The sequence below is a fragment of the Ammodytes marinus genome (genome assembly GCF_949987685.1).
Source record: "Ammodytes marinus genome assembly, chromosome: 1".
NCBI classification, from domain to species: Eukaryota; Metazoa; Chordata; class Actinopteri; order Uranoscopiformes; family Ammodytidae; genus Ammodytes; species Ammodytes marinus.
In genome coordinates, this window is record NC_137230.1 from 6860775 (window position 1) to 6932863 (window position 72089).

A 72089-nucleotide genomic window follows, 5' to 3' on the forward strand; every position below is an offset into this window, starting at 1 on the left:
CTTTCTCAGAAAAAAGGGCAACTGCTGAGAGAAATAATGCGCAAACTGAAAGTTCCAGAAGAGCTGCTCAATTGAGCTTATGGTAAAACATATTTTCAGAAACAATTACAACACTAACAATTGTTAGTTCCAGTCCTAATTTGTCCATCTTGCTTGCCTGATTCTTTGAGGAAGCTGATACTGTTATAATCAAAATGTCTACTGTCACATTGCAGCAGGGATCTATGCCAAATATATGTCATTAGCTCCTGTCCTCGATAGTCCATGTGCCACCAATGTGTGATGGTGCAGATTGAACGTGCCTAAAAGGTTTAGGCTGGTGTGAAAAAATGCTGTTAACTAAGAGTGCTTTCATTATTATAATAATAATAGTTAATTTTTATAAATTTAAAAAAAAATTAAGTTAGGGAAAAAGGTAGTTATAATGGATAAGCAAGGTCTCTCCCAGACAAAGATTTTGAAGCAGACAGTGGTTTCAAGATAAGCTGCTCTATTGACAAATCACAAAGAAAATCCTCGTTGAGGATCGTAAAGGCAGTAGTCAGCCAAGGAAACATCAAGCTTATTTCCCTTCCAAATTGGAAAATGTCCAACAGTGCCATCAGCTCAGAACTGGCAGAAACCAGTTGGGCCAAGGTACACCCATCTACTGTCCAGACAATAGTGGTCTTCATGGAGACTTGCAGCCAAAAAGCCATAACTCCGACATGGAAAAAAGGCCAAGCAACTCGAGTCAAAATTTTAAATATTTGACTGTAGCAGAACGCAGGTTGTTGGGCTGGAAAGCCCTACAATAATGAGTGTTTGCAGGCAACAGTGAAGCATGGTGGAGATTCCCTGCATGTTTCTGCAAATGGAGTGGAAGATTTGGTCAGAATTAATGGTGTCCTCAAGGCTGAAAACAGTATGGATGTACCTGGGTCCCACTGGTTTCTGACAGTTCTAAACTGATGGCACTGCTGGATTTATATTTCTCTTCACTACCTTTAGTTACTATATGAAAATAAACTATTAAAACTTCTGTTTTTGAAAGCATTCTTATTTTACAGCATGTTTCACACCTGCCTAAAACATTTGCACAGTACTGTATGTGAAATGACTATTGAAACAGATAGGATAGTGTGGAAGACTAAATGATGTCAATATTGACAATATAAGCGGGTAGCTGAGCATGAAATCATCATGGTAAAAAAGACCGACTACACACACTGTCCCCCAGCCTATAAATACATTGTCAGCCACGTCATTTTAAAATATGAAGCCTAGAATAATTTACATTTGTCACCATAAGATAACAGTCCACTGCTACAGCAAATCGTTCAGAACAAATTTTAAGGTTAATCCTTCTTGATATATAAACCTAACTTTTAACAAGTACATCTGCTTTAATGCTTTAAGCAGATGCTTGGCAGCACCAGATGCATTAAGGACATGAGAGTGTGAGAGAGAGAGAGTGGAGAGAGATCAGGACGGATCACCGACAGAAAGCAAAAAGCAACACAGTCACTTTAGCGATCACATTTAGGGCTGTACCACTTCTCTAATTTGACCGGATCGATGATGCAATCAATCGCAAACCCTCTCCATCACACACTAATTACACTTTAACATTTGTTTTACTTTTTGTTTCTGCTTTTTTTCATTTGGTTGGTTTCAGGAGCAAAGTAGATATGTCCCTTAGGCTGGTGCCTGTCAGTGGTGAAAATGAATTAGTGGATTCAATTATTGAGTTCATTTAGTCCATACAGACAACGCATAGATGGGGAACAGAGGAAAGACAGGGGATAAAGGTGTGTGTGTGTGTGTTCGAAATAGTTGAATATCCTAAACAAAGGTTGTTTTTCTATATTTTAGAAAGCATGCTTCTACCCATGATCCTACTATAAGCAGAAGCCATCATTTTGAGTGTTTTGAAAATTATAAATGTCTTGGGACAGTCACTGACTCTAATGTAACCGTTAATAAGAATTGCGAGGCAGTTTGCAATATGCAACCATTTTCTAATTTGAGAATCAATGTCACTTGATTTGAACATACACTGGGAGAGTTGAGCGGTAAGGATGACAAAAACATCCCCACTCAGAGCCTTCAGGTGGCTGTGAACAGCAGTATGAAGTGTAGCAGCAGTGGATGTAATAAAAGCACTGAGGCAGTAGTGTTTGAAAGATAATACGTAAAGGGTATTACGGCTTTAGTATGCCATGTGGTTGGCTAGATATTACTTTTATTTATATTGCTTCTAGAAAAGGAACACATTTTAAACAAATACTTAAATAAATGAATACAATAGATCCAATAAAGCCACATGAAGGCAATACATCAATACATACATAGGGTGGGTTGACTGTATGTAAAAGGTTCATTTCCCAATACAAAGCATATATGAACTAAGAATCCATAGTCAATTTTCAGAGTGTTATTTAAGAATGAAACATATTTGCTATATGCCAAAACTACTATCTTTTAGAGATGTAGGATGGAATAGTGAACAATGTAATTTCGATTACTTTGTGTGACTATGCATGTTTGAATTGACAAATAAAGACTTTACTTAACTTACATTGTCTCCCATAACAATAACAGCTAATGCCTGAGCAGGAGTTATAAAGAGATGGCACTAGATAAAAACAGTTCATGGCAATTATACAAACACATTCAGCTGACAAAATAAAAAGATGAACAGGGATTAGATAGGTGCTCATGATTTTTTGTTTGTATTTGGTTTCCATGGCAACAGGCGGGTGACGGTACAGATGGTAGGGTCCTGATGGCCAAGTGACAGCACACAGATAAAAGTCCGGCTATTCTGTCACTCAGCGGCCAGCTGGAGCCATGCAGTGAAGCGGTAGATCTGAGCCTACAACTCAGAGACAAACACTTTATTTTCTCTCATTCTCACTCTTCTCTCTATCTGTATTGCACTGATAGTCCATAACTAACGTCAACAACACAACCAGTTTCAAAAATAAGTGGCAATAACATCAAAACAGCACTGTTCGGTATTATTCTCAGAACCTTGAACTGGCAAAAAACACACACACACACACACACAGATGCTCATTATTGCATGCTTCAAACTGTCTGGATAATGATTTGTTCAATGACCATCTCTCTATCTCTTTACTTCTCTGTCCATCACATGGATTGACTCAAAGCACACATGAACTCAAAAAACACACACACACACACACACCGAAACATACACACACACACACACACACACACACACACTGTATCGCTAAAAATATAAGAGGTGTGTGCATGGCCGTATGCAGGGTTCTAGAAATGAGAAGGTCCAAAAACTGAGCTTCTTAGGGGGTTTCGGGGGCACGCTCCTCCAGGAAAATTAAATTCCCCTGATCCAGATATGTGCTTTTTAAGACATTTGGAGGGACATATGCCTACAGGAGAGGCTTGCAATTATCTAGAAACGTCTGAAAATGAATGTTTAATTAAACTGTTCGCGTAAATAATAACAATAGCCTATACACTCACCGGCCACTTTATTAGGTACACCTGTTCAATGGCTTATAAAACAAAAAGCTAATCAGCCAATCACATGGCAGCAATTTAATGCATTTATGCATTTAGACGTGGTCGAGACAATGCACTGAAGTCAAACTGAGCATCAGATTGGGGAAGAAAGGGAGTTTAGGCAAGGCAAGGCAAGGCAAGGCAAGGCAAGGCAAGGCAAGTTTATTTATATAGCACAATTCTGACACAAGGCCACTCAAAGTGCTTTACAGGGGCAAGATTAGAATACATAAAACACATTATAAAACATTTAAAAGCGAATAAAAGAAGCAAATTAAAATAAAATTAAAATTAAAACTCGATTTAAAAACATAATAAAAGAAGCAAATAAAATGAAAATTGCAAGTTAAAAAGGAAACAAAAAAGTCTTCAGACTCGATTTAAAAGAACTGAGAGTTGCAGCAGACCTCAAGTTCTCTGGGAGTTTGTTCCAGATTGTTGGTGCATAAAAACTAACAGCTGCTTCTCCTCGTTTAGTCCTAACTCTAGGGACTGTAAGTAGACCTGTCCCAGACGACCTAAGGGCTCTGGACGGTTCATAACTTATCAGCATATCAGTAATGTATTTTGGCCCTAAACCATTTAGTGCTTTATAAACCAACATCAGAATTTTGAAATCAATTCTTTGAGTGACTGGAAGCCAATGTAAAGACCTCAGAACTGGGGTAATGTGATCCACCTTTAGTTTAGGTGACTTTGAACATGGCATGGTTGCTGGTGCACGGCAGGATGGATCCATACTTTCATGTTGTTTACGCCAAATTCTGAACCTGCCATCTGACTGTCGCATCTGAAATCGAGACTCATCAGACCAGGCATGATTTTGCAATATTATTTTATCCAATATTGGTGATCCTGTGAGAATTGTAGCCTAATTTTTCTGTTTTTTCCTGACAGGAGTGGCACCCGGTCGGGTCTTCTGTTGCTGTAGCCCATCTGCTTCAAGTTTGGTCGTGTTCTGCATTCAGAGATGGTATTCTGGATACAGTGGTTGTAACGAGTGGTTATTTGAGTTACTGTTGCCTTTCTATCATCTCATACTAGTATGCCCATCCTCCACTGACCTCTGACTTCAACAAGGCCTTTTACGTCCACACAAATTCCGTTCACTGGATATTTTTTCTTTTTCGGACCATTCTCTGTAAACCCTAGAGGTGGTTTTGAGTGAAAATCCCAGTAGATCAGCAGTTTCTGAGATACTCATACCAGCCCTTCTAGCACCATCAACATTGCCATGTTCAAAGTCACTTAAAATCCCTTTCTTCCCCATTCTGTTGCTCGGTTTCAACCTCAATAAGTTGTCCCGTCCAGGTCTACATGCCCTAAATGCATTGAGTTGCTGACATGTGATTGGCTGATTAGTTACATGTGTTAACAAGAAAATGATCCGCTGTACCTAATAAAGTGGCCGGTGAGTGTATATACTGTATATATATATATGATTGTGCTAACATCCTGCACGTCCATCACCTGTGTGGGTCTATGCCTATAACATTTATGCAGGGCTCCAGACTACGCATCTATTCAAATGTTTCACAATTTTAACTATATTAGGCCTACTGATATTGTATTGCCAGCATGTTTTGGACCAGACTGACAACAGATGATACAGTTCATTGTGTTTTTGAATTTGCATCACCATGTGAAATACTTCAGACATTCCTTTAGGAAAAGGGATTTGTTTTACCCATTTTCACCACAACCCCTTCTACATCTGAGCCCTCTGATTTTTCTTCCTCTATCTCTGCTTCCTGTAAGGAAAATAGTTATCGGCCCAAAAGTAACGAGAAGCTAGATGAACTCATCAGCTAATTTGCATAATATGCAATTCTTTAAGAGGCTAAATGAATACAACATTCTGACCAGGTAGTTTACAAATTAACTAGGACCATTAACATATTTACAAACTCACTTTACAGACTTTTTTGTTGCCATATATAACAATAGTGTTAGCTTTTTTATAGGGATGCAGTGTCCCATTGAATGTGGACCTATGAAATAGTTTACTAGTTTACAAACGTCACCTGCCAGCTCTTGCACAGAGCGGACACTGTGCTGTCTGTTTGCTGGGGGCTGCTTGAGTGAGTGCTGTCAGCGGTGAGGAGGAAGAGACAACTTCCATTGCTACTCGGCTCTGGTGAGCGCGGTTTTAAAAAAAAAGTTGCGAGATGTGTCTCTGATCTTTAACAGCCTTATCGCTATGGCGAGAAGTCGGCAAACATAGCGGAATAAGTCGCCAGTTGGCAACATGTTAATGACATGACGACAGCGGGACACTGAGAGGCAAGAAGGCCAGGTGATCCGTGGAGTTAATTGTGTCACTGATCACTCGCGGACTGTCCCTTCTCTCTCTCAAAGCACTAATAATAATAATAATAATAAATGTCGGCGAAATTTCCGATCACGCGCGTGCCCCTAGTTGTGAAATGGCACTCGCACTGTCTCAAAAAATGGTCGCAAAATGCGAGCATTTGGTTGCAGTCTGGAGCCCTGAAATGACAATTATTGAGGGTGCATTGTGGATTTACAGTTTTAAAATTAGCATTAATAGCCTGGCACTAGGAATTGAATCAACATTATTTCTCTATTTTCTACAAAAAAAAGAAGAAAAAAATGCTCTATCTATGTATATTGGTCATATAGGCCTTAAATATTTCCTTTTCAATATCCCCTTTTATTTCCATAAAACTCTGATAAGATATCCTGCACTACAATTTACTCTAAACTGTCCAATTCCCTTAATCACTTACATCAGTTCAGAACTCTCTCCACTCTCCCTCAATTGCCTAGATGTCAAGAGGTGTGGTATAATTATTATAGGACAGTTAAGCATTTTCTATTGATGATCAGAGCCGGCCCGAGGCATAAGCAAACTAAGCGGTTGGCCCCAAGCAACCGCTTAGGGGACCTTAGTTGGCTCAGGTCCCCATGAAGGCTTGGGCCGGCTCTGTTGATGACAATAAATAACCAGCCTTGTCTCTTAACAAAACTAACGTCAATTATCTCAAGTGAAAAAAATCCACATCATTCGAACTTTGTTGGGCCAAACAGAACATGTATATGTCAGAATGAAGAGTGCCTGGTTCATTGATAGCTGGAGTCAGGGCCAGTGGTAGCCAGGTGCAAAGATGTGCGCCCTGCCCACCCAATCAAAAGTGAAGAAAATGTATTGTATATAAATATGTGTATTTACTATACCAGGACCATTCCTAGCTTCTGATTGGGCAAGCGCAGAGATCTTGCAAGCGGGCAAGAAAAGTATGCGCGTGTGAGCATCTTTGGTATGCACTATGCAGCTGAGAGCTGCCTCGGTAACCCGGTGCAAGGTGGCAGGGAAAACGTGGAATGGATCTCCCTTATATCTGAATCCTCCCAATGAGCAGACGGAATGGATTCAATTGACAAAGCTCTCCTCAAACAACACTGAGAGGATCTAAATAATTATTTAATTACTTTTATTTAATACACCTCGGGAAAACATACAGAGGTCCAGACCTCGGTAACCTCAATGGTGGATACAGCCATGGGTGTGTGTGTGTGTGCGGGAATATCAATGCACATGTTCAAGCATGTACAAGTATGACAGCTTTAATGACCCTGGAGCTATGTTTGTGTGTGTATGTCTTTTTTTTTTTAAGATTATTTTTTGGCATTTTCAAGCTTTATTAGATAGTACCGAGTTGAAATGGGGAGACAGAGAGAGAGGGGGAATGACATGCAGTAAAGGTCCACGGGTCGGATTCGAACCCGCGACCACTGCAACGAAGGCCGGAGCCAATATGGTACGCGCTATATCCACTACGCCACCGGAGCGCCCCTGTGTGTGTATGTCTGAGTGAGTGATACATCCAAGTGATACATCAGATATTGTCCACTTCTTTTTTGCAGCATCTGTAGCGGGTTGAGAGCTACAGAAGAAAAACTCACTGATTATTCTGCTTTCCCTTACATTAAATCAATACAAGAAACCCACTGACACACCCAAACACCCCCCCACCCACACACACCCACCAACATAAACCACAAGAAACTAAATAAACACATGCATGATGCATGACTGCACTTTGTAACTACATCCCTCTGTCCATACCAACACTGCACTTTGCTGGTACCTTCGCAATTACTGAATACACACACACACACACACACACACACACACACGCTCAGGGCCACCTGAGGGTTCTGGTGGGCACAGCTGATTGGCCTGGTGTGCCTCACCAATCTGCCAAGCTCTCTGCCAGAAAATCCACCAATTAAAAGATGCAGGCACCACAGCAGCACTGGGGGGGAAAAGCACTGGAATTGTGGGTAACGGCATGCTGCGATGTTGAATTGGGAAGCAGCTGTAAGGAGCTAACACACACACACACACACACACACACACGCACACGCACACGCACACACACAACGCTCCATCTCTTTGGTAGTCTGTATTGCATATGCTTGACTCATTATTAGTATGCAATTTAACCCAGACCATCACTGAGGTGGAAAGGTGTTAAAGGCCCATGTCCATAAGTTTTTTTTTTCAAACTTGCATTGTCTTGTCAAGTGTAGAGGCATAGTATTTTGTGAAGTTTGTGATTCATGAGTTCAGAAGCCCGAATCTTACTTACATACACTCAACAAAAATATAAACGCAACACTTTTGTTTTTGCTCCCATTTTTCATGAGATGGACTTAAAGATCTAAAATTCATTCCAGATACACAATATTACCATTTCTCTCAAATATTGTTCACAAATCTGTCTAAATGTGTGATAGTGAGCACTTCTGCTTTGCTGAGATAATCCATCCCACCTCACAGGTGTGCCACATCAAGATGCTGATCTGACATCATGATTAGTGCACAGGTGTGCCTTAGACTGTCCACAATAAAAGGCCACCCTGAAATGTGCAGTTTTGTCTCACAGCAAAATGCCACAGATGCCACAAGCATTGAGGGAGCGTGCAATTGGCATGCTAACAGCAGGAATGTCAACCAGATCTGTTGCTCGTGCATTGAATGTTCATTTCTCCACCATAAGCCGTCTCCAGCAACTTCGCACAGCCATTGAAGAGGAGTGGACCAACATTCCACAGGCCACAATTGACAATCTGATAAATTCTATGCGAAGAAGATGTGCACTGCATGAGGAAAATGGTGGTCACACCAGATACTGACTGGTTCTGAGTCCCCAGACCTCCAATAAAGCAAAAAAATGCATATTTCAGAGTGGCCTTTTATTGTGGACAGTCTAAGGCACACCTGTGCACTAATCATGATGTCAGATCAGCATCTTGATGTGGCACACCTGTGAGGTGGGATGGATTATCTCAGCAAAGCAGAAGTGCTCACTATCACACATTTAGACAGCTTTGAGAGAAATGGTACAATTGTGTATCTGGAATGAATTTTAGATATTTAAGTCCATCTCATGAAAAATGGGAGCAAAAACAAAAGTGTTGCGTTTATATTTTTGTTGAGTGTATGTTGGGAGAACTCGGGTGCCTCATCGTTGACGTTGGCCATTCGTATCCGTACCGTAGTGGTGCCTGTGCGAGGGACCGCCCCCTTGTCGATGGCCATCACCACAAACTCATACAGGTGGTTGGGCCTCTCCAGTCTAGAGGCCCCGCAGGGAAGATGGTTCCATGAGGGGAGTCTGGACCCAGGGTGTAATATACCAGCTCAGCATTCTCCTCAGAGTCACATTCATTGGCTGACACTAAAGATGACAACACACATATGGAGAATATAAGAAATAAGTTAGAAAGCCTAAACATGAACTAACATAAGGCGTCTTCACTTTGTTCTGTTCTTCACCTTTATTTTTACAACTTTTCATTTCTTTTCTCCAAAGAAATCCATCACAAATGACTTGAAACAAACTTACTTTTTTGTGTTGACACAGCCTGCCAATTTAAGTGAGGCAGAAAAGATATCTGAATAAAAGAGAAAAGTACTATCTGTTCTCTCATTAATGAAGAGTCAAGTTTTGTTATTGTGCCTTGTATAAGAGCAAAGAATGTCAAACAGGAGCACACGACATATATCTATTATATTCACATCTTATGCTATGTGATCAAAGAGAAGATTGAAAAGGAAGGGTTTTTCCCCAACCCACTTACATGTTTAGTTCTTCCACACAAGGGAAGTACGTTTTATTTGCAGAGCATGCATTGAAAGGACTGTCATTTTGCAGCATTTCTGTTTCTTTAACCCACTTTGGCAATCGATGGAGGCAGGACTCGCTTGGCCACAAATTGATTGCCTTGCTAAAAACTGGAAAGGCCAACAGGGATTTGAATAAGCAGATTTTTTCTGCTAACAAGTCACTTCACCGTCAAACTCAATTATCCAATTCCTTACATTGCATTTGTCTCGTGTGACAATGCACAAACACATACACAAACAAACACCCCGTCGCTGCTTGCTTTAACTAACAAACTGCAATATCTATGTATCTATTCATAATTCCTCCTTCACTTTTTTCTGTGCACTTTAATTGTGTAATATCGCTCTATTTATATTAACTTATTTTACTGACTTTTATTGTTTGTCAATGTTATTGTTTGTCATTTGTACTGCCTGTTGATGAACCATGTGAGCTACTGGATGCCTGGATTATCCCAAATAGATGAATAAAGTACCTGTATATTTATCTATCTGGATTCCTAAAACTGTATCTCAATCAAAGGTTATCAGGTAAACACTGTAAACAAGTTGAATGTTCATCGATATATTGCCGTAAACATTTGCTCACAGACGCTGCTGATGCTTTATGTATACTCTGTGAAATTGCTTTTTTTTGTGTGTGAAAAAAATTGCAATATACAACTGAGAACTGCATCAAATCAAGTGTGGAAATGGCCATTTCTGTCCACACTTCTTCATGACACAAACCATTTTCTTTTATTTAGATTTATGTCAGCCTTGCAAGTTTGATAAAGTGAATTTGCTCTGCGCTACAGTCTCAGTTACAAGGACTGACAATTTTCTGAACTGCAGGTGAAATGCGGCGGCTTTGATGTTGTAAAGTGATGAATAACCTTTCATCCAGTGACGATGGGTAGAGAATGAACTGACTAACTAGTGTCTGCTAAGACTGCAATATCATGCAGTGGCCAAACACATGTCACATCGTCACCCTCTTAAAATAATGGCCTAAGTCACTTTTTTTGCCAAAATTATTTTCTTGCCTAAATCAGCTCCTTGTGATGCTGGCCACCTCTGGTAAAACTCTCAGCATCCTCAGTTGAACAGATCATGTGATCCCACCCCTTTAGTGTAATGGCCTATGTCAAGAGTGTGAATTAGGCCATTTTATTTAGCCTAAGTCACTAGACGGAGTGACTTAGGCAATTTTACAAGCGTTTCAAAATGGCGGTGGTTTGTAAAAAAATTAGAGGTGGGCATAGATTAATTTTTTTAATCTAGATTAATCTAGATTAATTTTGGAATTAATCTAGATTAATCTAGATTAAAATGGCTCATTTGAATTCAATCATAATATGTGTGTGCTCCCTAATGACTCAAAGTAAGTCTTTGAGAACGTGTTTCTCAAGCCAGGTGGCGCATCAGACCAGGGGCTCATCTCCTGTGCAGGTGCACACCTAATGCATCAAGTTAACTTGCGTGCAGAAAGAGGATGTCACGGAACTCATGTCCGTTAGCTTTTCAATATAAGACTGTCAAAATAAAAGTCCCGCAAAACAATCGTTATTTTGGGGATTAACTTCTCCGCGTGAGAAATTTGAGTTGTAGGCTAGCGTGTGAGAGTGTGAGCTGGTTGATATGAGTGTGTCTCACGGCCAAAAGGGTGAGACTTGGCAGCTCTGTCAGTTGTCAAACAAAGCGGACGGACGTGGTCTCTATAGCAACGAGATCAGCTGAGCTATCACTGATAAAAAAAAATATTGTTTCCATAATGATTTCCATAGCCTTAAGCCATAGGCTAGCCTACATGTTGTGTAATTCAGTGATTTTCAACCTTTAATGAGTCGAGGCTATGCATTGGCTTTGGCGATTTCCCTTGCCTCTTTTTTTTCTCTCCACACAAAGCTCTCCCATTGCACACACGCATGCCCCGGCCGCTTCCGAGAGCACAGACTGTTAGAACTCCTACAGTAAACCAATTCCGCATTGCACAAGGTGCAAACAACCTTGGTCTTGTCGAGGTTTCCATTGGGAAGCTTCTTAAAAATACATTTTCCCTGAAGCAAACCCGGCGGCTTCCTAGCTGCATCCATGTCAGCACGTTACGTTTGATGTGGTAGGCTACACAGGTGCGAAGTCGGACTCGTTCTGACTCGTGCACTACAGTGCAATTCGGCCAGGTATACATCCGCGCTAAAATAAGAGGAACAAGAGATTAACGGCGATATTTGTTTTATCGCCGATAAGAGTCTGGCGTTAACGCAGCACGTTAACGCCGTTATCGGCCCACCACTAAAAAAAATATATTTTATATGAAATTATAACCAAATATGGTAAACATTTACAATAAGGTTTAGGGTTAGGGGGTTAATCAGCATTAACTGTAAGGTTATGTTTAATTACATGCTTATTCACGTAATGCTTAGTTCATGCTTAATATCTTAGTTAAGCAGTTAAGTAAAATGTGTGGTAAATGATTATTGAGAATGTTTGTTGACAAATCACTTTGCCAACATCAGTGAATATCTCCTCCCAATCTGCTACTGGTCCATACTGTGTGAGCACTGACACATCTTGTTAATACACCTAGGCTAGGGAATTTTAACAAAGACGACCCGCTTAACCCACCTTCAATGCTAAGTTGATGCTTATAAAACATTAACTTAGCATTGATTAATGCTTATTAAGCATTAAATAACCATTAATTAATGCACCCTTATTGTGTGCATTAATAAGATAAGAAAATATAAGATAAGATAAGATCATCCTCCTCTCCACCTCCAGACTGTCCAGTTCAAGTCCCACAACCGAGCTGGCCTTCCTCACCAGCTTGTTGAGTCTGTTTGACTCCCCAGCCTTGATGCCTCCTCCCCAGCATGCCCCAGCAAAGAACAGCGTGCTGGCTACCACAGACTGATAAAATGTCCTTAGTAGCCTGCCACACACGTCAAATGACCTGAGCCTCCTGATGAAGAAGAGTTTGCTCTAACTCTTCCGGTAGAGGGCCACTGTGTTGTCTGACCAGTCCAGTTTATTGTTGATGTGTACTCCAAGGAATGTATACGAATCCACCGTCTCTATTTCAACCCCTTGGATGGTAATAGGGGTTGGGGGCTTCCTCTTCCGGTGGAAGTCCACTTGGTCTTGCCGATGTTGAGTTGGAGGTGATTCTCCTCTGCCCATCTGACGTCCTCCACCACACCTCTGTACCCGTCCTCCCTGATGCAGCCCACGATGGAAGAGTCGTCTGAGAATTTCTGGAGGTGGCAAGTTCCAGAGTTGAAGCTGAAGTCAGAGGTGTAGATGGTAAAGAGGAAGGGTGAAAGTACTGTTCCTTGGGGTGCGCCAGTGTTGCTCATCACAACATCTGACAGGCCGCTCTGCAGCCGCACGTACTGTGGCCTGCTGGAAAGGTAGTCACCAATCCAGGCCACCATGTCAGGGTGTACCTGCATTGCTGAGAGCTTCTTCTCAAGCAGGGGAGGCTGGATGGTATTGAACGCACTGGAGAAGTTGAAGAACATGAGCCCTGTGCAGCAGGTAAATGATGGCGCCGTCCACGCTGAGTTGGGCCTGGTACGCGAACTGCAGTGGGTCCATGGAGTCACACATCTGGGGCTTAAGGTGATATAACGAGTCTTTTGAAGGTCTTCATGATGTGTGAGATCAGCACCACTGGCCTGTAATTGTTGGGAGAGCTGGGGCGAGCTATCTTAGGCACCGGAACAATGCAGGAGGTCTTCCACAGCTGGGGTACCTTCTTCAGCCTTAGGGAGAGGTTGAAGAGGTGTTGGAACACTCCAGCAAGCTGTCCGGCACACGCTTTAAGCACCTTGGGATTGATGTTGTCCGGACCCATTGCCTTATTCCTCTGGAGCTTTGATAGCTTCCGCCTCACCTGGCTTGATGTGATGACAAGACTGGTAACAAGGGGGGGAAGGGGGAACGACAGGGGGAGATGGAGGGGAAGTAGGGGAGGGACGGGAGGTGGAGGAGGGGGGCACAGACTGACCTGCTGAGCTCACTGGGGCAGGGGTTGAGTCAAACCTGTTGGAAAATAGGTTCAGCTCATTAGCACGTTCATGTCAGCCCGCCACAGCTGGACCTGGCAGTTTGTGTCCCGTGATCTTCTTCATCCCATCCCACACCTCCTTGGCACTGTTCCTTTCGAGCTTGCCCTCCAGCCTCTCCTTATAGCATGTTTTGGCCGCCTTTAGTTCCCTTCTCAGTTCCTTCTGAACTGATTTTACCCCCTCTCTGTCACCTGCCATGAAAGCCCTGTTCTTCCTGTTGAGTATGTTTTTAATGTTCTTATTGATCCAGGGTTTGTTGTTAGGAAAACAGCGGACCTTCTTGATGGGTACAACGGTGTCCTCACAGAACCTGATGTAATCTGTAATGCAATGGGAGAGTCCCTCAATGTCCTCTGCATGGTCCTCCAGGAACAGATCCCAGTCTGTTCCTGGAAGCAGTCCTGCAGGGCCTCCTCAGCCTCTCTAGACCAAATCTTCACAGTCCTGGTGGTAGCCGGCAGCTTGCTTACTACAGGCTTGTACACAGGTGTAAGGTGTATCCAGTTGTGATCAGACTGGCCGAGGGGAGAGGAGCTGTATGCCTCCCTCACATTGGCATAAAGCAAGTCCAGGATTTTATTTCCTCTGGTTTTACATTTCACATACTGTGTGAAGCTGGTCAGAGTTTTGGAGAGGGAGACATGATTGAAGTCTCCGTTGAATATCATGAGAGCTTTGGGGTGCCGGGTCTGTAGTCTTGCGTCGGTAGAGTGGATTAATGGTGCCATTCACAGCCAAACTTCCCTCTGTCTCATGAGTCTATGTGTGCTCCACTAGCATATTCAAATGTTTGTGGCATACCCTTCCTCATGGTATGTTACAGTAGTTGGGAAAAAAAAGAAATGCACTGTTTTGCCTCACTTATCCCAGAATTAATTTGGCCCAAGTCAGGTTAAAAATTGCGTAAATCGCAAAGGTATGTTCATAAATTGGCCTAAGTAATTTTATCCTCTCAATAGTCATATATCAATAGTCATCTATTGTCATAACCTTTTTGTTTGAAATGATTCATAAATATTATATACTCTATGTATGGTTCAGTTTTTTCTGTTTACTGAACAACTTGAAAATATGACTTAGGCCATTATTTTAAGAGGGTGACGACATGTGAGTCGATATTTAATTAGCTAAGTACAGATTTGTACTGTTCAGAGCTCTGTTTGAGTACTGTTCTTGAATCAACATTGTTGTGCAGGAATCAGGACATTAGTGGACACAGTACATTTATGGCTCCATGTCCAATGATTTGGTTCTGAATATGGAAACTGCAAGAGCCTCAGACCATGATTTAGCAAAAATTATGCTGGATGCCTATTTCTCCCTTCTCATATAATTTATTAATGTTCCCTTTAACCCATTTAATTAAGAGAAGCGGAAAAATTATGACTTCAGTTTCAGGTTGCACTCAGAACTGAATAGTCTAGAAACAATGTAAACACACACACGCACACACACAGACCACAGCACAGCAGGAGGTATCTTCTCACCTCCCATGTAGCACCTGTTGATGGCAGCTGTGCCTCCTGCATCATACCTCACTCCTTAATTTATTCCGCTGCGTTCCCCCTCACTCACATACTCAATTCATAGCCTTTACCAGCATTTTAATCATTAGTTCTGTTCTTTCATAATAGAACTTAGCAAACATTAATATACAGGAAAAATGCTTCATCATTTCAAATCACTTAGTACTTGGTTCTAAGGATGGAAATGTTGCTCTGCCAGTTGATTCATCTACTGTATTTAGTCCAGACTTCAAAACCTCAACAAATACTAGATGGACTGAAATAATTTTTTTAAGAAACAGTTTAGGTGCCCAGAGGATTAATTGAATTAAAGTTCTAATTGTTCCACTACTTAAGTTTAGATCAGCATGTTAGCATGTTCATTGTACGCAGGTTATATTAGCATCAAGGTCGTAGCATTGCTGTGTTTAGGTACAGCCTAAAAGCCAAGTGTGTAATGGTACTGTTTAGAACATATGCATTTCTACTGTTGATCTAGTTGTTTTGTTAGAATTAACTGTTCTCTAGCTTGTACTGAATGGATTATTGCAGTGAAACTCTTGATGCAAGAGGTCCATAACTGTGGCTTTGGCCCATAACTTTTCACCCAATGCTTATTAGGCCTGGTAAATGCTCTCTGCTGATTGTTTTTAGTTTGAACAGATTTTCGTCAGTAGCCTACTTGATTTGTCTACAGTATTTGGCACAAAGGAGAATGCTGTGCTGTGAAATAGAGAACCACAAAACACCCATCTCTTATGTATCTTTCAAGTTCTATTTTGGAAAAACACTTTCACATGAGCTGAGAAATAACGTATGGGAGTATTAAGCATGTACAAGGGTAAAATGTCTAACAATATATTGATCTCACTCTGTGCTGATTGGCTGAGGTGTGCAGATGTTAAAGTCCCTGGTAGTTCAAGTTCATTATATGTATATCATGGTCTGATATATCTCCCAAAGTAAGCCACCACTTACAAAAACCTACACCCATCCTGAGATTTCTAAAAAATAAATCACCCATCAAATCTTTAGGCAGCTCCTTTTTTCAATTTCTAATTTTGAACTTGGTCTTGGCAAAAATATCAGAGCCTGACAGCTGCTGCACAATGCTGCCAGCTGGAGTGACATACATAATGTTATAATAATAAGAATAAGAATCTCCATAATAATAATAATAGATCCCCATGGCAACGAGTGAACGCTGGCAACTTGATGCCGCTGCTCGCCAGTAACTTTGTAACTTTTTGAACGTTTTGAACTATCCATACCTTCAACATTTATTTTATGATTCTATGACCTAATCGGACAATGTGATTGGCATAATTTGGATTATTTCTACGATCTTCTGGCACAACCGTTTCTCTGAAAATTACAATTCACTGGCGGCTAGCTTACCTGCTTTGCTCCGGTTTGAGACTCAACTGGGGTCTCCACTGGCCGTTGATGCTGCCAAAGTCTACAATGTGGGCCGCTAGGACATACATCTGGTTTGTCTGTGTCTGGATCTTATTAATGCCTGCTCATCTACCAGTGACGGGTTTGCTGCAGTACTCAGCCATTTACCTGCTCCGGCTCCGCTGTAAGCTGCCCGGACCTACGCCGGAGGCTTTCCACCTCCACCCGGACATCGCCTTCCAGCCCCGCCGTAGATATATCCAACGAGGGTCCCGCATGAATTTACACCACAACAGCTCTACAGGAATTAAGTCCATCTGGTCCAGCTCTCCTCCCCCTCCACGCTCAACCAGCCGGGCTGTCGACCACAGCGTCGACCACAGTGTGTTGGCCCGCCTAGCTCGGTCGGCTAGCTCCGTCAGCTGTGACAACACCGCACTCAACTTCGCTCTGCTTAATATCCGCTCACTGACAAGCAAATGAAATCTCATCTAGGATATCATCACTGATCGCAAGCTAGACTTTCTATGTTTAACCGAGACATGGCAACAGCCCAACGACTTCTCTCAGCTGATTGAATCCACTCCTAGCGGGTTTGTTTACATATGTCAACCCCGTGGCTCTCGCCGGGGAGGAGGTCTCGCGATGATTTACCGCGATAAGTTGAAGGTCTCGCCGGTGTCAGTGCCTGTCTGCAGCTCGTTTGAATCTGTTGTCTGCGAGTTGTCTGGTCCCACTCCAACCATCATTGCTACTGTCTACCGCCCCCCTAAACCGAATAATGCATTTTTAAATGACTTTGTTTGCTGCCTTTCTCACCCATTTATCCTCTCTCTCACCAAACATAATTATACTGGGTGATTTTAACATTCATATGGACAATATCAATCTGCCTCTCACCAAAGACTTTACTTCCTGTTTAGAGAGTGTTGGATGTCAACAACATACCACTTTCCCCACACACTCGAAAGGACACATTCTGGATTTAATCTGCTGCTCTGGTGTCACCCCTTTTGATCTCACCGCTGATGAACTCCCCATAACTGACCATTTTCTCCTCTCATTTACATTTAAACTCACTCTCTCCATCTAAAAAAAAAACCCGCCCTATTTCATTTCGTAATATAAAGAATATTGACCCTGCCACTCTCACTTCAAGAATCCACTCCTCCTGCCTCCCTGACATTCACAATCTATCCACTCCTGATGATCTGGTCTCTCATTACAACACTGGACTCAATAATATCCTTAATTCCCTTGCCCCATTAAAAAAACAGATCTGTTTCCTTTTTCCGTCTCTGCCCCTTGGTTCACTCCCGATCTCCGTTTAAAGGTCACATATTATGCTAAATGCACTTTTTAAATGTGTTCTAACATATCCATGGGTCCACGGTGTGCCTAGAGACTGCCAAAATATTTAAAAAAATAACAATCTCTCCTGTTCTCACTCTCCCCCTTTCTGAGACCCCCACCCCTCCCCCCCAATATACTCCAGTCAGAATTTTCCCCTTTTCTGACCTCACAAACTGGAAAGCCAGAAGCTTCCACTGTGCAGCCCACACCCCTATTTCTTATTGGTCCACGGCCCTGACAGACAGAGGGCGAGGCGTATCTGGCTTCGCTTCCGGACAGGGGGCGGGGGCAGCTCAAAGATTGTATATTTACGAGGGGAGCTGCAGCTCTTTTAAAAAAATAGGCCATTGTGAGATTAGCTGAACATCAGCATAGTACAATAAATTATCTGAAAGTTTTTTTCAGCAAACAATTAAAGAAAAACATATTAGGGACCACTAAGACCATATAATATGGTGTATAATAGAACCGAAAAGTGTATAATATGGGAGCTTTAATGAAAGCCAAAGGTCGGCAACTTGAACGTCTTCATAGGAAAACTGGTCTCAGTATTCACAAAGAGATGTACAAGAACCACATCTTGCATTATAAGGACTCCATTGCCAGCACTAAAACCCACTACTACTCCAATATGATCACTGCCAACAAAGGAAACTCTAAGTCACTCTTTTCCCTACTTAACAAAATTACTCAACCCCAGGATTCTCTCCCCCCTCACCTGTACACAACCTCCTTCTGCAACTCCATGATGTCCTTTTTCATTGATAAAATCAAAAACATTCACCAGCACCTTGGATCAACCCCTCATCTAAATATCTCAGCCGACGTTCACCCTTCCACACAGTCATTCTCCTCCTTCCAGCTCCCTGCTATCTCAGAAATCACTGAACTCATTCGGAAATCCAAGCCATCCACCTGTCAACTTGACCCCCTACCCACACATCTGGTTAAGGCCTCTCCCTCCCCTCCCTAGTTCCTCTCATTTCTGCAATCATCCACTCCTCTCTTACTACTGGAACTGTCCCTACATCCTTCAAAACTGCTGCCATCACCCCAATTCTGAAAAAACCTGGTGCAGACCCCTCCAACTTCAACAAATCGTCCTATATCAAATCTGCCCTTCATCTCCAAAATCCTGGAAAAGACAGTTGCCTCCCAACTCCATTTTCACCTATCTGACAATTACCTTTACGAACAGTTCCAGTCTGGATTCCGCCCACTCCATAGCACTGAAACAGCCCTTATAAAGATCACCAACGACCTCCTTATGGCAGCTGATTCTGGACTACTCACCATCCTCATCCTCCTGGACCTGAGTGCAGCCTTTGATACCATCTGTCACACCATGCTCCTCAACAGGCTATCCTCCATTGGCATCACCGACACTCCGTTTGACTGGTTCACTTCTTATCTTTCTGGCCGTACTCAATTTGTCCAACTAAAGTCTTTTAAATCCATCCCCTCCCCCGTCACCTCAGGTGTTCCCCAGGGCTCTGTCCTGGGGCCCCTACTCTTCATCTTTTACCTCCTTCCCCTTGGCAATATATTCCGCAAATTTGACATTCATTTCCACTGCTATGCTGATGACACCCAGCTCTACCTCTCCACCAAGCCCTTGTCCACTCTCCCGCCCACTTCCCTTACTGATTGCATCTCTGAAATAAAAACCTGGCTCACCTGCAACTTTCTCAAACTTAACAACAATAAAACAGAGGTTCTCCTCATCGGCACCAAATTAACCCAGACAAAACCTGACAGCTTTTCCATCACTATCGATAACACTTCAGTCTCCCCCTCCCCTCAGGTTAAGAGTCTGGGTGTCATCCTCGACAGCACACTATCATTCCAATCTCACATTAATAAGGTCTGCCTATTACCATCTATGCAACATCAACCGCCTCCGCCCATCCCTTACACCCCATAGCACAGCCATCCTTGTTCACACCCTGGTCACTTCCCGCATCGATTACTGTAACTCCCTCCTCTTTGGTCTCCCCCTCAAGTCCATCCGCAAACTCCAACTGGTCCAGAACTCTGCTGCTCACATCATCACCAGAACCCCCTCCATTAATCACATCACTCCTGTCCTTCAGCAGCTTCACTGGCTCCCGGTCAAAACCCGCATCGATTTCAAGATTCTACTCCTCACCTTCAAGGCCTTCCACAACCTCGCCTCTCCATACATCTGTGAACTTCTGCACACCAACACACCCACCTGCACTCTCCGGTCCTCCTCTTCCATTCAACTAACTGTACCACCCGCCCGCCTGGTCACCATGGGGTCCAGGGCATTCAGCCGATCTGCCCCCCACCTCTGGAACACTCTCCCATCTGACATCCGTAACTCTGACACTCTCTCCACTTTTAAGTCCCGTCTAAAAACACATCTTTTTAAACTGACATATTCAATCTAGTTTATTGTCTCCCACCCATTTCACCCCACTTGTGTAAATTGTTTCAATGTATCTTTTTCTTGTGTTTTTTATGATTGTTGATTTTGTTTTTTAAACCCTGCCCTGTAAGGTGACCTTGAGTGCTATGAAAGGCGCCCTCAAATAAAATGAATTATTATTATTATAATGTTACACTACTGTAGTGCCTTAGTCCTGTGGATGATGGTGTGTTTGCCAACCCTCTTTTTCTTATTTAATCACTAATATAACTTTAAACCCGTTTATTTAATTTTAAGCATAATTTAATGTTCAACATTACTTTTGTTCTTAAACAGAATTAGCTTGAGGTAATTGTTGGATCAATTGAAACACTTTGTTTAATATCCCTTTTATCTGAAATATAAGGTGAACTACCCTTTATGAAGAGTGTAGAGGAAAAGAGAAGTGCAAAAGGCTTTGTAGTCAGTGTCCTTGGCAGTCTGTCAGAACCCATAAAAGACTGAGCTTCACAGAGTTAAGTCACAGATCAAATTGTGATAAAGTCATACCCAGCACAGCTATCATTACCATTCCTCACACAGAATGGAACTCAAGCAGGCCCTGGGTGGAAACTGGGTCGTTACAGAGCAAGCTGCATTGATGGAAGTGAGGCTGATTGCAGGTCTGCTAGTACTTCAAGTAGCTACTGAGTTTCCTGACCAGTTATAAAAGCATGAATGTTAAAAAACCTCAGCCACTTATATTTGTCACAAGAGCCCACACAGGCACACATTAGCCCACAGAGATGCACCTGGTTTAGCTTTACTTCCAATGAATCACAAGGTAAATTATGAATTGTTTGATAAATTATTGAATTCTACAGCCACCTCATATTGACATAGAGAAAAACTATCTATGATAAACTCTTGTGCCTCACAGGGATTTAACTGGTAATATTAATTCAGCCCAGACTGGAAGGAAACACACATCACTGCAGCATATTCCCCTAATGATTCATGCATTTTGCATTGTGTTTTGAGACATGAACTTAATGAGAACAGTCTAACATTTTCAACAGTGAGTGGGAGTTTTTAATTAGAGAAGTCAAAAGGCAAAATAACACAAAAGCAGTTTCCTTTAGTGCTGTACTTTTGTTTATGACTCTTTCAGAAACACAAGAGCCAAAGGAAGAGCAGCAAAGTGCATCTGTAATTACACTCTCAAGCATGTAAATTTGAGGAACAATGAAAATGTATTTTTAGTTTTAGTTCAAGATAACGTAATTATCTGTTGTCTAAAGACACACTAAAGAAATGACCTCAATCGTGTTGTCTATGACAAAGTACTTTAACTTTAACCATGATGGGTGATTATGAAATGCCTGGCAAAAATGCCTGTCTGATTTAGCACAAGCCTCTCTGCTGCAGATCATAGCGGCCTTTCTTCAATCTCCATTGAGAAGAAACCACCACAAGATGCCGTGGCCAATCGCAGCCCACATTCAGACAAAACGTTCGTCCCTTAGTGGAAGGCAGCTTTTGATTGGTTCATGTAGTCGTCAATCTAGCTGGTGAGACCAGCCATATTTTACAAACTTATTTGTCGATCCATGTTGTGGTCAACAACTTCAAGAACCAATCAGGGACTACGTTCCACTAACAGATGGGAAGTGGGAAGGGCCAAGTCGGACTGTAGGCTAGATGGACACCTACATGAACCAGGGCTGCCTTCCACCAAGTGACACCAATGCAATAATAATGGCTCCTCCCCATGGAGAAATGCCACTCTGATCTGCGGGAGAGATACTAAATGTTAAGAAATCTGGTGAGGTATTGCTGGTCTCGCTCGGCTAGGTTGTGGACAGAAAAAAAAAATTTCCATGTCTGACCTTGCAGCAGGTAGGTGGCTGTTGTCACAGTCTCCGGTACACCATCCTTGCTGTAAATAGACTGGAGGAACTCTGGAACACAGTCGTTTTCATCCACAATTACAACTTGAACCTGAGAGAGAAAAGATGAGCGAAGATTGAAAGATGGACAGAGAAGGGAGGAAGTCAGAGTTAATAACTTCAAGTATAACCTTCATCACACAGACCTTTCACTTTTCACTCTTGAGGCATTAACACACACACACACACACACACACACACACACATTCCTGTCACTTGTGATACAAAAAATATCAATGAGGAGAGTTATTTTTCTTTAACAGACAAAATACAAAGTTGAGCCTCCTTTTGCAAAAATAACAGCCTCTAGACGCCTCTGGTAGCCTGTGATAAGTGTCTGGATCCTGGATGTAGGTATTTTTAACATTCTTACATACTAAAGCGATCCAGTTCAGTTAAATGTGATGGCTGCCGAGCATGGAAAGCCTGCTTCAAATCATCCCATAGATTGTCGATGATATTCAAGTCATTGGACTGCGACGGCCATATCAGAAGATTGTACTTTTCCCTCTGCAGGAATTTGAACTGTGTTAAGGGTCATTGTCTTGTTGGAATATCCAACCCCTGCACAACTTCAATTTTGTGACTGAAGCTTGAACATTATCCTGAATAATCTGTTGAAACTGGGTTGAATTCATCCGACTATCCACTTTAACCAGGGCCCCAGTCCCTGAAGTGGCCACAGCATGATTGAACCTCCACCAAATTTGAAAGTAGGTAGCAGGTGTTTTACTTGGAATTCAGTTTTCTCCTTTCGCCACGTAAAGCACTTTTTATTATGACCAAATAACTTAATTTGTGTCTCATCAGTCCAAAGCATTTTCTTCCAATATGAATCTGGCTCGTCTAAATGAGCTTTAGCATACTCCAAGCAACTGTATCTGTGGCGTGGGCGCAGAAAGGGCTTCCTTCTCATCACCCGGCCATACAGATGTTTAGTGCAAATTGCACTGAATTGTTGAACCATGTACAGATACACCATCTGCAGCCAGATGTTCTTGCAGGTCTTTGGAGGTGATCTGTGGGTTGTGTGCAACCATTCTCACAATCCGCCGCATATGCCGCTCTTGTACTTTTCTTGGTCTGCTAGACCTGGGTTTAACTGCAACTGTGTCCTTCCATTCCCTGACAACATTCCTTACAGTAGAAATTGACAATTGAAACCTTTGGGAAAGCTTCTTGTAGCCTTCCCCTAAACCATGACAATGAGTAATCTTTGTTTTTAAGATCTTTTGGGAGCTGTTTTGATGATCCCATTCTGTCTCACTTCTGCAGAGAGTCAAAGGGAAGTGCAACTTGCATTTAGGCACATAAAATACCTTTTCTCATGATTAAACAGACCTTTATATGAGGTTCAAGGCTTAACAACATAATCCAACCAATTTTGTGTTTAAAGTCCTCAGTTTTACATGTTGATACTTGCATTAAAATCAACAAAACCACAAGGGTTCCCATATTTTTGCACAGCCAGTTTTTCACATTTTATTTAATTTCATAAAACTAAATTCTGCTTTTCAAAAAATCTTTGTTTGGAAAACATCCCAGTACTTAGCTGTTCCTGGTAAATGAAAGACATGCCACTTTTATCTTTTTTGTGTGAAAGCAGAGTCAATTATAATGCCGGCTGAGAGGGGTTCCCAAACTTTTTCATATGACTGTACCCCCTAGGGATGGGCATTTTAAGAAATCTCCTTGATCGATGATATGGAAAATTATCAATTATTGATTTAATCGTTATCTTATAACATATTAAAAATTGCCTCAAGAAAATCCAAAATAGAGTTTTTTCCATAGACAAGGTGTTTTACTCTATGCAATCTTCATTCAAAGAACAATCCATTAAGACAAGGCAACTTTTAAAAATAGAATACTAATAAAATGTGGTGCTGGTTAAAGACCAAGGATATGAGCCAATGCTATGACACTTTTAAACACATGAGCATCCTAAGATGTTGCCAAAGACTGTATAAGGGAACGACACGTTTCTCTGAGTGGTAAAGGTACATTTTTTCCCATTGAGTGAGGCACACACAGGAGTCGAGTTAGGAGGGTTTATTCCTTTTAGAGGAGACAAAAAAACACGGGTGTCACACACAGTCTGTCAATGCACAGTATCTCTCTCTCCACTCAGCTCTGAGCATCAGTGCTCACTCACTTCATACATGTTTTAACTAATTAAGAATACATGTGGAAGATCAATTATAAAAAATTAAAACAAAGCATAAAACGCTCTCAAAGAAATTAATTAAATAAAACACAGTATATAAAATATTTACACCAATGAGGTAATACAAATATAATTTACACAGTGCATCAATTGTCTTTTTTCCTCACACTCATCAACTCATTTTACACAATAAGAAATGTCAAAAACACTTAACAGGCATACCTTTGAGAGGAGACAAAAAAACACGGGCGTCACACTGTCAAATGATTTTCCCCTGCTAAAACTCACACGGCCGAGAAACCCCGTAGTAACTGCCCCTAGCTTAAAACAAGTTCGCAAAACATTTAACACAAACAAATAGCCCGTTTTTACAACAGTTTAACCAGCTTAAAGTTATTCATACGGCATGAATTTATCCCGCATGCCCAAAAGCACGTCACAAAGCAGTGTGAATTATAATATAATCATTTAAGAGCGACAAATAAAAAGTTTATAAAAAAATCAAAGGGAGAGAGATATAAACACAACTAACCAGCTCTGAGCATCAGTGCTCACTAAAGCTAGATACACAGGTGCAACGCAAAATTACTCCCAGGGTCTAATGTGAGTTCACAAAAACGAGCCGCAGGCGACAACAAACAGTTGCCAAAGACTCCACAGCTCAAACGGTTAGCCTAAAGCTAACGGTTAAGCTAGCGGACGCTAACGCTAACTACTACCCCGCAACATTCTCTCAGTTCAGTCAGTGTTGGTTATTATAGGAGGGATACGATAAAGGACATCACAGACATTCAACTAACAATGGGCCATAATTATTTAAAAAATATGACTACTTACATTTCGGACAGATGGTGTCTCAGTCTTCCTGCACACAATCTCCTCCACAGTCCAGTAAAACGGCTTTAATCACAATTTTAGATTGCCAACATTTGCTTCACAGCGTAGGCTAGTGTAGACGGAAAGATAACCTCAAAATCATTGTCAAAATCTGCATAAACAACAAGCCTGTCTGGACGTGTGCATCACTTTTAAGTGTCCTCTGGAAACACTTCCGTCGTGTTTTCTTAATTTGCTTGCGTTTTCTCTTCTTGCATGTGTTTTCTAAATGGTGCGCATGTGTTGTCAAATTGATGAAGATGTTTTCTTAATTTGCTTGCGTTATGTCTTCTTGCATGTGTTTTCTGATGTTGCAGTGCCGTGAGCTCTCAGGGCCACCGTAGAAATCAGTTTAGAAGCAACGGACAAACATTTTTAATCTGACTATTTCAACTCCCTGAGGTGATTTGTGTGTACTTGCTAGTGACTGTTAATCTCTGTTTGCATGGCAAAGTGAGCGAGCCAATAGTGCCAGTATGACGAGGGGTTGGGCAAGATATATGAACACACAGTATATGTGTGCAAGGGCTCAGGAGAAGCAAGAATGAATGAGATGAGTGGGGGAAGTCAACTGTAGTAAAGCAAGAAAAGCTGAACACACACACGCACGCATGCACGCGCACGCACACACACAGGGGCAGCTGCAAGCAGGTCTCAGGCTGGTTAGGTAACTAATGGTACAGATGAGCTATCACTCCTGGAGGGAGGAACTTGGATACTACCTGCAAATTAAAGACATGCTCAGTGACTCCAGTCCACACAAATACACCACCTAGGTTTGCTACTTTGGCAGAGTTAGACAGATCTCTGAAATGAACAAAATCAAAACAAAAAGAAGAAAAAAGACAGCGACACAAATAAGCAATATTTCCACAGCTCTCTTTGGAAAACAATTACATTTTGATTGTTTTAACGCTATATTTAAGTTATTAAGAGAGAAAAATGACTGACTTAAAGGTAACATATGTATGCAAATGTTCCAGTTCAAATTTGTATTTTGGATGTCTTTAGCAACTGTTTGAATGGTACTTGCTAAAAAAAATGCCTACTCATCTGGTTATGTAACTGTCCTAACATGAGACTCAGTGAGATTTACACAGTGTCTCTCCACTTTTAGAATTTACACTCTTCTTTTCTCTCTTTCGCGGTTTGTGCCGCTACCATGGCAACTGTTGAGCATAATCCCACTTTAGGAGGAGATATTATTCAAACGAACCTCGCTCTGTGACATTTAAAAGTGGCTGCAAATCTCAACAGTTTGCTAAATCACATATATTCTGACCTAGCCCAACACAAACTGACAGGTTCATCTTACTTAAACGTTTGAGGGTTGGTGGGTGCAAAATACCCATTTATTTCATGAGCAAGCACTGAACAAGTGAGTTTTTTAATAATATGTCCCATTTAAATCATGATGTGCTGGCTTACAGGATCAACACAAACCAGTTAGAGATAGGAGGAATGCATCATCTTTGACACACAGTTTCCCCCCTTGGGATAAAATAGCAGGCATGCTCTCTGTCACCAATAGTAGATGCTGAGAAAGTGTCTCCAATCTAGGCAGTCTCAAGGCAGCTGTATTGTTGTCTAAAGGCCAGGACACACCAGTCCGACTACCCGAAAATGGAGTCTGCCGTTTCAGGCAGCTGCAGTCTGCCCGTCGCGGCCAAAAAAGTGCCAAGAACACACCGAGACGACTACTGACTTTCCGTACGCTCTGCGCTTGCGCGGGACGTAATGTCTTCATAACAGCAGGCGGCGCTAATCTGTATTGTGGCCCAAAAAAATACGGAAGCCGGAAATGATGGGACAGCTCTCTAGACCATAAACATAGATAGAAATACGTATTTATATTAATGGACCATAAAGAGCACCATTTTTAGCAGAGTGTCGAGCATAGTGTCGAGCAGTCAACAAGGGTTGATGCATGTGAGTACTCGCTGAATGAAACAAACAAATACATTAAAACAATGGCTAACTGTTGTTAGCTGTTTATGCTACCTGCCTCACTTCCGGGCTTCACTGATTCACTAGCCCTCCACCAATCAAATTGCTCCAACTGAAAGACTGCCCGCGCCGCCCAAAAGAAGCCCGACGGCATCTACGACGACCGACGTCACGGCACACACCAAACAGATTTGTGTCCCCGCCCCTTCCAGACTCTCCGACGGCGATTATCGGGCCGGTGTGTCCTGGCCTTAACACCAAACTAAATGCATACGACCACAATGCCATGATGAAGAGTACATTTTAATTGACACTGCAATGGACACTGCATGATACCACTCATCCCTTTAGCCTTTTGGTTTAGATTTTTCTGCATGTATTTTTTAAACTAAATGAACTGACACCATGAGATGAGGGCCTGTTTGTAGGAGCATGAAGAGGGCAAGAGTAGACTTGACCAGAGCTAGTCTGGCCATGCACTCAAGAGAACAACAACTGCAGTTGATAAGTGGAGCACCGGGGAAAAGCCAGCCAAGCCCAGATTAGTTTGGGGCTGGGGGTTTAGGGTGAACCCTTGTTAACTAGCACCCAAGACATCCCTATATATGGCCTATTAGTATCTGGTACAGTCATAAGGCTGAGCAGACCGTAACTTAAAAACAAATCATTTTACCGTGACAATTTCAAAAGTGCAGCATGAACAGAAAAATTATCATTGGCTAATGTGTTTTACTAATACAGGGCTGTACAGTGCGACAGTTTTGATCGCATTTGCTACTGAAATTGATCACGTGCGATGATGAATACAAGTCTATTCGCACTAGTGCTAGTTGATAATGAGGAGAGGCTGTCTTTGAAACACAGAGGAGAGATGCACAACACTGCTTAGAGGGCTCTACAGTAACACTCCAAATGGGGGTAAATGTAGTCTTAGGAAAGTAAGTTATTGAGTCCACCCTTCACTTTGGCTGGTGAAAGATATGTGCCCTCGGGATCTGTGCTCGTGCAGCGATTCTACCGTATAAAAACTTCACCAACGGTAATAACCGGAAGGAGATTACCGCAGTTAAGTTAGCGCGTGTGCAAACAGAATATTTCCTGTGCGCCTTCACGTTAAAAGCCTGTTACTAGTGTTGTGAAATTAATTCAACCAGGATAGCATGAAGGACAGAGTTTCCAGTCAAGAGGTTTTAGTTAATAAAGTGATATTTATTTCACAAAGCAGAATAGATGTCTCCGCACATTTATACGTGCACGGACCTAAAAATGAGAAGTCAACCTAGAGTTAAGTTCTCAGAAGAAGGCGCCTAACAATGATGCGCTGAAGCATATATAGGGATTCCCCTTGTGAGGTCCCATAGGTCAAAGTCAAAACATGATGCAGGCGGGGCGTACGTTACTATACGTGGCCTGGCTGGAGCACTGAATATGGCCATTCAAATCGGCTCTCCTCCAGGGGTCTTCTGGCTCCTCCCTCTCTCAGTGGTTGTGTGTGCATGTTGTCGTGGTGCAAGAAGAGGGGGCCCAATCAAACAAATCTTATCTGGTGTTCAGGCACATGTTCAACTATCAACTGTGAAGCTAGTCTAATCTGATGCTCAAGGCACATGTTCAACTGTCAATCCGTTTGCACATCTTGTCATGTAATAGTGTACATCTTCATTATGCAACCTTTCTCTGTTCTAAGTTTGTGTGTGCGCTCAAGGCCAACCAAAGTCCTCTACACGTCTCACTTCTGCAGTCTTGCAGGTGCTTAAGGTCAGTCTAAGTTCGTTACATGTGTCAGTTCTTCTTCCCTGTACAGACGACCGGAATAAGACTGTCTGGTGATTTAAACTTTCTCAGTGACTTACACTCATCTAGGGCCTCCTGATTAAAGCTATAATGTGTAATATGTGTATTATGAGTGGGCATCTCTAAAAGTTAATTTTCTCTACACTAGCCAAACGTGAGTTGACTTTTATTTTGAAGCCAGTAAGAACAGGAAGTTAGCGCTTCACAGCCCTGCAGTGCTCTATCTAGAAAGGCAACTCATTCAGCTGCAGAGAGCAGTCAACAGTTGTCTAAAACAAAGTTTGAAATAAGCCACTGAAGAACAACTTCCAACACATTCACAACAACCTATTTAATTAATCCTAAATTGTACCAATATGTATACTTATTTATCTAATAGGCTATATTTAATGTTTTAAAGTTTGGTTTTAATTAACAGAAGGACATTTTCAAAAAAAAAAATATTATTATTAATACAATAATTATATGTATATACAAAACATATATAGATATAGATATTATTTTATATTTTTATGGGGAAAAATTATTCTGAATCAGCAAAAAATTGCAATTGGCAGGTTAGATTCTTTTGTCTAAATTGCAATCAGTGCACCCCTATTCATTCTTCTACAATTATTACTGCACACACTAGGATATAATATTAATTGAGAATCTCAAAGGAGACCAAGATGACAGGCTCAAAGGTAATTACAGTGAAATGCAAGGGTTAAGGTTATGCAAATTTTCGATCATACTTTGTGTGCTACCAAATTATTTTTTGTGCTAATGAATTTTTTTGCTTGCTAGCACCAGTGCTACCACCTAAAAAAATAAGCGTACAGCCCTGTAATACAAAGGCAGCTATCGTGAGCCTCTGTTCCCTTTTTAGCTTTACAAAGTGTGCCATATTAAAAGGCTACGACATATCACACTTCAGATAAGGGTTTCAACTAGAGGGTCAAATGCATAATCATTCTGTACTGTATGTGCTACTGAAGGGAGCACAGGCAGTACACCTATAATTAGCAGGCGCTAATGAGCCAAGAGGGGCTGAGTGCTGACAAGGGAAGCCAGGTGAGAGCTGACAGGTGTGTGAATTAAACATAAAAAAATAAACCTCAGGGAAGTTCAGTTTAACTATTGTCTGTTGATAGCATTTGTATGGGTGTACAGAAACCTATTTTTTAAAATCTGGCTGTGTAAAAGAAAATAGTAGGATTTTAATCTACTATGTGTAATATGTTTTAAAAAAAATCTACTCATCAGTATATTCTGGGTTTCATACTACGCCTTTGAGGAAACCATTGTTCACCTCAAAATTCCAAAATGTCCTTTACAATTGACATTTCACCTTTTATTTTTGTGATATCAATTTATCTGGTTTTCACAATTTTTGATATTTGACATTTTCTAAAATTATAACCGGCAGTCCGCTATCACATGCTGTTAGTGTGGAACCTATTATCTATCGACAAAGATAACACAATAAGCATGGATCACTGGGGCCAATGCACTATAATGCGCAGCTTGATGGTTGTCTGTGTTAAATTAAGAGGTCCTATGACCAATAACGTAATAGAGATGTTCGTAATCATAAATGGTTGTCATGTCAATGTTGCATATTTCTAATGGAAATCACCTTGTTTCAAGAATTGTCTAAAAATAAAAATGAAACGGATAGGCAGTATGCTAAGTGTTCACCACACACACACACACACATAAAGCAGAGCCAAGTTTCTATGTAGTGATCGGTACAGGTAGGCAGACAAGCACACACACACACACCAACTCCCATGCTAATTCCTTTGATACTTTCCCTTTTTTCTTTATCTCTCTGTCACCCCACCATTGAAGCTATTAAACCAATTCTCCTTCTCTCACTTTCCTCTTTCTCCCTCTCTTTCTTTGTCTCTCTCTCAATTCAATAAATTAATTTCATTTGGCATGATTATTGTCGTAAACACTATTGCCAAAGCATTACACATATTACAAATAATAACAAAAGAACAATCAGAACACTATTTACATATAACAATATTAGTACAAATGTATTATAAAATCAAATAAACAATACAACATGAATTAGTACACTTGAATTATTACAGGTAACACTTTTGAAATAAAATAATAATGGTAATACAAATTATAACTCGTTATTTTGTATACTATTATCTATCTCTCTCTGTCACTCTCTGTCTGTCACTCTGTCTGTCGCTCTCTCTCTCTCTGTCTGTGTGTCTCCCTCTGTCCATACGGGCTCTTGGTGTTCTGTAGTCCACCAGGGAGCCAGAGTGGAGCAGCTGAGGACAGATGGTTGAGTGGAACACGTTTTAACCCGGGGCCAGAATAATGATGGAAACCAGACCAGATGCATTAATGCCTGCAGCGGTCAGCCGCTGTGCTCTCTCACTTCCTGACAACATAAGGAAGACAGTGGGCATTCCAGAGCATTCAGTACTGACAGACAAGTCTATTTGGGTTTGACTGATCACAATACTCCTACTTTCAGATGAAAACCGGACCTTTGGCTTTGAGTTGAGGGTGTTTTTTATATTTTCTCTACTCAGTTTAAGGGCACCCCATAATATAACATGTAGCATTAATTAGTTTAAAATGCCCAACCATAAAAACATTTAATTAAAAATACCAACCAGGAGGCCCTAAACAGAATGATAATTTTAACTGCTACATTCACATTAATACCAATCCATAGAGCAATCGTAATTCAATATAAATCAAATCTTACAGCATAGGAGCTGCCTAAATACGTGTCCAGGTCAAGGATGCTTCAGAGTACCTAGACCGTTTAATTGCCTGCAAGACATATCATCACCACACTATTAAACAGCTGTCTTCGAGCCAACAACCAGTACACTTGGTCTAAGAAGAAAGTGACACCAGCTTAAAATACAGCAGATCAATAATCAGCTTTGCAGCTTTAGAAATCATTACAATGACATACCTAACCCTAACCCACCCTACTGTTATACACACACACACACACACGTACGTACCTCTGCTGCACTGCTCATGCTGTCCAGGCCCTCACTGGCTCGCACCAATAGCAGGTAGCGATACTGGTCGCTCTCGTAGTCAATAGAGCGGGTCAGGCTGATTTCACCAGTCTCTGCTGAGATGGAGAAGAGGCTGCTGGGATTGATGAGAAGGCTGTAGCTGATTGGTTTCTTCTGGAAGGACACGGCAGACATGGCTAGGAAGCTGTGGAGACACGGAGGAATGGTCCATTGACTGTATCTGCATTACAGGCTGGGGTAACATAGAGCAGACTGTGATATGTATTTTTAATTAAATACATATCTTCCAGGGGTGCTCGCAGTGTAGTGGTTAGAGCGTGAGTTTCCAGTAACATTTTCAATAAACTCCTTTGAATAAAGATACATGCCATTCAAAAAACATTTCAAATAATGACTTTTAAACTGTTGAATTAAAATTCAATAAGTTGTACAAGGTTGACAGAGTGGAGGAGGGAACGAACAAAACCAGCACCAGCCCAGCTCCAACTCCACTGACAGGCTCTCCATTGGTGCTGGGTTCCTCCCTGGGGACAGATCGGGTCTCCCCAAACATTATTGGAAATGTTGTTAAAGAAGAGGGTTAGCTCCCATGACTACAAAATGGCCCATACATGTCTGGGAAAAAAACACAAATGCTAATCTCACAAGAACAGTATCGCCTGTATTTGAAAACCCACTTCCTTTGCAGTGCAGTCCTTTTCACATGTCCTGCATTACTATATGCACTGCTTTCTGTGTTGCACACTAACGGTTGCAGTCTGCAGGGGAGGGCCCATCTGAAACCTTGATTTAGTACCACCTCCTGATACCACACTTTCCCTATGAAACAAATATAAACAACACACTGAAATAACCACTTCATTGGTTTGCCAATTTTGTTAGTCAAATTAAAGAACCTGGAGCAGATAATGAGACCAATCCAAGGACAATAGTCATAACTGTACCACTTGAATCATACCTGAGGCTGTGTGTATGTGTGTGTGTGTGTATGTACTGTATAAATCAATATTCGAATGCAGTGCTTTAACGCTTATTCCGCAGAAGGTATCACACATGATCAAGGCAAAATGTGTCATGTTTATAATACATACATTTATGTTGCAATCTGTTAAATGTCACAAAGTGTTAGCTCAAGTGAAAGGACTAAATGTGAGAGCATTACATGTCTATGATTAATTCATATTTTATCTTTTCGAACACATGAGCAATATAAAACTAACGTTCATCTGGATAACAGAGATGTCTGTGGCAGAGAGAGAATATGTCATGGAAAATATTGTGTGCAAAACATGTGAATCTGTGGATGTTTAGTGGAGAAAGAAATCCTTAATTGTGTGGTCAGTCCAACATATACTGTAGCCGGTGTCCAGCCACAACAGAGATGACAGCAGGAGCGCTGCGGCTGCCCAGCCGGTCTGCAGCCACCACCGTCAGCAGGTACTCCCTGTCCCGCTGCAGGGGAAGCCCTGTAGTCTGCACCTGGCCACTCTTCCTGTCCACTTCAAACCGACCATCACCACCTGCAGAGAAAAGACGTGTTTGTTTATATTATTAAATGTCACCTTTTATGCTAAATTAACTTTTTAACGGTTTTTCAACATTAATATGCCTCCCAAAGTAGTATCCCTTATGATATCATAAGGGCAGAAGCCATGCCTCCACATGTGATAAGTGAAACCCATTACTGGCAGTAAGATTCAAACCAGGAGTTAGATTAAGGCCAATCAGAGCAGACTGGGCATTATTGGGGCATGCTCTAAAACTGAATATTGCATTGCCATGGCAATTTGAGAAATATAAACACACTACACCATAAAAAAAAACAGTACGCAGTAGAAACACACATTGCAATTTTGAACCTCAAAATTAGCATTATACCTTTAATATAACTTCATAAATAACTTAATGTTGTGGTGATCACAGCTGTCTGCTGTGCGCTCCTCCTCCTTTTGCCACTCCCACTCCCTCTGTTCTGTGGCACACCTGGTCTGCATCAGCAATCATCATCAACTAATTCACCTCTGGCTTCCCTGCTGTCGTTGCCAGTTCGTACCATGCACTACAGTGGTAACTATACACGCCTGGCTACTAGTGTTCTACCTCGTCCTTATCTCGTGTTCTCGTGTTTTTGTGATCACCACCCTAACGTTGTTTTTCCTCTACCTGCAGTTACCCGGACCATAACCTCCAGCTTACCTACCTGCTTCTCCGCCCCGGCTTCCCCACTCACCACCTGCTTCCCCACCTCGTTGAAATAAACCTTTTTTTATCATATCCACAACTGCCTCTGTCTGCTCTTGGGTCCAAGACTTAATCGTAACAGAACGAACTGGCCAAAATGGACCCAGCGGAATTTGGCAAGATCCGTGGAGCTCTCGCCGCCCAAGGCACTCAGGTGGCTGAGCACAGCCAAGCCCTCCGGGACGCTATGGAGGCTTTTGAGAATCTCGCTACCCGTGTCACTCTAATGGGGCAGCAATTGGACTTACTGGTTCCCCTCACCACAGTGCCTCTACTGCAAGCGGCACCTCCGCCTGCTCCCACTCCTCCGATACACCTGCCACGAGCCCGTGAGCCCTTCATTCCTGCGCCTGAGCGCTATGCGGGGGACATGGGTACGTGTAGAGCCTTTCTGATCCAATGTTCCCTAGTTTTCAGTCAGCAGCCCCTCACTTACCCCACTGAAAGATCTAAGATCGCTTACATTATGGGGTCACTTAAGGGGAATGCACTAGCGTGGGCTTCAGCATTATGGGACAGTAGTTCTCCAGTTAATGACAATTTTGTCCTTTTTGTAGCGGAAATGAGGAAAGTTTTTGATCACCCAGTAGAGGGAGGGGACGCCGCCAAGCGGCTTATTTCTTTACGTCAGGGCTCCCGCAGTGTAGCTGAGTTCTCTGTTGAGTTCAGGACCTATGCCGCCAGGTCGGGCTGGAACGACAAGTCACTACGTGGGCTTTTTCTTTCCGGTCTCAGTGAGTCGATCAAAGATGAGCTGGCTACTAGGGAGGAAGCTGACACTCTCGATGAAATGATTTCCCTCTCTATCCGGCTGGATAATCGTCTACGCGAGCGGCGTAGGGAGAAGGCGGGCAGCTCCGTGCCTCCGGCTTTCGCTGCTTCCTGTTCCCCACTCTTCCCTAAGACTGCCCTCTCTGCCCCCGTGACGCGTGCTGTCACTGAAGAGGAGCCCATGCAGCTGGGTCGCACACGTCTCACCCAGGCAGAGCGGCTTCATCGGATTAAGACCGGAGTGTGTCTGTACTGTGCGCTGCCCGGGCATCTCATCTCCACCTGTCCGTCACTGCCAAAAGACAGGGCTCGGCAGTGAGGCTCGGGGCCCTGCTGAGCCACGCCCCCTCCGTCCCCGATTCTCACTGTTCTCGCTCACTGCTGGATGCCACTCTCCTGTCCCTCGGGCATTCCTTTCCTGTGTCAGCCCTGGTGGATTCTGGAGCGGATGAGAACTTCATTGACGCCGGCTTCGCGTCTCAGGTTGGCATTAAATTGGAACAATTACCCACTCCCTTAAATGCTAACGCCTTAGACGGCCGTCACCTGGCCCTTATTACTCACCGTACTAAGCCCCTTGAGTTAATTGTTTCTGGTAATCACCACGAGATACTGCAGTTTCATGTCATCCTGTCTCCCCTCACTCCCCTGGTGCTGGGGCACCCCTGGCTCAAACGGCACAATCCCCAATTTGACTGGTCTTCTGGCAAGGTGGTGAGTTGGAGCACTTTTTGTCATTCCACCTGCTTACAATCTGCCCTGTCTCCGGCAGTGGGAGATGTTCCCTTGCCCAAGGAACCTCCCGACCTCTCCTTGGTTCCCCAAATCTATCATGACCTGGGAGAGGTATTTAGTAAGTGTCGTGCGCTCACCCTGCCTCCTCATCGCCCCTATGACTGTGCCATTGATCTCCTCCCCGGCGCCCCTTTGCCCAGTAGTCGCCTTTATAACTTGTCCCGTCCTGAGAGGGAGGCCATGGAGAAGTACATTAAGGATTCTCTTTCGGCTGGCCTCATGAGACCCTCCTCTTCTCCTGTTGGTGCAGGTTTCTTTTTTGTGGCCAAAAAGGACAAGTCACTTCGCCCGTGCATTGATTTCAGGGGTCTTAAGAACATTACAGTGAAGAACAAGTATGCTTTGCCCCTCATCAGTTCCGCATTCGAGCCACTGCAGGGCGCCACAGTCTTCTCCAAATTGGACCTACGTAATGCCTATCATCTGGTGCGCATCCGTGAAGGCGATGAGTGGAAGACGGCCTTTAACACCCCCCCTCGGCCATTTTGAGTATCTCGTCATGCCTTTCGGCCTAACTAATGCCCCTGCTGTGTTCCAGAACCTGGTTAACGACGTCCTCCGGGACTTTCTCAACCGCTCAGTTTTTGTCTATTTGGACGACATCCTGATTTTTTCCCGCAACCAGGAGGAACACATTCAGCATGTCCGTCAAGTTCTTCAACGGCTGTTGGAGAACAAACTATATGTGAAGGCCGAGAAGTGTGAGTTCAGTGTCACCTCTGTATCCTTCCTGGGGTTCATCATTGAGAGCGGGCAAGTGAGGACCTGCCCCGAGAAGGTCATTGCAGTGACAGACTGGCCCATCCCCGATTCCCGCAAGAAACTGCAGCAGTTTCTGGGGTTTGCCAATTTTTACCGGAGATTTATCCGGGATTACAGCAGGGTTGCAGCCCCTCTCACCCGTCTCACCTCTCCTGCCCTCCCGTTTGCCTGGACGCCGGAGGCGGACGCTGCCTTCTCTGGGCTTAAAAGGCTTTTCTCATCTGCCCCCATTCTCATCCAACCGGACCCCTCCAGGCAGTTCGTTGTGGAGGTTGATGCATCTGACACTGGGGTGGGGGCGGTCCTGTCCCAGCGCTCTGCCACTGATGAGAAGATTCACCCCTGCGCCTTTTTCTCTCGCCGGCTGGTTCCTGCTGAGCGGAACTATGATGTGGGTAACAGAGAGCTGCTGGCTGTGAAACTGGCGTTGGAGGAATGGCGGCACTGGCTTGAGGGGTCAGAACAGCCGTTCGTGGTTTGGACCGACCACAAGAATTTGTCTTACATCCAGACAGCTAAGCGATTAAATTCCCGCCAAGCCCGGTGGTCCCTTTTCTTCGGGCGGTTCAATTTCACCCTCACCTACCGGCCCGGGTCCCGTAACGTCAAGCCTGACGCCCTATCTCGTCAGTTTGGCACTGTGAACACACCGGCCCCCCCGACACTATCCTCTCTCCTTCCTGTCTCAACGTGGCTGCTGTTACCTGGGAGATGGAGTCCCTCATCCGGGAGGCCCAGGTCACCGAACCGGAACCGGGCAACGGCCCTCCTAACCGCCTTTTTGTCCCCAGTTCGGTGCGGTCTCAAGTTCTGGTGTGGGGCCACACATCGCGCTTCGCCTGTCACCCTGGCGTGGGTCGCACCCTTTCCCTTCTGAAGAGGCACTTTTGGTGGCCAGCAATGGACGCTGACACCCGGGCATTTGTGCTGGCCTGCACGGTCTGTGCTCGGGCCAAGTCCTCCCACCAACCCCCTGCTGGTCTGCTACGCCCCCTTCCTGTCCCTGGCCGGCCCTGGTCTCACATTGGCCTGGATTTTGTGACTGGTCTTCCCCCCTCTAATGGCCACACAGTCATTCTCACAGTCGTGGACAGGTTCTCTAAGGCTGTCCATTTCATTGCCCTCCCTAAACTCCCCTCTGCCACCGAGACTGCCCAGCTGCTGGTGCAGCATGTGTTCCGCCTCCATGGGATTCCCGCGGACCTCGTCTCCGACCGGGGTCCCCAATTCATCTCCCAGGTGTGGAAGTCCTTCTGCCGTGCGCTGGGGGCCTCTGTCAGCCTGTCGTCTGGATACCACCCTCAGACTAATGGGCAGGCTGAAAGGGCTAATCAGGACCTGGGAACCGCTCTGCGCTGTGTGGCAGCACGCAACCCCACGGCGTGGAGTGACCACCTCTCATGGATCGAATATGCCCACAACTCGATGTCCTGCGCAGCCACCGGCATGTCCCCATTTGAGTGTTCCCTTGGTTACCAGCCACCTTTGTTCCCCGCTCAAGAGGACGACATCTCCGTCCCCTCCGTCCAGCACCATCTCCGCCGTTGCCGCAGGGTTTGGAAGGGTACTCGCTCCGCTCTGTTGCGCTCTGCGGAACAGAACCGCCGCATCGCGGATCGCCACCGGGCTCCCGCTCCTGCCTATCGGGTGGGGCAACTGGTGTGGCTTTCCTCTAAGGATCTTCCGCTGCAGACTGGCTCTAAAAAACTTACCCCTCGTTTTGTTGGTCCCTTCCCGATTGTTGACATTATTAATCCCTCTGCTGTGAAGCTCAAGCTTCCCCCTTCTATGCGCGTTCACCCCACCTTCCATGTGTCCAAGTTGAAGCCAGTCTCCACCAGTCCTCTCTCTCCCCCGGATGCCCCCCCCCCCTCCTCCCCGGTTGATTGACGATCATCCGGCCTTTACTGTCCGGCGGCTGCTGGACATACGGCGGCGGGGCAGAGGTTTTCAGTACCTCGCCGACTGGGAAGGTTACGGGCCGGAGGAGAGAACCTGGATCTCGCGGGGCCTCATCCTCGACCCTTCTCTCGTCCGTGAGTTTCATCAGGCTCATCCGGAGAAGCTTAGGCCGCCTGGAGGCGTCCGTTGAGGGGGAGGTACTGTGGTGATCACAGCTGTCTGCTGTGCGCTCCTCCTCCTTTTGCCACTCCCACTCCCTCTGTTCTGTGGCACACCTGGTCTGCATCAGCAATCATCAACTACTTCACCTCTGGCTTCCCTGCTGTCGTTGCCAGTTCGTACCATGCACTACAGTGGTAACTATACACGCCTGGCTACTAGTGTTCTACCTCGTCCTTATCTCGTGTTCTCGTGTTTTTGTGATCACCACCCTAACGTTGTTTTTCCTCTACCTGCAGTTACCCGGACCATAACCTCCAGCTTACCTACCTGCTTCTCCGCCCCGGCTTCCCCACTCACCACCTGCTTCCCCACCTCGTTGAAATAAACCTTTTTTTATCATATCCACAACTGCCTCTGTCTGCTCTTGGGTCCAAGACTTAATCGTAACAAATGTTGTTTGTTCATTTCACATTTCCAAATCTGCAACACATTCAACAGGAAGGCCATCAGGGCATGGATCTGCTTTGTTCATACTTGCAATAATGGGATTCGTTGGACAATTTGTGAGGGATCAAAAGATCAAAGACTAAGTACTAAGTAAAAACAACACATGAATAATGGTAGAACATAAAAGGAATAAATGGTAATCAAAAGCAGGTTCAAAAGAGGCTTATGTATAATTGATAAACCAACACATTGGTGATGCAAATTACAACCAATTTTATAATTTAAAAGAAAAACATCCGGAAAGACAGTCTGATCATAGATACTGTAGCTGTAATTAAATCACATATATTTGCTAAATATTGCTATAAGTATTATAGTATAATAACAATTATTATGGTAGGATATTCTCTCACTGCAGAAATAAAAAGATAAACTATCGTAATGCAGTATGCCACATGGCTAGATTATCTGCATTGATCTTGATCCCTTTCTTGCATCTTTCGTGGTCTCATATAGAGAAGGCTTTCAGCATAAAATGAAAGAATAAAGAGACACATTACAACCCCTGGACACATGACAGCCTTATAATTGTACAGCTCAGAGCCAACCAGTTCAAAAGACTGCAAGGCAAGAGGCTGTGTAAATAATGCTGTCTTCAAGGGCTGTCAAGAAATATTTAAAACGCATGCTGAACATGCACTAATAAAGTGATAAATGCAAGTGGACAGTCAGTTTGCTACGTTGTTTAGATGTGAAATGCAAAGAGCAGAGACACTGGTGCTGGGTTGTTAACATGTATGAGCTGTAGCCTATGTAAGATAACAGGGTATAATCCAAACTAAAGGTAAATGTGTTTGACTCTGCGTTGACCTCAGTGGGATGGCTTCTATCACACAATCCTGCATTTACAAATCAATTAAATCAACATCAATTCTAGCAAGTGAGAAGTTTATAGTCTAGGAGCAAATAATCAAAGTTGATATTGTTCATGTCATTTCTAATGTGACTTTTTTCTCAGAGGAAGGACTTTTATTTATATGTTGTGGTTTAACATATTTCAGAAATGGAATACAAATTCATTACATGGCCGACAAGAAGAAAACCAATTACTTTGCGTAGTGGAAAAACAAATGATATTACACTCCAAAATAGCCAATTGTGCATGAAACACTTAACTGGCTCGGCAGAGGCCCAACGAGCAACAGAAAAATACTTGATTTTGCGTCTTTAGACATTTACAAACAGTAGTGATTTATGAATTAATCCAACTATGATGACTGTTTCTATGCATGTTTTGTAGATACTGGGAGTTAGCTGCAAGGTTGAGCTTCCATCTGTACTGGGTTTCCTAGGCAACTTAATGGACAACCCTTCCAGGAGTTTCCCTCACCCTATGTCAAATCTACTGCATTATCCTCAGCCTTCTTCCTTTGGTTTGGTCTGCTGAAGCAGCCAACATGCTTTACTTCATACCTTCACTTATCCACACACTTCTAACGTAACAAATGTCTCCCTTTCTTCGTACATCTCTGTATCATACACACATTTTGTTGCAAGCCTAGAGTCAGGTAGGAACACCTCTGTATCATACACACCAATGATGAAACACCAATGATGAAACACCATTGACCCAGACACTGTTGATGTCATTCAGACACATTTTCTACAAAGGGAACACCTGTGGTAGAGGTCTATGTTCAAGGGGTTCTGTATGGTGACTAGTAAACTCTAAAGGAGGCTGAAATGTGAAGGCTTCAATCAGAGCCGGCCCAAGCCTTCATGGGGCCCTAAGCAAAATATTATTAGGGGGCCACTTTCCAATGTTTTAACCTTTTTAAAGTGAAATGCATGAATCTGGTAGCCTGGAAATCCTGACCCTGATATCTTGAACGATAGAGGGTCTGGCGACGATCAATAGTAATTTCCAACTCTAGGGGCGGCTCCTACTCGTGCATTTCAAATGCCACTGCACGCAGTTGGATAGCACTACAACCAATCAGAGCGATGCACAAGTGACGTAAGCCCCGTTCGTTTAGCGAACAGCTGTTAAACTGTTCAATTAAACGTTTGCCGTTGTCGGTCGGCAAAACAGAACATTCCACTTACTTGCTAGTGAAAGATTTGAGTGCCGTCTTCCAAATCGTTAAGGGTCGAGGCCAAAGCAGTCTCAAACTCACACAACATATCCGCAGCCATCTTTGATGTTTACTATCACAGCTTCGACGTCGCATGCACGTCACTGTCGTCATCCGGTTACGTCCTCCCCAGAGCACCATATAAAGGGCTCTGGCGCGCCCATATTAGATAGAACCAATTGAAACGTTATACCAGATTTCTGGTAGTCTTGATAAGCTTCAACGGAGCGTCTCCAGACCAACACGCGCAGCAAATTTAATTTGCTAGTGGCAGGTCTGGGAATGCCAGGCTATGAATCTGGTGCAGTTTGAGAGGAAAATTAAGATTAGAGGCTAAATCTGAGAAATTTTGTGTGAACAAATTGAGAAGGGTTTGCGACGCGTTTGAGACACATGCGACCACTCTGAGACTATTTTGAGACTAGACTTGTCGCACACTTTTTTTGAACATGTTCAAAATTCAAGCGACAGGACTGCACGACTCTGCGACTCATGCGAGGAAATTGAGACCTCTGTGAACGTTTGGAGACAGTTTAGAGACTCCCTCGCGAATGCAGTCTCCAACTTGTCGCAAACAGTCGCAGCCCAGTGAGATAGGGGCTTTACCCACAGCCTCACAAAATCCTATGGAAACACTGACCATTTTATGCTCAAAGTAAGGCTTTCAAAAATAACAAAAAAAGAGTCTCTAGGGTATCTTGCCCTATCTGGGTCCATATTATACAATGACAGGATAAGACCAGGTTTTGTGTTTGTCTTACGTGTTTACAAATGCAATCCTGCATGCACTGTTACATACAGGGCTGGACTGGCCATCTGGCATACCGGGCAAATGCCCGAGGGGCCGGCAGCCTTTTGGGCCGGTGAGGTTAAAAAAAAAAAAAAAAAAAAAAAAAAATTAAAATCTTTTTTTTTTTTTTTTTTTTTTTTTTTTTTTTGGACCCTCGGCTGTGTGACTCGGCCCGGCCCGGCCAAGTCACACAGCCGAGGGCCGAGGTCCCTTCCCTCTCGGGAGTGCCATGGACATATAAATGTGCGTGCAGGCTGTCAACTTCACCTGAAAGTTACCAGGCCATTACTCATTATGATTGGTTCTAGGCTAGGCCTGGCCCAATCACACACACAGCAGAGGGCTGCCCATTCAGAGGCTGCATTGAGTTGTATTATCACGCATTCAACTTGTACTCAGTAATTATGAGCATCTGACGATGGTCAGTTTTACATTCAGGGCCGTCGGACTGCGGACAGGCTTGGGGGGGCCCAAGGCAGAGGGGGGCTGCACCCAAGAAAAAATTAATTATTTTTTTGATTTATATTAATTTTACTGGCTCAATATAGGCCCCTGATCTTTGAAGGCCCCGACATTTTTTATTTAGGGGCTATGAAGATCAGGGGCCTATATTGGGCCATTAAAAAATACAAACGAAGGGAAAAAATTCCCGAAGCTGACTGGATTTTTTAAACTTTCTTCTTTCTGCTTTTTGGTCATTCTGTGTCTTTGAATCATTCCAGAAAATAGTACTAAATAGCTTACATAGGAAACAGTTGATTTAGCCTTTGTTTTCTCCTCAAAGTGCACCAGATTGATGAATTTTACTTTAACATTTAAAAAAAAATCTTCCGGGGGAGCATTCCCCCGGACCCCCCTAGAAGGTCCAGGGTCCACGACACAGTCTCCCAAATTCCTGTGAGAAACACTGTGTGTGTGTATGTTTATTAAGAGTCATTAGACCAGGGGTTGTGTTCAAGTACGCGTAATAATCTGGTCATTCATCAATAGAAACATTGTGTTGTTATCTGGCTCAGAGAGGGACCAGTCACTCATACGTTTTGGACTATAGACAAACAAAGCTTTTACATGTTTGTATTGTAAGACCGCCTCTCAGAGAGCCCATCAGGACTTTCTGTATAGGGGCCCAGAATTTGGTGCAACACCCCTTCCTCCGCATATCGTATAAACGGTGGGCTGCCATGGCCAAAAATGCCAGGGCCGATTTTTTGTCCCAGTCCAGCCCTGGTTACATACATGTTTGTCAAATTGGCCACGGTCAGAGAAAACAATTGTTTCCACATTGTTGTGCTGACCAAATTCACTACCAGTAGCAGCTATATTACCAACATTTAGCAACCAAGCAAGTGCCAGTTCCAAGCATAAGTCACAAAAAAATATAACAAATGAGCTTCATAGTGTCTTTGTTCCTGAATGCTCTTTGTTTCGTTTTCATTTCCGTTGTCACACACAGACACACTAAATGGCTCTGTGACATATTTAGACAAAGTGAATGAGGCCATGCTGGCTATGTTCACTTTCACTCCAAATGTCAAAATCTTTACTACACGTACATTTAAAAAAATAAATAAATAAAATGTCACCTATTATACAAGATGCACTTTTTCATATTTGTTCAACATTAATATTGGTCTCAGGTGTGATGAAAGATTCCCAAAGTATGAGAAAAAACAACCCTCTCTTTCTTTCCCTTTCTTTGCACCTCCACCTTTCTGAAAACATGTGTTAAAAAACCCAAGACAGATTTTTCTCCCCTCATGATGTCAAACCCATGGCCTCTCATTACCAACCTTAACCTAAACTTCACTGACAAACAGATTCAAACCGGCAGTTCGACTCAGGGCCAATCAGAGCTTCTTGGAAAGCTGGGCTTAAAGCGACGGGTCCTAAAACGGATCGTTTCAGACAGAGGCTGAAAAGAGGAAATTCAGCAATGGCACTGAAAGAAAAATAAGGCGCTTTGTGGACACTACACCTAGAACACAGTGTCAGGTAGAAACCCAAATTAAAATCTTGAACCTGAAAATGGACATAATATGTGACCTTTAATATCTTACATCTCAGTGGAGAGCTCCACTCTGGGTGTCAGCTCAACAACTCTGCGCTGTCCAGGGAAACAGCAGCAGTTGAAGACTAGCTGGCTGAGGTGGCAACACTGCCAGCTCCAACATAAATAACATTATGTTAAAACACACCAGTGCCACCAAGAAGAGGAAGAGAGCTGTTCACACAGGTCTAAAGTGTTGTGTATGTAGTATATACGTATGTCTGTCAGTAAAGCAAAACACTAAAGTAGCAGTAAAAGCTTAATCAATGTAAATATTAGATGCATACCTTATTTGTTACACAGTACAATACACAGTAGTTGGATTTTAGACTGTTGATCTGACAAAACAAGCAATTTCAAGACATCACTATTGACAGGAATATAAATTGTGATGGACATGTGTTCACTATTTATTAACATGTCACAGGATAAAACAATTGAGTAGCTCATAGACAAAACTATAATAAATAAATGTAACGTTAATGGAAATATAAAAACAATTGTGCAGCACATGCTAAGCAAAGCATTGGTAATCTTTACACCACATATTCATAATGTATTTTATTCAAAATCTTCACCAGCCGGTTAAAACACGGTGAAACAGCCCTTTACACAATTCCAATGGAGAATTCAACTATAGACAAACAGACATTTGCAAATAAAACCAATTATATATATTTTGTGTGGTAACATTGCTGAAGTCAAATAGTACTTTTCTTCTCAACTGCTCTTCTTCAAATTCTGTTCAACTTGAACTATTGAACCATAATCTTCCTGTACTTATTTTTTGTATGTTGTTAAAGAAACCTACGGGGAGGCCATCTCTGCATCTAAGCTAATAATTATAATCAGTGCTGCACTATCGGCACCCAAAGTAAACAGCAATCATTGTGATAATGGCACTCACAGCAAACACTCAGGTCCCACTGTAGTATATTTCTGAGGGGTACATCATAAAAGGTGTTAGTTTGAGAAATAGAATGAATCTGCTGAGACAGGATGAGTTGAGGTGGATAAAGTATTTTATTAGGATAAAATAAACCAGCGCCTGTGTCAGACCAGGCTGGCCATGCCCGGTTAGCCAATTCCATTATTCCAACCCCCTTCAGCCTATGTGTGTGCCTCTTTTAAAGTGCTTTCTCTTTAGACCTACCTACTTATTCTTATTGGTAAACTAGGATAGATTGAGCTTTCATCTATCCACTCACAGATTGACACGATGAGCGCCCAAGCCCAATTCTAATTGGTTGGAAAAAGCTATTAGCTTATCCTACCAACTATGTTCATGTATGGTGTTATGCCTTTAGCTCTGGTCCTTCAGGGCCTACGCAGGACCATATATTAAGATGTTCCTGGACCATCATGACGTTTGTATAAACACAACTGTGTGTATTTTCAGACTTAGCCCATAAAAGATGCATTCCTGACTGTAGGAGGGCCTCCAACCTAAACACTCTCAAACTGCACACACACACACACACCGAGGGAGCTTCTCATAGTTCTCTTCTTCTCTTAGTTAATTCTGCATGTAATTAAGCAATCTCCTGATTATCAGTAATCTTAGAATGTGTCATTATGAAATACACTACATTCCCCCCACGAGACATACAATGTCTCGAAAGAAAGACACAGAAAACCCATTGTAATGACTGGCATTTGTTAAAAATATTTGCAGTTATCAATTGCTGTTAAGAAAAGTCCTCCCCAAAATTAAAGTTCAAAATAGGACTAAAGATATTAAAAGTTGAATTTTTGAGGAGGACTTCTTAACAGCAATTGATAACTGCAAATATTTTTAACAAATGCCAGTCATTACAATATGTTTTCTGTATCTTTCTTTCGAGACATTGTAAGTCATTGTATACATGAACATAGTTGGTAGGATGAGCTAATAGCTTTTTCCAGCCAATTAGAATTGGGCTGTAACAACAAATACAAGTAATGAGATGAGATGATGTCTTCCGTGTGTTACAGTACAGGTAAGGATAAACATATATCCATACTGATGGAGCATTTAAGTAACAGAGATCACAGCAAGAACAGGCAGAAAAAAACTTGAGTCGAGTGATTGGTTGTCAGAAGTTAATTGAGTGTCATGAACAGGATCCAGACTGAAACGCAATTAAAGAGAAAACAATGAGCAAACAATTGCATAAATCAATGGTATTAGAGAGGAGAGGGAGAGAACGTTGGAAAGAAATGTGTAAGCGGACATCAACACCAGACAGTAGCGAAAAATAAAAAAATATAGCAATGCACTCGACTCTGGGGTTCAATAAATGTATTTGTAGATGATGTCTCTCTCTCTCTCTCTCTCTCTCTCTTTCTCAGTTTCCCTCCCTCCCAGTGGTCGTAACAGATTCAGAATTAATTGGCAGAAGGACAATGCAGCTTTGGGGAAGTAGGGACGGCATTACCCAGATAATTAATCACTGGGCTAAAATACACAGTGCTATGCCAAATGCATCTTAGAGATACAAAAACACAAGCAGGCACACACACACACACACACACACACACACACACACACACACACACACACACACACACACACACACACACAGACACCTTCCTCACTAATAATGATCATCAGTGGATTAGTGGCTAATGAAGAACCATAGGGAGATAGGGCCTGGTGCCGTTTCCATCCCTCACACTAATAAAACATGTAGAACCTGCAATAACTATTAGTGCTAAAGAAGGCTTTTTTTCCCCATGCCAACCAACCTCATTTGCTCCAGTGGGTTGCAAGTCCAAGCATTGCTATGCGTGTGCATTTTCTCCGAGCACTATATCTTGTTCTCAGAGTGCATGCATTATGAATTCCTGAACCCTTATGTAATGTTTGCTGACAATTCAACGGTCGAAATTTGGAAACAAATGACCACAGACATTATCACAGCAGATATTTGAATTAAAAAACACACGTAGAAATTATTATTATCTTCATATCAGTGTTTAACAATTCAGTTGTCTTTTCAACTTTAAAGGTCCCATATTATGCAAAATGCAATGTTTCAATGCTTTTTAACATAAATATAGGTCCACAGTGTGTCTATAGACTGCCAAAGTGTCAACAAAAAAACTCTCTCCTTTTCTCCCCCTCCCCCTTTCTAAAAACCTCCCCAATATACTCCATTCAGACTTTCCCCCGTTCTGACGTGAAATCAGGATAAGCCACCTCCCCCCACATTAATAGCCAGGAACTCCGACCGTGCAATAGTCTATGATAAGCCCACTCCTATTTCTTATTGGTCCACGGCCCCCAGATCCTCTGGAAAATGTTCCAGCGACCGCCATATTGTTTGTCCCTCTAAGTGACAAGATGCCCATAGTTAAGCAAGGCATGATGAGTGTTGCATAAACCAACACAGAAGCCTTTTGCTCATAATCCTAGTGGACTCTGCTTACCCATTGAAGTCTAATAAAGCATCCTTGTTAACAAGACAAAGGATAGGAAGCTACTCGTGTAGAAATCAAACTTTCAAGCTATTGTTTTCAGTGGTTTTAAATTGGCTGACTGTTGTAGCCTTTAGCTCACGAGTAGCTTCGCAATAGGATCCAGCTTGTTCTGCATTGTGATTGTGAACATGTCATTTTGATTAGCTTGTGGCTGGCAGTGCATTGGTATAAAGATAGTCTTTCATGAAGACAAGGGTTGTTTATGTCAAACTGTTCAAAGTATGGCTGAGCGCCTGCGTTACTAGACGCAGAGCCGGCCCGAGGCATAAGCGAACTAAGCGGTCGCTTAATTTTTTTTAGTTTGTGTGTTTGATATTAACATCATATTATGCAAATGTGAGTTATCATACAAAAAAAGGAATACAATGTTTTGGTCTTGATAATTAATAGCCTAAAAATTTAATCAGTTCATCTAAACTTAATCCAAACATGAATCCAAAATTATCTGATCATGTCAGGTTCACATCCATGCACAGTGTTTATTGAGTTTATTTAAAAACAATTGGAAATGGTGCTACCCTCAGTTGCCCATGCACTGTCTATAGTCTATTTCAGCCTCGTCTGTGGAAAACAAGATACAGTAGCTGGACAACAGAGTTATTCTGCTTCGTTCCTCTCACTGCATTTAAATGCATTCATTATATTACAGAGAAATATGTCCCGTAAAAGAAAAAGAGCTCCAAGCCCAACCCAGAGGACCCTCCATAATATTTTATTTTATATTAATATATTTATGGAAAATCCATGTGTCCTTCTTCAATAGCTTCTAATTCATCTGACCCTGTGTCTCCAAATTATTTGTTCACACAAAATTTCTCAGATTTAGCCTCTTAATTTTCCTCTCAAAGTGCACCGGATTCATAGCCTGAAAATCCAGACCCTGATATCTTGAACGATAGAGGGTCTGGCCACGATCAATAGTCCAACTCAAGGGGCGGCTCCTACTTGTGCATTTCAAATGCCACTGCAGATCAGAATCAGAATCAGAAGTCTTTATTTGCCAAAACATGTAAACATGCACGCAGTTGGATAGCACTACAACCAATCAGAGCGATGCACAAGGTGACGTAAGCCCCGTTCGTTTAGCGAACAGCTGTTAAACTGTTAAATTAAACGTTTGCCGTGGTCGGTCGGCAAAACAGAACATTCCACTTACTTGCTAATGAAAGATTTGAGTGTCGTCTTCCAAATCGTAAAGAGCACCATACAAAGGGCTCTTCAAAATACAAACCTCATACAAACACTTCAAAATAAAGTTATCCAAATGTCAGTTACACCAAGATAATGGGAATGAATTTCAAAATAAGATACTATATATTCGAAATGACCACAATTAACTTAAATGGAGCGAATAGGCATTTAGGCTCCTACAGTATATATATAATTTAGACTTGCAATATAATAAAACTATAATATTAAACGTGTTCGTTTCTTAAAGAGGAAGAAAAAGATGCAAAAATGCTTGAGGAGTCAGACGAAAAAGGTTCTATGGTATTTAATGAAAAAATGATGTTCAGCAGGTTACAGTTATGCAGGTCAAGCGAACAGCCAAAAAAGTGAGAGACTCTCTCTTCATCAACACATTATAACAAGTACAGATATGCATTTGATTGGTCTATTTTGATTCATCCTTCTTCTTTCGTCTTCCGGATTGTTGAATCTGCCATATGGGAGAGAAAAACGCCTCTGAGCTGGTGTCCTTGATAGAATAAGGTGTCTTATCTGTTGCTAAACTACCGGTGTGAGCGAGCCTACAGAGGGCCATTGTTAGAAAGGGATACTCCTTGGCCTCGAGGCTTTGGGAAAGTCAAAAATTGTTCAACAGTATGTCATGAGATGTCTCAGTTCTTACAGAAGGAGCTTTTTAACGCAGTATAGAGTTCTACGACTTTCTATATCACATTTAATCAATGGTTAATTGTTAGTTAGGCTATATAAGATATATTGATTAAATGCATTAATGATGGAGTTATATCATAATTAATTATTGAGAATTAAAATCCTGACAAATATCACTTCATTTTCAAAATCACTGTCCATTTCATGTACAATATCACTGTTCAATGTTCACCTGGTGCAATACCACTGTGTTCTTAATACTTATTTAATAAGTAGGGCTGTCAAATTAACGCGTTCATTTCGATTAATTAATCACAGAAAAATGAACGCGATTAAAAATTTAACGCAGATTAATCGCACTATAATGCCCTTTGACCCGGTGCAAAAGTGGTGCGGAGCTGCACCTGTAGCTCACCGGGCCGGGCGCGTGGGTTAAAGGTAAAGAGAGAAGCAGGGGAAAGGGGCCGACTAAATCCGAAGGTAGGAAAACATCTTACTTAATTATCCGCAGTGTCCGTGCATTATTGATTTAGTGGGTGCAACAATGTAGGCTAGGTTCAAAACAGTGGGCCTATCTCTCAATCTTCCTCCAATTTTGTTTGCTAGCTGTCTAGCACCCGCCCCGTGTGTGTGTGTGTGTGTGTGTGTGTGTGTGTGTGTGTGTGTGTGTGTGTGTGTGTGTGTGTGTGTGTGTGTGTGTGTGTGTGTGTGTGTGTGTGTGTGTGTGTGTGTGTGTCAATATTTTTGCCTATGAGTAGGCTACGAAATGGAGGAAGTGCAGCGCTGTCTGTTGTGGGAGATGGAAAGTCGTAATTTTGTCTGCTTGTTTTTTTGAGAAAATTCGGCGCTAGTTCATGTTTAAAGCTGGCTGATGGGAGGAGACAGAAGTTACGAGAGACGGAGAGCGAGTGCGCGAGAGAGAGAGAGAGACAGAGAAACAAACTGTAGTAGGCTATACAGCTGTTTATAAACAGGTATAAAAATGTCATATAAGTATTCGATTAATTTAGATTAATTAATCACAGAGCCTGTAATTAATTAGATTATTTTTTTAATCGCTTGACAGCCCTATTAATAAGTCATATTAAATATAACAGATCAGTTGGTCGACTGACTTTTGTACACTAGTTTACCTATTTTACTGAATGTTACTTATTTTCTATAGATTGTTTCAGCTCTGTGGGACGATTAAAATAATATCTTATCTTAATAATGATATTGGTGACAAGCCAGCACTAGCCAATGTACCGGCCCAGCTGATTAACCCGTTGAGTTTATTATCCCGTAAATAACAAAGCTCATTTCCACTCATTCCTATAATATTAGTTGCCTTTATCTCAAGATCACAAGTTAATTACATCTTTATCATGAGAAAACAAGCTCTGTTTTTCTAGAGATCTAGGGATAATAAAAATAAGAGGAAACAACCGTTTGTGGTAATGAAGGGATAATCGCAGTCTCTCCAGATACTGCTCCTTTTCTCCTGATAACGATTTGATTATTGTGATCTCATGTTAACGGCCAAAATATTATGAGTGGTATAAAGATTTGTCATGCCATGATCACAAGATATTTAAATAATGATCACAGAGTGACAGTATCCAAAACTATTTACAAGCATTCAGCAGTTCTCGGCATCCGTAGGAATTGTTTTGCAGAAGGCCAGATATTTCAAATATTACACTTATTAAATATTACACCTATTCCTTAAAAAGTACACATCTTAAGTGCATCATCATATTAAGGATGTACAGTACGTACATCATGTACATCATCAAGCTGTCAGAGTAAACGGGACGTATATGGAAGTCCACTTGCTAGATGGACAAATACATGTCCAATTGCTGCTTCTATCTCTGTCAGACAAGAACACAGTTGTGAGTCATAAGATTCCTTAATTAAAGAGCAAAGGAACAGTGCTGGCCGGATTGGCTTTTTTAAGTATGGATGTAAGTGATACTTGGTTAACAGGTGATGAATCAAACCCAGACACCTCTTGTGCTCTGCTCCGTTGACCCTTATTAGCACCTTTCTAGCGCTCTGCTACCTCATTTTCTAAATCTCTCCTTCCCACTCTCTACATCTGCCATAGCCTACATTGTGCTGTCAAGAGTGAAGGCATATTGTGGATCTCCTAACTTCACTGCATCCCTTCTTTGTGGCGTTGCCATGTAGCATACTACAACTAGCAACTACTGTATTCCAATATTTTAGGCTCGGAAGTAAGGAGTTTTTCATTATATCTGACAACAGTGTGTGTATCCTCTATATGCACTCACTTATATGAGAAACACAAGAAAAAAGACATGGCAAGTAAAGGGAATATAGAAATAGAATGAGAGAGAAAAGGAAAAGGGCAAGGAGAACAAGTGAGGGAGAGAGAGGCGAATGATGGTAGTTAATTAACTGTCCTCTGTGAGGATTACAAAGCGCTATTTGGCCCTGACAGATAACTGTTCCATCCATAATCTGTTGAATTGGGAAGCTGCCGCCGTTTTAGGGCCTGTTTTTTACATCTTACATAGAAATGCTAATCAAGCTGAGGGATAAGAGAACGAGGAGAGAGAGATAGATATCAAGCTTTAGTTCTATTTGCAAATGATACAAATGGTTAGCCAGTAGTTTCGCTGCTTATTCTTCCAGCACAGCTACTCATAATTAAAACTCTTCACAGTCACTGCCAATATTGTGCTCAAACGTACGCTCATGCACACACTCACATGCACACTCCTAGGGACACAACACATTCACAGAAGGGCAACAGCAAATTTGAAAACATTTTATAAATTGGCAGATGTTGGGCGATCAACAAAAATCGATATCATAATACTTCTAACGTTTACAGTAGCAAAGAATGAAATCAAGTTTATTCTGTACTGATCATAAAATATAAATGAGCAACACACAAGACATGTAAAATAAAGAACATTTGATCAGCTGTTAAACTCCCAGAACAAGGACAGCAGCGGCAGTTTCGAGAATAGATGTAACACTCCCAAACCTTCATGCCCCCTCTTGGCAAAAGTTGTGAAATGTACAGGGAGATTGTGACATATTTTTTACATTATTTAAAGAATGACCCAGAGGTGACCTGAACAATGTCCACTGTTAGCTAAGTGGTACCCTTTTGACGGATATGATACGATGCCAACGTCCACTGTTACGCTGGTGTGCAAGTGCACTCACACACGTACACTCATAGGGACAAAAGACTTTCAAGACACACAAGACATGTCATATAAAAGAAAAATAAGTAAAACATAACTCTCTTAGCTCTAAAGAACATATTTTATCTTTCAACGTATTGTTGTGTTTTCATGGCCTCCATGTTCACTGTTATATTTATTTCATCAGTGTTGTTTCCACACTCAGCAGACAATGGGTGAAACCTCTCTGATAAATCCACTGTACACTAATGGCTCCTCAAAAAACAGCTAACGGACAAATGAAGCTACTATGACAGTCTTTGGTACCAAAGTACATTTGTCTTTATTTTGTTCAGTTTTGCATTCACTGCCCACACATCTTTTCACATTTTGCTCTTCCTCATCTGCAATTTAAGCTTCAGGAGATTTCAAAAGGTGGACAAGAGTCTGCATGAAATAAATTAGACCTACCGCTACTGGCAGATATGTAGTATTAGCCTTTCAAAGCCAATAATTAGTCTATCCTTTCCTGAGATTTACTGAACCTACCATATGGATCTAAGACTTTCTTACCAACTGTGATCACAGTGATTGTTTACATCCTCCACACTGTTGCTCTGTTAAGAAGGTATTAGTCCTGATACCCTAGGTGACGCCAATGTCATGAATAATGGTCATCTGATGATGCTGTTGAGGCAAAGTAAACTTTGTTTTAGTAGGCTACCGCTCATTCATTTAGGAGTCTAGTTTGCTCCCGTGAAATTGTGTATACGTTGCTTGGCAACGCCCTCCCGCCCGCCTATCTCTCCCTTTTAGCTTTTCTTCATTGCATTTTATTTTTTTTCCTTTGATGGTTCAGCCCCGTTATCAGTCATTATGACGACAAACAACTGTCTCAAACAAGGCTCCCGCTCCCCTTCCCTCACCTGGAGGGATAGGCTTCTCAAATCGCGTTGTTGCGCCACACTGAAATCTGCGACCAATACGGATATGTGACCATAGAGCATGCACGCGTGAACCGAAAATCGGACTGGGTGTAGGACCAGACCAAACGCAGTAATAAAAACTACATAAAAATGTCTTTCTTTGCACTGATGGTCTCGTTTGCTGTTAAAGGTAATTTATGATTATGTGAGGAAATATGAGGCTGTTTAAAAGATATTTAAATGTTACTCGGAGCTGCTTTAACCCTAGGCCCTAACAAAAGCTGTGCTCTGGTTCTGACACTAAATCAGAATGTTATTTCTCAATTAACAAAGTTCTGCTTCGTTGTTTATCTAGTTGATGAACAACACAATTCTCTTGCTTGATTCGCCCCAAAAAAAAAACATTTCTGAAAATAAATACAGCAAGACCACGTCTTCACTGTGCAACCGCAAGAAAAAGTAACTGAAGTTATAATGAAAAATGTAAGTGATAGATAGTGTATATTAGGTGAACTTTCTTTGTAATGTTACAATTGTATCATATGCCATTACACAACATGGTCAAAGATAAACATCTATTGAATAATAAATCATGGAATAATCTCAAACGCTGTCATCAGTTTAATCCATTGCATGCCTCAAACACACACAGTCAGTGAAATTAGTTTTCAAACCCCTGAGCTACACATGTTATATCTCCAAGAGCTGCTATTGATCACACAGGTTTCTTTAATAGAACCTTCATTACATACCAAATGAAATGTCCAGTGCTCCCTATCACTCCACATAAATCTGCTTCACCCCTAAGTCAACCACTTCATTAAACAGAGCTCAAATACGAGACCCAAACAGCTGTCTCTGTGAATACACTATGGTGGTGAAGAAAACACGTGTTGTGTGATTTTATTTTGTATAAATATTTGTTGGTCAAGCTAGCAATAGGGAAGATGAGCTAGACATAGTGTTCATATTCTCTCTTTGTTACTGGTTCTTCTGTCAAGCTCCATCTGCTGATTAGGGTAAATGGGAGTTAATTGTTTCATCTCTCATCTGCTCTGTGTTCCAGCAGTTGCAGAAGGCTGGTAGAGGAGGCCAGGAGTCTCTGAGATAATGAGACATAAAACCATGATGGATCTGGCAACCTGCGTGTTCAGGTTCACTGGGAAATGGCAGTGGCAAGCCAGCGTGCTCTATGAATATATGGACTCCAGTCCACAACCCTGAGGCTGGCTCAGACCCAGCTGTGAGAGAAAGGACAAACAGAGGGAGCAAAGGAAATAAAGAACAGAGTACAAAAGAGAAACTACAGTATGAGAGAAATGGGAAGTAAGAGGAAGATGAGAGAGCAAATTATATGTGAGTCTTTGCATGTGTGTGTGTGTGTGTGTGTGTGTGTGTGTGTGTGTGTGTGTGTGTGTGTGTGTGTGTGTGTGTGTGTGTGTGTGTGTGTGTGTGTGTGTGTGTGTGTGTGTGTGTGTGTGTGTGTGTGTGTACATGGTAGAGTTGCCATCACACACAAACACAAAGGACATTTATGACATGCTTTCATAAGATACTGTAAGTGTTTGTCTGGGTGCATTGGCTGGAGTCAACTATGCCGCTAGTAACAGCCTATTGTCCTTAAACAAGGCTGAGGTGGATGTGGGGGCAGCGTCAAGTGAAACACCGTGACTCCTACCTTGACTTTCTTTCCACAGCACCATAAAGCCAACAAACAGCACGGCGTGAAAGCAGCTAAACGGATTATTAACCCGATTATTAACGAGCAGGCGTGAGAGGATTAGCCGTGTTGCTTTGAAGTCAATCCCAGGAAGGGGAAATTGACTTGGAAAGCACTACCTCTCTGTTCTCTCCCTCGCTCTCTCTTTGCTTTCAACCCTTTTCTATTTCACCAATATTTTTTTTTTCATGGAGCAAACCCTCATTTTAGCAGCAGACTTAGAAGTGTGTGAGCTTTTTAAAATAAAATAAATGGCCTATGTAGATGGCAAGTTTTCTTTCATATAGCCTAACTTATTTTGTGGTCTTTCTACCTTTTATTAAATTAAATTTTCGGTCAATCCAGCTACTTTGATCGGACAGTGAGGTGAATTCAAGGACAGTTCATACTGAACATGCACACATGAAGTCCTGTCAAAAGTTTAACTTGTAAAAAATCCAAGTGATAATAGGTATTATACAATATAAGAAGTTTTTAGTGTTTCTTCTAGTTTTCAAAATATAAAAGGAATGTGTCTTTCAACATAGAAATTCCAAGAACATAGTGTTAATAGTTTTCATATCATATCTTGCCTCAAGCAGTTTTAAAGTTGCAATCCACCATTTCCTAGTGGCCGTAAAATGTAGTTGCAGGCACTTCTTGGCCAGAGTTTTTTTTTTCAAACTGAACATTATTGACTGTATGAAGTCAGTATATCGGCAGTTCTTATACCTGCATAATGTTTTCTCTGTGTGTTCTGATCCAAAATTGTGACCCAGAAGTTATGATGAGTGCAGAGTGTCTGCATTGCTAGTTATAGCGGTGTCTAGTTATAGCGGTGTCTTGTAATCCTGTGTGGGATGGGCCACATGTGTGGCATGACACGAAAATAAAAATATCATTCATGCTACAGTGGTTGGCAGTCCGAAGTGAAATAACTCGTCCGACATGCATGCTGCGCTCGATTGCAAGTGAAATATCAGGAACTTCAGACATGGCAGCACACACAGTGTGCAGAAAGACCTTTTCATCAATTTTGAAAATGTGGGACCTAGGACCATGTCTTAAAAAAAAAAAAAAACAGGTGCTTTCATCAGTGGGTCATATGCTCAATCGCCACTTGTTTTACCTCACTATTTAATAGATAGGGTTTTAAAGACAATAAACTAGAATGCTGATGCTTGGATTTTGCTACATCTTTAAGTAAGTATTCTAGTCAATTGGAGCACTTTTATGACTTAATAATGTTGATGAGTTATGCAGTCACAGTATATCACAAGTAGATCCAACTGATTATTTGATCCTTTCTCATTTATTCTCCTCTTCAGTGGGACAATATTTACCTCATCCTCCCTAAGCATCATGGTGTTTTAACAGCATATCCATATCACTAATTAGACCCATCATTTTTACAAAGCCCCGTTCTCATTAGTCAAACATTGATGCTAATCAGCACTGTGATGTTTTTGGGTGTGTGTTGGCAGTGTGTGTGTGTGTGTGTGTGTGTGTGTGTGTGTGTGTGTGTGTGTGTGTGTGTGTGTGTGTGTGTGTGTGTGTGTGTGTGTGTGTGTGTGTGTGTGAGTGTGAGTCTGAGTGGAGGTGTGTGCGTTTGTTCCAGGAGCAACATGCAGTGTTTGTAGGTCATCCTAATCACCTCCCACACTGAAGCTTGGGGGCCCTATGTTGACCACATCTGTCTGAGGAGGGAGACGTCAACCAGGAATCAAAGTTGTACAAGGTTAGCAGGGTCACCACAAACCGTCCAACACTTCACACAGCTTTAATATAACTTAGGACACAATACAACAACTCACTAAGCCATACACAAACCTGCGGTCTTCGGATAAACAAACACGCTAAATATTTAACTTAAACTGCTCCTCATTGATCATAGCTGCTACAGGATTTATTTTAATTGAAGCAAAATATATGGCACAGAAAATGTGCTAAGTAAATATTTAATGAGGCACCTGCATAGCTATTAGAATTAGATTAAAAGATGTGAGTAATACATATGTAAATGTTTCATGTTTGTTTGATTAGATCATATATTTGATTATAGATTATTATTATCCTACAAATGTTCAGTTTGACACAGGGCCAGCATGGCAAACTGGTGAGACCTTTCTGATCTTGCGTAAGCTTCACATTTGTTTCTCTCCCTCAGATCAGTGTGGAGGAGCCCTGTACCGACCTGTTATTGGAAGGTAGCTTCTGATTGGTTAATGTACTCGTCAATCTAGCCCCCAATCAGACCGGCCCTCCCAATTTTCAGTCCGTTAGTGGAAGGCAGCCCCGTGATTGGTTATTGTAGTAATTGACACCAACATGGATCGACGAATAAGCTCATGAGATATGGCTGGTGTCATGACGCTAGATCGAAGACTACATGAATAACAAGTAGACCTCCACTATAAGGGACACATGTTAAGTCAGAATGCTGGCCATGACTGGCTCCTCCCCGCGGAGATTGGAGAAAAGCCAGACTGATCTGCGGGAGAGAAATGAAGCCCACACAAGATCAGGATGGTCTCATCAGGCTACAATCATGGCCGATGGACCCACACGAGACACAGATACAGCTTTCACCTCATAATAAATAATGCCTTAGTTTAATGGTTCATTGTTTTTTTTTTTTTTAACCTTTATTTATACAGGTAAATCCCATTGAGACCGGAGACTCTTTTGTAGTGCGATAATTTCCACAAAAATGTTAATTGGTCTCAATTCTACATGGGAGGAAAATAGAACTGAAAATAAATTCAGGCCTCACGGGATTAATCATGCAGTGTTTTCATTAAGATCCAGGTTATATATCCAATCAATGTAATTAAGACAGTAAGCAACTTCTCTCTACAGCATATGCACGGCAGAGGCTCAAAAATCAATATATTGTATCATTGAGTTCTCAGATTTCAGTTGCTGAAGAAGGTCAATCCTAGTTTATACTAATTTGTCACTATTGATCTAAGATGAGCCCATGTGAACTAATTGCTCAGAGTTTGATGTAACTGAATGTAACACAGAGATGCATCTCACTGCGCTGCATTCTCAACACATCTTCAGTCCAGTGCTGTTGGAGATTAAAGTGCCGGGCTATTTTGTCAACCTGGCACATGGGAAAGTGGATAAGCGAGTCTCAAGTCCACTTCAGTTTAGCTCTCCCTGCTGTGATCCAGGATTAACCACCTTGCAGAGTTAAGACTATTTTATAATGTAACCCACTTAACCCTATAGGCTCACTTTCAGGAAAAGGGAGGCTTATACAGCAGCCTTAAGCCACCCATGAAGAATGCTGTGTGAATTAGCAATGTGACTGGTGCTTACCTGGTTAAGACCCCCACCAGAATAAAGTGTCATCTTTTTACATTTCATCCCAACATTAAGAAACATTTCATGGTAGACTTTTTGGGGAAGGTAAGATGCTTACAATGGAAACCCCAAATAAGCTACCAGCAGCTTTTTGGAGGCGTTTATACACAGCTGCAGCTCTGTAAACAGCCAATCAGATTATACTATGTACATCTTTAGTCAAGCACACCCCTACAATAGATGCTGACGTGCACCTCCAGCGAGCTGCGATCCAACTCCTGCCTCTAGCTTTGACATCCTCACCGAGGCTCTGAGGATCTATGTCTGCATTCCAACAGTGTCTGGCCAGACTATAGATCTGCTGTGTCATAGTATCAGCAATGGCATCACTCAAATCATGACACTTTAGAAAAAATTATAAACCACATCTACATGCACGGCAGTAGGTCTATCTGCCTCTCCATCTGCATGGTTTGGAGCGATGTCGTGTGTGTGTCTCTGTGTGGAGTGATGTGAAATGGCAAGTCGTCAAGCTGACAATCCGCTGTGGGCGAGGAGTGTGTGTCATGAGAGGGGAACCCAGTTCTTCAGTGTGTGTGTGTGTGTGTGTGTGTGTGTTTGTGTTTGTGTGTGGGGGGATCTTGTTGTGGTGCCGGCCAGTCAGTGCTTGTTTGTGCGAGTGTATACATGAGGGTGAGTACATTCAAGACTATGTAAGGACAACACGGTTTAGAATTTAACACAGGTGCCAACCATAGCCACTGGTACAGCTGGGTTGCTCAGTCACAAAGTGTACTTACGCAGCTGAGAAGGATGTTCCACAAGCTGCTGAACATAATTGAAAATATTTCCCCACATAAAGATATTATATAATCCTCTTAACATTTTTAATCAAATATGTAAATAACCTTTTTAGCTGCTGCGGTTACACTGCACATGTCATTTATACTATGTTTGTGTTCATTTACAATGAGATCTTCTGGGCTGGTGATTATCAGAAACTTGAGCTGTGTTTTAGGAAGGGAACCTCTGGTGTGGCATGTTTAATTTGTAGAGTCAGGGAGTGATTTGCAATTGAATTAAATGGTCCACGAGTGTGTGCATGACAGAATGATTAATGGAATGTAAAGTTTCAAGTAAGAAGTTGGGTCTTACAGGGGGCGCCCTTAGCTCAGTTGGTAGGGCATCCACCCCCTGGGCCGGGCCCAGCAGCAGACCCGGGTTCGATTCCCGCCCGCGGTCGTTCTCTGCATGTCACTCCCCTCTCTGCCCCATTTCACCTCTGTGTCTTCTCACTATCAATAAAGCATAAAAAAATGCCAAACAAATATCTTAAAAAAAATTCAAAATAAGAAGTTGGGTCTTACCTAATATGGGCCAGCTTAATGACTGAAGCTAGGGAGAGAGAGTCGGGATAAAACAACCAAGGCTGCTGTGATGGACAATGAATGATAACTCTAATTCATTAAGTATTTTACCATAAATAGCTTAGTGCTCAGTTCAGAGTGTGAAGGCACAAGCACAGGGTGAGGGTGAGGGAGTTAAGCTCATTGGGGTTCAAAGCATTCAGTTTATAGTGTGGCCTGTTAGCTTGTTCAGTCTAGCCATGAGATTTAGTGGTAACAAAAACATCTCCTACACCTAAAACTACTTTCACCAGTGCTACCTGTGCTGGCAATGATACAACTATCGGATACAATTAAAGCATAATTCATGAGTTAGTGCAGCAGTTGTCTTTGTTGATGTGTGTGTTTGTCCTTGTGCGCTAACTACACAACATAGGAGGATGTATCTGCTGTGGGCCCAGGGCTCACTTAAGTGGCTGATAAATAAGTCGACAAGATGATTTTAATTTGTTGGGAATGTAAACATGACATGATGAATGTATTGTTTTGATACATATAATGCAGGGTAATACTACAAGATAACTGACCTGTCAAATTGAAAACAATGTAAACAGCTATAAATTATTAGCAGCGTTCTATTACATTTTGAATAGAAGAAGCTGGTGTTAATATATATTTCTTTCATGCATTCTCTATATACACTTGTGCTAGGCTCCAGCCTACGACCGACTTCCAAACATCAAGATGTTGCCTCTGTTCCAGGATTGCAATGCTCAATCAGTGGAAAGCTCCTTTGGCAGCAGCTGCATGAGCCTGGCTGTGAAGAGACTCTAAATGTCGCTGTCCATGGTGCTGAAGAAGTTGATTTCCTTTTTCAAATATCTGAGCTAGTTTAACTGGCTGTATGCTGTATATTAACAGCATACATAAAGTAGACAACATGAATGACACAGGTACTAAAATGGATGCTTTTTATCTCCTAATAGTCAACATATTAAGTACAGTACATCAAATAAATGTAGCCTATAATGTTCAGTCATCAAAGCTTCTACCTGGCTGACGTTTATACGGCACACATTACTTTTTGAGAGTAGCTATGAAAAAACCGAGTGCATTTTGACTGATATGGCTGTTTTGAGGCCGACACTAAGCACAGCCATTTATCCATGAAGCTCAAATTAAGAACTAGCCTCAATTCAGTCAGTGGCAGTTCCTATTAGCTTTTTTTTATTTATTTTTTATAAGTGTTTTCACTTTGTCAGGGACTGAACATTCTTATATCAGGACTCCATCAGTAACCAGACATTCTCTGCCAACGATGACGGACAACTGACTACAGACTGAACATATGGAAACAGATGAATTAAATAAAGCATATAAGCTATACAACAAACGGAAACATATCTCGTTTACCAGATCCAAGGCCACCCTGACACATAAGGATACAATGAAATATAGGATGACACTGGCAAACTTATTCAACTTCCAAAATTCTGAACTTCTCTCTATCAAAGAGCTTTGCATTCATCAGTGTGACGGCTATGTTGCACATCAGTGCTGTCAGGGCAATGACACCCTAACATGACCGAGAGGAGGAAGCTGAGAGTAAAGAGGAGGATGGTAACAGACATTGACAGGTGTAAAACTGAAGACGGATAATTAATAAAGGGCTAGCTTTGCGACACAACTCTCTTCAACTTTTGAAGATTGTTATGCCTCCGCTATGTTATGTTTTCGGGTTGTATGTCAGTCTGTATGTCCGTTGATTGATTGGGATATTTGTCATATTCAGCAAGTACTCCAGGCTGAACTGATCAGATTTGTGAGGTCAAAGGTCAAGATGAATGTGACTGATGAATGATCCTGCCTCATGTACACAATATCTCAAGAACCCTTTGAGGGATTTTCCTCAAATTTGGACGGAGGATAAACCGATTACATGTTGGAGGTCAAAGTCACTGTTACATTGCATTTTGTGAATGCATTATATCATAAACGCTTTAAGGGATTTGTCTTCAAGTGTGCATAACCGTACACTTTAATTCACTGATGAAGTCATTTCGGAAGTCAATAATTGTGAAATGATTCAGCTTAAAGTTAAAAAGATACTGCTGTCTTACAAAGATACACATTGTCAGGTAGTAACTGTTATATTAACCTCCTACCATATTGTAGCTTATTTGTAGCTTACCATCTTTAAAGCAATGCATACCACCAGTGGACTAAGCCTGGCACCTACCTACTTCCGCTGAATTTTCATTTCCCTTCAGTAGTCAGTCTGGGTCTGCGATATATTCGCGGGTTCTTTTCAGCAAGATTTATGCCAGTCCAATCAGCGAACAGAATAAGTGGCTCAGAAGCCGGCGCATGACATACGTTACGACTAAACTTTTTGCGATTGGTTGGCAGATCCAGAGTAGCACCGGGAACATCCAACAGACACCCGCCTTCAAGTAACTGTACATTTGGCAATTGAGCGATTCCAGACCTTCTGTACAAATGAAATGAAGTACGATGGTCTGGTAGGACCAGGCTACACTGGACTTTCACCATTCAGCAATGGTATGCTTCGCAGAGGCATATAACCACTAGGCGTTAGTTGTAGTTTAAAAACATTGTGATTTTGACCCTCAGTTGTTCTCCTTGTTCGGTTCTGGAAAAGGTCCATGCGTTCAGAGTTAATTTATTTCATTATACTTCATGTGGGTCAAGTTATGTGTGATATTCTTAGACTGATGCATTTATGAAACAAGCCCCATGGCCAAGATTCAGCGCTAGGACCTCTGGAGAAGCTCCCTCCTGAGCCACTGTGACACCCTTTCTTTCATTCTGTCCTTGGACAAGTAAGTACCTCACACTCTTGAGATCAACTCTAGAAGCAGACTGAGTGCTATACAGGTGACAACTATACGAAGCATTGATTTCACCTCCACCAAATTAATGATGAGAGAAAGAACTGCTTCAAATACATCATTCACCTCCTGTGGTTTGTAATCTACTCTCACTCATCCCCCTCTCTCTCTAACCTCAACACTTTCTCTCCCTCTGTTGCTTTTTATTTTCTGTCTTCAGCTCGCTCTGGGTAACTAATCCTGCAGCTTTGCAATCTAGTTAAGCAGATAAGAGGCTTTACAGTTCAAGCATTATAACTTGTGTCTTCGTAAATATCAGTTAAAAAGAGAGGATATCTTTGAATTTTGAAGACAGTGTTGAGTGTATGAGGTAAGGATAATGTTTAGGTGAACTACATATTGAACTAGTGAACTCACTGTATATTGCTATGACATTATGTGTGCTTATGTGTGCAGATCAAGGTTGGTTGTGTCACACTTTCCTGACAGGAAGCAGTCTGTGACAAGCTTGCAATTGCTATCTAAAAAAGGAATTATGTATTGGATTGAATGGGATTACTGTTCTATTAATAATGGTTGAGACCTTCAGAATTGACACATTAATTTAGTAAATAAACCTAAATTAAATATGTATTCAGTTAATTATCAACCTTGACAGGATGTCAATTTTTTTTTAAACCTGGTTATTTTTAATTTTTAAAGTTAAAGATGAAGTAAGCGATTTATTTATGTTAATATAAGTGTGAAATCGCTCTTTATTCATACAGTGATCACTTATACACTCACCAGCCACTTTAGTAGGTACACCTGTGTGTGTGTGTGTGTGTGTGTGTGTGTGTGTGTGTGTGTGTGTGTGTGTGTGTGTGTGTGTGTGTGTGTGTGTGTGTGTGTGTGTGTGTGTGTGTGTGTGTGTGTGTGTGTGTGTGTGTGTGTGTGTATTAAATAGATAAAAACAAACAAAAAAGATTGAGTTATGAAAAACACAACATTAATGTAGATAATGTAGAATAAGTGGAAAAGTCAGCTTCATCAGAATGAGCAGCTGGTATTTGACTACATTAGATATTGATTTACAGTATACAAAGTTTCTACTGTCAATACTGTAAATACTATTTCTAAAATTAAACATAAACCCAGTATGACATAAACATTAGGCACCATCATACATTTAAATGGTAGAGGCAGTGCCAAGTGAAAACACATACAAATCAGCACACAGTAAACACTCACACATACACAATAAGTCACTTGCTCTGAGTCCCCTAGGAGATGGCCATCGTTGTCAATTAGGATCATGCTGCACAGTGGCCAATGCATTCTCTACAGAAAACCATTGCACCTCTCCCACTCTTGCTTTATCTTTACCTGCCACTCTCGCACGAAAAAGAAAAAAACATACACACATTATGGATAGCAAAGCCTCATGGGAGACTGAGCCACTGACAGCCCATTACAATTCCACTGAGACTGAAGATAGTTTACAGGCCCTCTGAGGACATATGGATGCACATACACACTCACTTACGCACAGTCTACCATCCAATATACCCAGGAAGATGTGGAGCCTTTCTGTCTATCACAGCGATACACCGGAGGCACTTTAATATATTTCAAATTGAATTGTGACTATAATGCAGCTCTGGACAGTGACAATAGAGGCCTGGTTATATATATATATCTACATTAAAGCTGCACTAAAGCAAGTTTCCATGTAATGATGCCACCATCATATAGGCTTGAAACACTGCACCAGCCAGTCACACGTAACTGATATGGAATAGATTTGCTCCGTCTGCACACATAGATATCTGGTGTCTGATCTATGGCATTTCTTTGAACAGTGGGTTGATCTGCATGCAGAGCCGGCCCAAGCCTTCAGGGGGCCCTAAGCGAAATATGATTAGGGGGCCCCTCTCCAATGTTAGCGCTGCTGAAACTATAGATCTTTGTTAAATATCATTCACACAGCCAGTGTTTTCCGCTAGTGCCTCCACTGTGCAGCTGTGCGAAAATATTAGACAGCCGGGATTCAGACCCCCCTAGGGGGGTCCGGGGGTATGCCCCCCCGGGAGATTTTTTTAACCTTTTTAAAGTGAAATGCATGAATCTGGTGCACTTTGAGAGGAAAATTAAGAGGCTAAATCTGAGAAATGTTGTGTGAACAAATAATTTGGAGACACTGGGTCCGATGAATTAGAAGCTATTGAAGAAGGACACATGGATTTTCCATAAAAATATTAATATAAAATATTATGGAGGGTCCTCTGGGTTGGGCTTGGAGCTCTTTTTCTTTTACGGGACATATTTCTCTGTAATATAATGAATGCATTTAAATGCAGTGAGAGGAACGAAGCAGAAGAACTCTGTTGTCCAGCTACTGTATCTTTTTTTCCACAGACAAGGCTGAAATAGGCTATAGACTAAACACAGTGCATGGGCAACTGAGGGCAGCCCCATTTCCAATTGTTTTTAAATAAACTCAATACACACTGTGCATGGATGTGAACCTGACATGATCAGATAATTTCGGATTACCTCCCAGATGAACTGATTACATTTTTAGGCTATTAATTATCTAGACCAAAACATTTTATTCCTTTTTTTGTATGATAACTCACATTTGCATAATATGATGTTAATATCAAACACACAAACTAAAAAAATAAATAATTTTTTTTTTTTTGAGGGGGCCACCCTGGCGGTCAGGGGCCCTAAGCGACCGCTTAGTTCGCTTATGCCTCGGGCCGGCTCTGTCTGCATGTCCCATATTTTACCGACACTTGATTCCCACTGACATTCTTTACTAGATCTCTGCAAAGTCTCGGGAATAATGTGTGACATAGATGTCATTCCTAAATATTGTCAGGATAAATCTGAAATACCAGCATGTCATGGTAAGTTTCTTGCAAACTGATACTGGGGAGGGGGGTACGCCCTACCTACTGAGCTAAGGGTGCCCCGGAAGGCAGCTTCTGATTAGTTCATTTATACATCTAGCCTCAGTGAGACCAGCCATATCTCACAAGCTTAATTGTTGAACTATATGATATGATATCAACGTCTACAAGAACCAGTAAGGGGCTGAAGGACAGAAAGTGTGGAGGGCCCGAACTGACTGGAGGCTAGATTGACGATTCCATGAACTAATCAGGGCTGACTTCCACTGACATACAGGGCCGGGCTCCACCCCACTGAGAATGGAGAAGGTCCAGACTGATCTGCGGAAGAGAAATAAAAGTGAAGCTCACAAGATCAGACTGGTTATATCATGTTGATAATTAGTTTTGGATCAGCGCTGCTAATACAAATATCTATATGTACAGTGTTTCTAAATGGCAGCAAACCAGGCTGGTTTGCTGCCATTTAAAGCAGTTTGTTGATTAATTTATCACTGTCATTATGCCTTAAATATTGTTTAAATGTGTTGGCATACCATATTCGTTTTTTACCTACAGTAGCACTTTAGAAAACCTTTATTTTTTTTCAGAAAATTGTTGTTTTTATCTTGTACAAGTCAAACCTATGAGTCAGTCAGGATCCTTTTAAATCAGGCATTGTTAGCAAAATAACCTTGAAAACTATTCTTCCTCTAAGTGCACAAAAACAGTTTTTCAGCAAAGGAAGTCAGATCAAACAGACAGGACATTTTGTCTGGCCTAACTTCCTGATCACTGCAGTGTGTGAAGTCGCAACTAATCCCACATTACCCCCATACGTATGTTGACATGTTGTAACAATCTGCTTTTCATGTCCTGTACACACTGATATTCTAAGAAAGATGAAACACTACACTAATCTAGTGATCTTTCTTATGGTGATGATTGTGTAGCTGTCATCAACATATTGATGCAAATATGTACTACTCATCTATTAAAATCATGTTAAAACGCTGGAAGGACGTCATCGTACAGTGTAACAGATACTGCTGGATAATTAAACATGCAGGGCTAGAAGATTATTATGGGATATTGATATTTCAAAGTATATATTTTTGGAGGTCAGTGGAGTCAGTTGATCAGTGGTAAATCCCATTGAGACTGGAGACTCTTTTGCAAGTGACCTGTTCCTGTTCCCATTCACACACACATTCATACCCCGATAGCAGGCTTACTATCGACATTCACACGAGCCAAGGTGGGTGAAGTGTCTTGCCCAAGGACACAACAACCATGAAGTGGCAGGGCGGGGATCGAACCGCCAACTCTTTGATCATTGGCCGACCCGCTCTACCACCTGAGCCACAGTCGCCCCAAATTATGGATATATGGATTATGCATACGTTATATTGAATTAACCAACACTTGGAAGTAGATGTATTTAGCTGTACTGGCTTTCATAGCTGTGTAATGGTATATTTTCATCATACTGGATTACTGTTTGTGTGGTACTGTATATGATCAGTTTCTTCTCCATAATGTTAATCTGATTGTACATGTACAAACCATTTACAAATAATTATCTTTATATTGATCAATAGTGATCTTTACAATTGTTTGCACTGCCAATGTAAATGTTAATTTCTGCATTTACTGAATGTTTTAAAATGTCATTGTAAATATTCTACTTATATTATTTAAGATGCCTTGTACTTATATTATCTAGGTTTATGTTCATTTATGTTTACTTATGCCACAGCAAATTACTTGCTTGTTGGAACCTAAATAGCAATAAACCCAATTCTGATTCTGCAAAGAGGAAGTTATTGCTAACTTTAGTAACATTATTATTTTAACTTGTCAAATGTGAGGAAATATGAAAATGCAAGAGAAAATAAAAGCAGACTGTCAGGCGAGTGCGCCAAAGTACATTTACTGCCATTTCTACAAAAACAGCCTTCAGAACACACACAGACACACACACAGACACACACGCACAAACACACACATTCCCCTCATACTTCATGCACTCTCCTTCTCTCTCTTTGTCACCTTCCTTTCTATGTACAGTATATCGCCCCTGATAGAAGGACAGGGAGTAAACACGCAATACACTCTGCCCGTGTGCGTATTTCTGTCAGTAAGTAAACATCCAGTGAACACTGAAATATTGACAGCAACACAAGGAAGGAGAGAAAAAAAGAGCGAGAGATACTGAATGTGAGCAGTAAACTAAAAATGTCTCAGTGCATCTGTGGAATGCTCCATATCCCCTGCTTCATTGTAATGCACACACACAGGTGCACACAGGGACTGAGCTGGATTTCAATCCTCTTTACCTCTTCTCTTAGTTTTATCTTTTTTTTTTTTTTTTTTTTTTTTAACCTTTATTTATACAGGTATATCCCATTGAGTCCGAAGACTCTTTGTCAGCTCCTCTCTTTGCCTTTGATATAACATTGACAATATTAATGAAACAAAATGAAGTCAGGCTGAAGAAAAAAATACAAAACTATAAAAACTAGTAAAACTACATGAGCAAACAAAAAGTTATAAAATAATGAATTCAATTAATCCAATAATAAGTAATCCAAGCTAAACGACCCAAAAAGTTGCTAAACAATGCCTTCAGAAACAAGTCTTATGAATATGTTTTAAAACATTTTCATTTCATTTAACTTTTATTTATCCTCAAGAGACCAATTGAGGGGTGACCCTCATTTACAATGACGTCGAGTTCAAAACAAATTCAATGCAAAAACATCAAATACACAACAACAGGTGAAGAGAAAAAAACAATTGAAACATTTACATAGTGGTGAAGAGTGGCAGCAATTAAAATTAAATGGGTGAAAGTACAATATAGCCTAATTAAAACAGTTACAGGTAGAGTTTGGCAGATTTAAGATAGTTTGTTTAAATTGGTTAAAGGATATGAAGGTATTTAGTTTAATTTGTTGCTGTACGTTGTTCCAGGAGTCGGGGGCACTGAAGCTAAAAGCTGTCTTTCCCAGCTCAGACCGGGCTTGTGGGACATAAAGCATAAGCATGTCAGTGGAGCGGGTCTGATAAAGCCCATCTGAAATTTGCAGCATTTCTGTTAAATAACGAGGAAGCTTCCCGGTCAAGGCTTTGTAAATAAAAAATGTGCCAATGTGCGTCACGTCTCTCTTTAAGGGAGGACCACCCAACCTTTTCATATACAAGACAATGGTGTGTGTCATAGCATCTCCTGTGATGAACCTTAAAGCACAGTGAAAAACAGAGTCCAGGAGTTTAAGACATGAATGTGATACATGCCGGTAAACCACATCACCGTAATCAAGGACAGACATGAAAACTGCCTCAATAATCCTTTTCCTACTAAATAAAGGGAAGGTGGTTTTGTTCCTATAAAAATAGCCACTTTTTTGTAGTAGTCGACAAACAAGATTTTTTATATGAAAATTAAAAGTGAGTTTATCATCTAACCAGATACCGAGATATTTGTACTCTGTGACTCTTTCAATTAAAAATCCATTCTTTGTAAAAATATTAAAATCATTAAAAGTTGGATGGTGCAATATATTAAAAGTGCGATATATTAAAAGTGCTGGTTGGTTGGTGGAAAATACAGGATTTTTGAAGGTTTTTGAAAGGGCATTTAAAAATGTTGCAGATTCTACAAGCTTCAGATCCTAAGGCAGGGAGCTCTGGAGCTCAAGGGACAATGGCTGCCAAATCCCAATCACCTTTACTCTTGCACCAGGATGTAGCAGGATCAGTCATAAGATTCCTGTGAGAGGGTCTGAGACCGCCCTCTGGCATGTGGGGGACCAGCAATTCACTAGAATGGTCTGGAGCCATTGGAGGGAGCTTTTCCTGCCAATGTTGCAGTTCTGTTCCTTTAACATTAATTATGTTGTTTGTTTTTTCTTTTTTTTCAGATGGAAAACGTTGATTTCACTGTTGGACTGACGTTATTTACGTCACAAATCAAGATTGAACAGTATTTAAATTGAAAAGGGAATATTCACTGATTTTGACAACAAGAATCACTGTCTTCACCTTAAGACTTTGAAAATGTATCATTGTGTTATTGTTTTCCTTTGCATACTTTAACCTTGTTGCTTTTTTCATCGCATCACAATTTCATAATTTCTGATTTCTGATGAATGTATGGGGCTTTAAAATAAGTTAAAGTAGGCAAGAACATGGATAACACAATCTGGTCTAGCATTTCAGGAAATCCAAGCAGCTGCATTTTGTACCAGATTATGTTAGGCTTACCTCAATGCAATGAATTAATGTTAATGTAAAAAAAAAATGACCTCAAGGAAAGAGAGACCTGATTTTTTAGATGCTCCACAGTCAAAGGGAACCCGTTCAGAGTCCCAACCCCCCTCATCTCCAACTATCCTCCAGCAACTGTTGGCAACCGCAACCAACGATCCCAACAACACCCCAAGCTAGCTTCCCATTTCCGTACCATCGACCCAGATAAGTGTAAGTGAAGACTATTGTTTACAACAGCAACCAGTGTAATTTCACCATTAGTCTCAATCAAAGACAACCCCCTATACGGGCCTCAGGACAGTGTTTGTGTGTGTGTGTGTGTGTGTGTGTGTGTGTGTGTGTGTGTGTGTGTGTGTGTGTGTGTGTGTGTGTGTGTGTGTGTGTGTGTGTGTGTGTGTGTGTGTGTGTGTGTGTGTGTGTGTGTGTGTGTGTGTGTGTGTGTGTGTGTGTGTGTGTGTGTGTGTGTGTGTGTGTGTGCCACTGGACGTATTTCAGTGTCTGAGACAGAGTAATAAGACACCCCCCAACAGCATCCTGGGGGCCAGACAGCTGAAGGGAATAAGAGATGAAAAGAAAGTGAAGGTAGAAATAGACACAGAAAGCAAAGGAAGGAAGGACGGGAGAAGGAAGGGCCAAGGGATAGAACTGAGACATTTAGAGTTTAAAACAAACAAGGTGAAAGCATGTAGAAAAAAGATTAGGGTGGATGGGGAGAAGAGGAATGGGGGCAAAATGTGAAATGGAGCACCTCAAAACCATTATGATTATATACACACACACAAACGCAAACGACTCAGAATGGCTGAAAGGCGTTTGGCATCTTTGTGTTGCAGGATTGCGAATCTCTCCTTACTCTAAGCGATGCACCATGCAGCCTTAATCTGTTATTGGGGCCCTGCTTATAACCTCTCCACACACAAGAAAAAAACGCACACAACACTTCCTTCTGGGTAAGTTGTATGTACAGTAGGTGCCATGGGAAATTCTGAGGGGTTGCGTGCATGCAGCAAACACACACACACACACACACACACATGCGCAAACGCGCGCACACACACACACACACACACACACACACAATCGGGTGCAGTGAACGGAGGATGGACGGAGCTTATGCAACCTTTGGGGATTTAACTGCCTTGGATGTATTGCAGCAACCAGGAGCCCAGGCTTTTGATTTAATAAAAAGATTTGTGAGGCGGGAATGTGAGCAGTTTGGGAGGAAAGAAGGAACAAGTAAAGGATGGGGAGGAGTAAATGGCAAACTAAATGCTGCTGACTAGGTTGGATTATGATGATTGCGCTGATGTTGTGGACACTGTGTTGACTAGAATAATGTTCAAAACTCTGTGGCAATAGAAGTTACAAATACCATGCTGATGCTGATGGTGATCCGACCAGTGGCTGTGATGAGGATAAAGACCATAGGAATGATTGCAGTTGTTGTAATAAGGATGACACACACACATACTTTCCTACATTGCCATCAGTGGACTAGCGGTATACATTGCCCAAGTGGGGACCTCTATTTTCTGATAATTTTAAAAATACAAAAACACAATGCAAAGTTGCAAATAGGGGTTTTGAATCGTTGTGCGATATCTACAGTATGTATCAAAGAGGGATTATATAACTATGACTTAAACAATAACTAAATATGTCTATGTGATACAAATTGTGAACATAATCATGACCACTCATTGTGTATAATGCATGCAGATAAACCAAGGACCGCAGTATGAGCTACACAATGTACTTTATCTGAGCATGCACACAGACAAATGACCTCATCCATCCCTAATCCTCTCTTCCACAGAATAAGGCCTGTGGTCACCTACAGAGACCCCACAAATCTAGTTTATCATGACTCCTAAGCATTAATAATACGCAGCAAAAACAAATTAACACAAGATTGCGATGGGGCAATCCCCCCTCAAAATCCCTTGAGAGTGGACTCAATGGCTTACCGAGAGGGTTTTTTTCAGGACACTATCGGCAGGATGTTCATACATCATGTCATTTCATCTTCCCTATCAATCATTGTTCTTATCGTGGCAACAGGGACGACAAATATTACAAAATTGGATTCTAATCCCAAATATTACAGAGACGCTGCCCTTAATACACGCAAACACACCCAAACACAAATATTGTTTTCAGTCTAAAAAGTAAATAAAAAAGTCA